Source organism: Zea mays, chromosome 9 (assembly GCF_902167145.1).
Source record: "Zea mays cultivar B73 chromosome 9, Zm-B73-REFERENCE-NAM-5.0, whole genome shotgun sequence".
Taxonomy (NCBI): Eukaryota; Viridiplantae; Streptophyta; class Magnoliopsida; order Poales; family Poaceae; genus Zea; species Zea mays.
This window is the reverse complement of record NC_050104.1, coordinates 41,640,581-41,712,669: the sequence shown is the minus strand read 5'-3', so window position 1 is coordinate 41,712,669 and position 72,089 is coordinate 41,640,581. Positions and strand designations below refer to the sequence as shown.

At 44.5% G+C, this 72,089-nt stretch overlaps 1 protein-coding gene and 1 pseudogene across 1 annotated transcript in view; both read right to left on the bottom strand.

The window, feature by feature from the left end:
• LOC109942509 (uncharacterized) overlaps nucleotides 1-76 on the bottom strand; it is a 3,333-nt gene extending 3,257 nt beyond the window's left edge. The window contains 1 exon segment of the mRNA XM_020544573.1: nucleotides 32-76. Coding sequence (XP_020400162.1) covers nucleotides 32-76 — 45 coding nt within the window.
• A 14,539-nt stretch (nucleotides 77-14,615) lies between these two features.
• LOC103639900 (uncharacterized) lies at nucleotides 14,616-39,227 on the bottom strand (annotated as a pseudogene).
• Nucleotides 39,228-72,089: the final 32,862 nt, after the last annotated feature.

The window sequence follows — 72,089 nt, the reverse complement described above, 5'->3', positions numbered from 1 at the left end:
TGCCGAGCAGCACAACCATGTGTGCGCATACACTGAAGGCCCTTGGTTTCGTCGCGACATCATCAATTTTAGTCATAACGCCATTACCAGACGTAACCAATAAGAAATTTCACGCGACACAAATGAATTGAGTAAGGGTGACAATATACAAAGAATTACTCCACCTATAAAAATAGTTACAAGTAGAGAGCCAAATAGATCATGGCCCGATGAAATGAACAAGACATGGCCATAACCTAAACTGAATGAAAGGAGTACGGTGGGAGACTGTTATTTCAGCCCCAAGCATATGTCTATGCCCATCGCAGAGATCACAAGGTCAAGGATTAAGTTGGTATGCCTTCGATAGGTATGGGGAAACCAAAGGCATCAAACTCAAGAAAATGATCAAACCTGTCTTTTCTGGGTTGGGTTGATAAAATAATGACATGATCCTCAAGAAGAGGCAAAATGGAATTAGGGATATCAGCTTGCACCAACGGAACAAGGGAATGGTTTTGAAAGGAGACATGACTTGAGATCCTTGTTTTAAACTTGGGTACACTTTATGTACAACAAAGGAAATTATCTAAGCATTCATTTACATGATTTTAGTCAAGGAGGGATAATGGTAAATTCAAATTTGGGTCTAGGTTTACCAGATAAGAACATGGCCTAATTTTGGGTTTAGGCAAACAAGTCACTAACCTTCTATCGACACATCAAGCACAAGAGCAAACACCATATAAGACCTTAATAGGTTACCTAAAGAATGGAGGACACCTATTTCATCGAAGTTCATAATTCAGCATTACACCACATTATCTACAATCAATGGTTACTGGAATAAAGATGAGAGAAGCATTTTGGGTGTATAGGTGACAAACATAATGCAACAATCAGGATACATGCTCGTCTTATTCGTCCTCACTAGTTTTTGCCAACATAATGTGGCAATAACGTTCTATCTCGGTGGCATACTTACGACTCTCACGGTATTTTGCTAATCGTCAACTACACATACGTTTTCGAGGTTAGTGTACCTGCAGAAAATTCCATCACAGCCCAATTTTCCAATGATGCAGTTCACACATGACAATTTATCACAGTTTATACTCCATACATTGCTATATGGAGGCCAGCTCATCATTAAGCGCCGAGCCACGCATAGGCGTCGTTGCCACACTTTAACCATAGGGCAACTCATTATGGTAACTCACCTTCTTACCTGAGCGTAGGTGCGTCGTTACCAGTACATTACACTTCTCAGTATTCCCATGTCTGTATACCCATACACATCCATGGGGTACTGAATTCCCGAAAAAATAAATACTCCACATCGCAGCCTTCATATATACATATGTGGAACATGTATATAATCAAGCGCCACAATTAAGCACTTCCCTAGACTGACGTTTGTTCGGTCATGCTCTCACATCTCACCTTACCTTGAGCGTCGATCCATTCAAAACTGAATGGCCTCAAAAATAACAATACACATGTATGCAATACCCCCGGTTGTGGGTTAGTGGTTTTAAACTAAGCCACCTAATAGTCCTTAATTTAGGGCTTAACAGAGGATGTCGCTAGCATTATAGTTTTTCAAAACTGTTTTTCAAAGCCAAACAATGTGTTTAGTTGAAAATAGGTTTTTTGAAACCAAAACTTTTATTTTGAAAATATGTATGTGACCGTATATACTTAATCCTACTCTGATACCAGCTGTGGCAGAACCTCCCAAGTTATTGGGCCCACATGCACCTGTCCTTGTCTCAAAGACCTCAGACAGCTATGCATGTGCACCAGATAACTTAACAGGATCCGTCCGAGTGTCCCAAGGACCCCGGATAAACCACTTACAACCAGGATCGCAAAATTAAGTAAACACAAATCACACACCAACATTTTGCAGCGGAAAATCTTATTACCAAATTTTACAAGTTACAACAAGTTTACATTGTATTTATCGGAGTGATTACAAAAGTGGTTCAAAGGAATAACTTTGAGATGTTATAAATTATTTGCAAGTTTGAAATATATGCTAGCTCAAGTGACCATCCTCAATAAGAAGTATAGAAGAATTACTTAGACTTATAAGAAGGCCGAGCCCACCGGCACTTAACACCATCAACAGCAGTACAAAACTATAACCTAAAAAACAACAGGGAATAAAACCCTGAGTATGGAATTACTCAGCAAGACTTACCCGACTAAAGAAAAGACTCTCAAGGGTATGCTGGCTAGAGGGATTCAAGGTATGGCTTATCAAGAATCAAAGACTCTGTTTTGCAGAAGAGCTTATTAGTAGTAAATCTTTATGCCAAAATTTTACTTCACAAGTTTAGTATTTTTTCCTGAATCTAGATTTGCCTAATCTAGAGTATCCACTTGTCCTAGTCTAGCTTTCTTTTAGCCAATTCATATTTCACTTGTCAACTACGATGAGTGGTCGGAGGGTAGAGTCTCTGAGAGCACCTAGAGGGGGGGTGAATAGGTGATCCCGTAAAACTTGAAACTTAATGCCACAAAACTTGATTAGAAGTTAGCACAAGAATGCCAAGTGGCTAGAGAAGAGTCTTTGCAAGACACGATAACCACAAGAAGATCAATCACAGATAGACACAGTGGTTTATCTCGTGGTTCGGCCAACTTCAACACTTGCCTAGTCCACGTTGTGGCGTCCCAACGGACGAGGGTTGCAATCAACCCCTCTCAAGCGGTCCAAAGACCCACTTGAATACCACGGTGTTTTGCTTTGCTTTACTATATCCCGTTTGCGAGGAATCTCCACAACTTGGAGCCTCTCGCCCTTACACTTTGAAGTTCACAAAGAAGCACGGAGTAAGGGAGGTATGAGCAACACACACAAGACACGAAATCAGAGTACCAACACGCACACAAGTCGCAACAAGAGCTCACAACACAACTTAGCGAGTTCACAACTCAAATGGAGCTCTAATTGCTATCGCAAAGAATCAAATGCGCGGAATCAAAGTCTTGGTGCTTAGGAATGCTTAGAGAATGCTTGGTGTACTCCTCCATGCGCCTAGGGCTCCCTTTTATAGCCCCAAGACAGCTAGGAGCTGTTGAGTGCATTCCAGGAAGGCAATTCTTGCCTTCTGTCGCTTGGCGCACCGGACAGTCCGGTGCACCACCGGACACTGTCCGGTGCGGATCTCCTTCCTTATTTGGCGAAGCCGACCGTTGGCGCTTTGGAGTCGTTGGCGCACCGAACACTGTCCGGTGCACACCGGACAGTCCGGTGCCCCCCTTTCGACCGTTGGCTCGGCCACGTGTCTCGCGCGGATCGCAAGGCCGACCGTTGGCCCGGCCGACCGTTGGCTCACCGGACAGTCCGGTGCACACCGGACAGTCCGGTGAATTATAGCCGTACGCCGTTAATCACTTCCCGAGAGCAGCAAGTTCGCCTAAGCCAGCCTGGTGCACCGGACACTGTCCGGTGCACCCAGTTCAGAGCTGACTCTAGCTGAACAAAGCCATCTTTAATTTCAACTTGATTTTTCCTGTTTCCAGCACTTAGACACAATACATTAGTCTCTAAAACAATGTACTAAGTCTGAGAAACATACCTTTATACCATATTTGTACTTTATCCACCATTTAACACTTAGGCACTTGTGTTGGACACTAAATCACCAAAATACTTAGAAATGGCCCAAGGGCACATTTCCCTTTCAATCTCCCCCTTTTTGGTGATTTATGCCAACACAATATAAAGCAAGTAGAACAAGAGCAAAATCAATCCAAATAAGAACTCAAAATTGTTTTGATTCAAATTTGGCATATATGGATCATTCTTTGCCACCACTTGGTTTGTTTTTGCAAATCAAACTCAATTTTCTATCTCTAAGTCAAACACACTTGTTGAAACATAAAGAGAGATCTTTCAAGAGAAATTGATCAAAGATTCAAAAACTCCCTCTTTTTCCCATAATTAAGCCTTCTTCCCACAAGAGACCAACTTTTGACAATAAGAGACAAATCGAAGTATTTTGACAAACAAAAACTCTAACTCTACTATTTTCAAAATTCTCAAGTGGTAGCTGATCCATTTCTTGCTTTGGCCTTATTTTCTCCCCCTTTGGCATCAAGCACCAAAACGGGATCAATTTTGGCCCTTTAACCCCATTGCCTCACCAAAATCTTCAACTAAGAGTAAAAAGGCAATAAGAGTATAGAGATGAACTTGGAATAAGTTACTCTTTCATCGGAGTGCAGTGGAAGTCTTGCATGGTCCAAGTCCACCTTTTCCCTTTCAATTCACCTTTGAGACTAAATCAAGCAAACTCAAGCACATGGTTAGTCCCAAAGAGTCAAGTTGTAACACATCTCCCCCTAAATATGTGCATTACTTGCAAATGGACTTGTAAGGTCCAGGGAGTGCTTGTACAACTTGAGCACCATAAATAAACAACAAAATGCTTAAGGAACATGATCAAGGCATAAAACACATGTATGCTATAAATCAATCCAACTTCCGCGAATCTAAGACATTTAGCTCACTACGCAACTTGCAAAGGTCTGCTCATCTAAAGGCTTGGTAAAGATATCGGCTAGCTGGTTCTCGGAGCTAACATGAAACACTTCGATGCCGGATGTCTATGTGCTTTGTGCGGCTGTGTTCAACAGGATTATCCGCCATGCGGATAGCACTCTCATTATCACATAGGAGTGGGACTTTGCTCAAATTGTAGCCAAAGTCCCTGAGGGTTTGCCTCATCCAAAGTAGTTGTGCGCAACACTGTCCTGCGGCAACGTACTCGGCCTCAGCGGTGGATAGGGCAACGGAAGTTTGTTTCTTAGAACTCCATGACACCAGGGACCTTCCTAAGAATTGGCACGTCCCCGATGTACTCTTCCTATCGACCTTACATCCAGCATAATCGGAGTCTGAGTATCCAATCAAGTCAAATGTAGACCCCTTTGGATACCAGATCCCGAAGCAAGGCGTAGCGACTAAATATCTAAGAATTCGCTTCACCGCCACTAAGTGTCATTCTCTTGGATCAGATTGAAATCTAGCACACATGCATACACTAAGCATAATATCCGGTCTACTAGCACATAAATAAAGTAAAGACCCTATCATAGACCGGTATGCCTTTTGATCAACGAACTTACCTCCTTTGTTGAGGTCGGTGTGTCCGTCGGTTCCCATTGTAGTCTTTGCGGGCTTGGCGTCCTTCATCCCAAACCGCTTGATCAAGTCTTGCGTGTACTTCGTTTGGGAGATGAAGGTCCCATCCTTGAGTTGCCTCACTTGGAACCCAAGGAAATAGCTTAACTCGCCCATCATCGACATCTCAAACTTTTGAGTCATCACCCTGCTAAACTCTTCACAAGACTTTTGATTAGTAGAACCAAATATTATGTCATCGACATAAATTTGGCACACAAAAAGATCACCATCACAAGTCTTAGTAAAAAGAGTTGGATCGGCTTTCCCAACCTTGAAAGCATTAGCAATTAAAAAGTCTCTAAGGCATTCATACCATGCTCTTGGGGCTTGCTTAAGTCCATAGAGCGCCTTAGAGAGCTTACACACGTGGTCGGGGTACCGTTCATCCTCGAAGCCAGGGGGTTGCTCCACGTACACCTCCTCCTTGATTGGCCCGTTGAGGAAAGCGCTCTTCACATCCATTTGGAACAACCTGAAAGAATGGTGAGCGGCATATGCTTGCAAAATGCGAATGGACTCTAGCCTAGCCACAGGAGCAAAAGTCTCCTCAAAGTCCAAACCTGGGACTTGGGCATAACCTTTTGCCACAAGTCTAGCCTTGTTCCTTGTCACCACCCCGTGCTCGTCTTGTTTGTTGCGAAACACCCACTTGGTTCCCACAACATTTTGCTTGGGACGAGGCACCAGTGTCCAAACTTCATTTCTCTTGAAGTTATTGAGCTCCTCTTGCATGGCCAACACCCAGTCCGGATCTAGCAAGGCCTCCTCTACCCTGAAAGGCTCAATAGAAGAGACAAAGGAGTAATGCTCACAAAAAATAACTAATCGAGATCGAGTAGTTACTCCCTTGCTAATGTCACCCAAAATTTGGTCGACGGGATGATCCCTTTGAATCATCGCTAGGACTTGAGTTGGAGGTGCCGGTTGTGCTTCTTCCTCCATTACTTGATCATCTTGTGCTCCCCCTTGATCACACGCCTCCTCTTGATGAACCTGTTCATCTTCTTGAGTTGGGGGATGCACCATTGTTGAGGAAGAAGGTTGATCTTGCTCCTTTTGTTCCATTGGCCTCACATCTCCAATCGCCATGGTGCGCATTGCGGCCGTTGGAACGTCTTCTTCATCTACATCATCAAGATCAACAACTTGCTCTCTTGGAGAGCCATTACTCTCATCAAATACAACGTTGCTAGAGACTTCAACCAAACCCGATGATTTGTTGAAGACCCTATACGCCTTTGTATTTGAGTCATAACCTAACAAAAACCCTTCTACGGCTTTGGGAGAAAATTTGGAATTCCTACCCTTCTTCACTAGAATGTAGCATTTACTCCCAAAAACTCGAAAATACGAAACATTGGGTTTGTTACCGGTTAGTAGCTCATACGAAGTCTTCTTGAGGAGGCGATGAAGGTAGACCCGGTTGATGGCGTGGCAAGCCGTGTTCACGGCTTCCGACCAAAAGCGCTCGGGGGTCTTGAACTCTCCAAGCATCGTCCTCGCCATGTCTATAAGCGTCCTGTTCTTTCTCTCTACCACACCATTTTGCTGTGGTGTGTAGGGAGCGGAGAACTCGTGCTTGATTCCTTCCTCCTCAAGATACTCCTCCACTTGAAGGTTCTTGAACTCGGACCCATTGTCGCTTCTTATCTTCTTCACCTTGAGCTCAAACTCGTTTTGAGCTCTCCTTAGGAAGCGCTTGAGGGTCCCTTGGGTTTCAGATTTATCCTGCAAAAAGAATACCCAAGTGAAGCGGGAAACATCATCAACTATAACAAGACCATACTTACTTCCTCCTATGCTCAGATAGGCGATGGGTCTGAAGAGGTCCATATGAAGTAACTCCAGGGGTCTTGATGTTGTCATCACATTTTTGGCATGATGAGAGCTTCCCACCTGTTTCCCTGCTTGACAAGCTGCACAAGGTCTATCTTTTTCGAAAGTAACATTAGTTAGACCTATCACGTGTTCTCCCTTTAGAAGCTTGTGAAGGTTCTTCATCCCCACATGTGCTAGGCGGCGATGCCACAGCCAGCCCATGCTAGTCTTAGCAATTAAGCATGCATCTAGACCGGCCTCCTCTTTTGCAAAATCAACTAAATAGAGTTTGCCGTCTAATACACCCTTAAAAGCTAATGAACCATCACTTCTTCTAAAGACAGACACATCTACATTTGTGAATAAACAGTTATATCCCATATTACATAATTGACTCACAGACAACAAGTTATATCCAAGCGACTCAACTAAGAACACATTAGAAATAGAGTGCTCGGATGAAATAGCAATTTTTCCTAACCCTTTCACCTTGCCTTGGTTCCCATCACCGAATATGATTGAATCTTGGGGATCCTTGTTCTTGACGTAGGAAGAGAACATCCTCTTTTCCCTCGTCATGTGGTTTGTGCATCCGCTGTCGATAATCCAGCTTGAGCCCCCGGATGCATAAACCTGCAAGGCAATTTAGGCTTGGGTCTTAGGTACCCAACTCATGTTGGGTCCTACAAGGTTAGTACAAATAGCTTTAGGGACCCAAATGCTTGTTTTATCTCCCTTGCATTTTGCCCCTAATTTTCTAGCAACTACCTTCTTATCCTTTCTACAAATAGCAAAGGAAGCATTTAAAGCATGATAAATTGTAGAAGGTTCACTATTTGTTTTCCTAGGCATATGAACAACATTTCTTCTAGGCATGCGATTAATAGCATTTCTCCTAGCTAAATTTCTATCATGCATAATAGAAGAACTAGAAGCAACCATAGCATGAGAATCAAGAGCATCGTAACTTCTATAAACATTTCTAGAATGTCTCCTATCATGATACATGAAGGCATGGTTCTTTTGAGCACTACTAGCCATAGGGGCCTTCCCTTTCTCCTTGGCGGAGATGGAAGCCTTATGGCTTGTTAAGTTCTTGACTTCCCTCTTGAAACCAAGACCATCCTTAATTGAGGGGTGTCTACCAATCGTGTAGGCATCCCTTGCAAATTTTAGCTTGTCAAATTCACTCTTGCTAGTCTTAAGTTGAGCATTAAGACTAGCCACTTCATCATTTAATTTAGAAATGCAAGTTGGGTGTTCACTACAAGCATCAACATTAAAATCTTTGCACCTATTGCAAATTATAACATGTTCTACACAAGAGTTAGATTTATTTGCTGCTACTAGTTTAGCATTTAAATCATCATTAACACCTTTTAGAGTAGAAATGGTTTCATGGCAAGTAGATAGTTCACACGAAAGCATTTCATTCCTTTTAACTTCTAGAGCAAGAGAATTTTGTGCACTAACAAATTTATCATGCTCTTCATACAAAAGATCCTCTTGCTTTTCTAATAACCTATTCTTATCATTCAAGGCATCAATTAATTCATTAATTTTATCAACCTTGGTTCTATCTAGGCCTTTGAATAAACATGAATAATCTATTTCATCATCATCACTAGACTCATCCTCACTTGAAGAAGCATAAGTACTAGTATTACGAGTGCTTACCTTCTTTTCCCTTGCCATGAGGCAAGTGTGATGCTCGTTGGGGAAGAGGGATGACTTGTTGAAGGCGGTGGCGGCGAGTCCTTCGTTGTCGGAGTCAGACGAGGAGCACTCTGAATCCCACTCCTTTCCAAGATGTGCCTCGCCCTTCGCCTTCTTGTAGTTCTTCTTCTTTTCCCACTTTCCACTCTTCTTTTCCTAGTCACTATCATTATCGGGACAATTAGCAATAAAATGACCAATCTTACCACATTTGAAGCAGGAGCGCTTCCCTTTCGTCTTGTTCTTATTGGGGTGCTCCTTGCGACCCTTTAGCGCTGTCTTGAACCGCTTGATGATGAGAGCCATCTCTTCATCATTAAGCTCGGCTGCCTCAACTTGCACCACCTTGCTAGGTAGTGCCTCCTTGCTCCTTGTTGCCTTGAGAGCAATAGTTTGAGGTTCTTGGATTGGGCCATTTAATGCATCATCCACGTATCTTGCCTCCTTGATCATCATCCGCCCGCTTACAAATTTCCCAAGAATTTCTTCGGGCGACATCTTGGTGTACCTAGGATTTTCACGAATATTGTTTACCAGATGTGGATCAAGTACAGTAAAGGACCTTAGCATTAGGCGGACGACGTCGTGGTCCGTCCATCGCGTGCTTCCATAGCTCCTTATCTTGTTGACGAGGGTTTTTAGCCTGTTGTACGTCTGGGTTGGCTCCTCCCCTCTTATCATCGCGAATCTCCCGAGTTCGCCTTCCACCAACTCCATCTTGGCGAGCATGGTGACGTCCTTCCCCTCATGTGAGATCTTGAGGGTGTCCCAGATCTGCTTGGCATTGTCCAAGCCGCTCACCTTATGATACTCGTCCCTAAACAATGAGGCTAACAACACAGTAGTAGCTTGTGCATTTTTATGAATCTGTTCATTGATAAACAAAGGACTATACGAGCTATCAAATTTCATTCCACTCTCTACTATCTCTCATATACTAGGATGGAGAGAGAACAAGTGACTACGCATTTTGTGACTCCAAAATCCGTAGTCCTCTCCATCAAAATGAGGAGGTTTACCAAGTGGAATGGAGAGTAAATGAGCATTGGTACTTTGAGGAATACGAGAATAATCAAAAGAGAAGTTTGAATGAACCATCTTCTTATTCTCGTAGACGTTGTCGTCGTCCTTTTGGGAAGAAGAGGACTCGTCGCTGTCGTCGTAGTAGACGATCTCCTTGATGCGCCTCGTCTTCTTCTTCTTCCCATCTCTTTGTTTGTGGCCCGAGCCCGAGTCGGTAGGCTTGTCATCTTTAGGCTCGTTGATGAAGGACTCCTTCTCCTTATCGTTGACCACCATCCCCTTGCCCCTAGGATCCATCTCTTCGGGCGGTTAGTCCCTTTCTTAAAGAGAACGGCTCTGATACCAATTGAGAGCACCTAGAGGGGGGTGAATAGGTGATCCTGTAAAACTTGAAACTTAATGCCACAAAACTTGATTAGGAGTTAGTACAAGAATGCCAAGTGGCTAGAGAAGAGTCTTTGCAAGACACGATAACCACAAGAAGATCAATCACAGATAGACACAGTGGTTTATCCCGTGGTTCGGCCAAGTTCAACATTTGCCTAGTCCACGTTGTGGCGTCCCAACGGACGAGGGTTGCAATCAACCCCTCTCAAGCGGTCCAAAGACCCACTTGAATACCACGGTGTTTTGCTTTGCTTTACTATATCCCGTTTGCGAGGAATCTCCACAACTTGGAGCCTCTCGCCCTTACACTTTGAAGTTCACAAAGAAGCACAGAGTAAGGGAGGGATGAGCAACACACACAAGACACGAAATCAGAGTACCAACACGCACACAAGTCGCAACAAGAGCTCACAACACAACTTAGCGAGTTCACAACTCAAATGGAGCTCTAATTGCTATTGCAAAGAATCAAATGCGCGGAATCGAAGTCTTGGTGCTTAGGAATGCTTAGAGAATGCTTGGTGTACTCCTCCATGCGCCTAGGGCTCCCTTTTATAGCCCCAAGGCAGCTAGGAGTCGTTGAGTGCATTCCAGGAAGGCAATTCTTGCCTTCTGTCGCCTGGCGCACCGGACAGTCCGGTGCACCACCGGACACTGTCCGGTGTGGATCTCCTTCCTTATTTGGCGAAGCCGACCGTTGGTGCTTTGGAGCCGTTGGCGCACCAGACACTGTCCGGTGCACACCGGACAGTCCGGTGCCCCCCTTCCGACCGTTGGCTCGGCCACGTGTCTCGCGCGGATTGCGCGGCCGACCGTTGGCCCGGCCGACCGTTGGCTCACCGGACAGTCCGGTGCACACCGGACAGTCCGGTGAATTATAGCCGTACGCCGTTAATCACTTCCCGAGAGCAGCAAGTTCGCCTGAGCCAGCCTGGCACACCGGACACTGTCCGGTGCACCCAGTTCAGAGCTGACTCTGGCTGAACAAAGCCATCTTTAATTTCAACTTGATTTTTCCTGTTTCCAGCACTTAGACACAATACATTAGTCTCTAAAACAATGTACTAAGTCTGAGAAACATACCTTTATACTTGATTTGTACTTTAACCACCATTTAACACTTAGGCACTTGTGTTGGACACTAAATCACCAAAATACTTAGAAATGGCCCAAGGGCACATTTCCCTTTCAGTCTCCATGACCGAGGAGCAACGACGATTCGAACCGATTATACCCAGCTGGGGATCCCTAACCACATGACATATGTAGCACTTAATCCTTGCATTTGTCAACCGTTCCCACAGATCATCCACAACGTGAACCGGTCCGCGCTACCCGGGAGCACAGTACTCCTCCATCCAGCCTCTAGCCAGGAGGGTACACGCTACTCCCACCATCTCCCACGCCCAGTGCGTGGTTGTCTTTTCACGTATGGAATAGCCTGGTTCAGGCTTACCAGAGCATGTGGCTAGTTGCAAGGTTTCCACCGCAACCGGCCTACATCGAACGGTCCTTAATCGACACAGACGGGCGACCACGTCCGCTCAGCGTCTGGTCTAGATGTATTCAAACCATTTTCCCATTTTTGGTACCCGACAGGGGTACTCTTTTCCAAATGATGAACCCACTCCGGCCGAAGTGGAATCATCACCATAAGTTTGCTTTGATTTTTGAAACGAAAGGCCCATAACCAATGTTCCACAATCATTCTTTTTGAAAACAAATGATTTTTCAGTTTCTTAGCAGGGCTAAGCATTATCAGTTCTTTTTATAAAACCGGGATTAAGGAGTTTCCAAGGAATGGTAATGCATCAATTGTTTATCACACAACTCCTATCACCTAATGCATCAGATAAGGTGAAAAAGCATTTAAAACACAAGGAAGGGGCAAATGCACCGGGGCTTGCCTGGGTAACACTAAGTTAGTGTTTGTTAGACGATGTCCACTTGATGACCATCCTTTGTCTTGGCATTCATCAGATTATCCATATTCAGGTTCGTCCGACTGACGACGTTGTCTTGCGGAGATGTCCAATCTCTGCATTATCCTGGGTCGACTTGGGGTCGTCTTCCACATTACGCGATCAATGATCGTACCTAATTGAAATGCACGATGCACATGAATGCATATTAACAGAAATAGCACAAATCTAAATAGTGCTATACGATAGCGCATTAAACACCTAGTGGCAAGGCGTTGTACAATTTTATACTAAAACACTAGTTATCGATGTACGACTGAGCGCAATAAGTACGCTTCTCTAGATTAACCGAATCTAACGCAAACATCATGAAATAACAAACAATACATATTTAATATAATTAGCCTAAACACAACTTATCAGCTAATTAATTAGAACACTAAACCTATCCTACTCATCACCTACACATCTCATATGTATATAAACCAATACACTATATACGATGAAGCATTTTAATAAACAATTAATACAACCACAACGCACGGTTACTACCGTCCAGAGAACTGACGCAACTAATATAACTAATTAATCCAAACCTTGAACTAATAATAAAAACTAGCGAACCAGTGTACTATTACTACTCGATACAAAATTCGTGAGAACGGCGATGATTTCAGTTCATACTATCCATCAAACCTTAAGCATGCGATGAACAACGTCCTTCCCGTCATCGCCCAACAGCTAGAATTTCACTTCTATCATCGACTCCCTAATATCACACACCCTAACGACGTAATAACGAATCTAGCCATAATTACCAAGTGCACACCTCGCATTACTAGTATTTCTAACTTAATTGTATACGTATACGAAGTGTCTTATTTTACGATCATAAAACCGATAATAAAAATAGTGAATCGGTTCACCACATCACAACTCGATTTGGTAGTTGCCTGACGACGGCCTTCAGCTGAAGTCCTCGATCGCACATCTGACGAGCGTGACCGACGAGCTAAGGCTGAGGCGAAGCTTGACGACGAGATCGAATAGGGGATGGTGAGCAAGAGGCAGCGACCAAAGACCGAAGCACATAGCACGGCGGACATACTTAGCCACGGCGAGGCCGACCGACGAGGGAGAACAAGAAACACGACGGTGAGTCGATGAGCTGAAGATTGGGAGCGACAGCCGGTGAGGAGCTTATCTCCAAAGAGCCGCGCGAGGGAAGCTAAAAATTAATCCGACAGTGGTTCCGCGGCAAACAATGGCCGGGTCTGAGGGGCCAGCAATTACTTGAACATGGTTGACGGCGAGGTCTGCCGGTAGAGAATATCGGCACACATCGCGACACGACGAACACGCAGAGTTTCAAAATCACGCGCGTGAGACCAGGCCGGAACTAAGGACAAGCGAACAGAGAGGAACATGTCTGGGAGTTCAACAGCGATGGGGATGCTGATGCCGCGGATGTGAACACGACCACCGCATACCGCGCGAGGACATGGAAGTCAGAGCGACAACGACGCAGTGACCTCGACACTAAACACCGGAGCTCGACGATGTCACAGCGTAGCAGGAAATAACAACGCCACGATGGTCGGCGAGACAAGTCCGGCGATGACGAGACACTCTATGCCGTCGGGCCGAGCCATGCTGCGCGACGCTGGGCATCGAGCAGAGATCGAGCTGGAGCTAGGCATGACACGGAAGGACAGACAGCCATCTGGGCAGCGCGCAGGCGCACGCATAGGGGCGGAGTCAGGATTACGATATAAGGGGGGCCGGTCAATTCATCAATACTATATGATAAAAATATTGTATAATGTTATCAAGTTTAAGCACTCGATATGAAATAAGAATTCTAGATCTTTATAAATTATTTTAGTGCATGAGTCCATTTTCTAGCTAATTGATATATTGAACTAAAGTTGTGACGCAAGAACAATACCAAAATAATAAAGACGATATAACGATGAATATCCGACTAATGAGATTTAACTTTTATATAATGGCTCTAGTATTCATGCGGCCACTAACAAATTTTTGAGAAAATTCAAAAATCTAACTAGCCTCGAGGATCCATGAAAATTTGTCAACCTACATCGGTACATGTCAAATTTATTGTGTACACATCAACTATCAGGTGACAACTTTAGTTGAAATTTGTAGATTTTATTATTCACAAGATCTAATGTAGTATGTATATAAGTTGTTGGCGCTCATTCTGTTGCTTCGCGTGATCACCTTCTTTGGGCTTTGGTTGTGGGGCTATGACAGAGGCAAGTCAAGTGGTTAGTGGCAATCAACAGTTACCTAACCAGACGATATGATGAATCATAAAGGGGTGGGGTTCAGATATCAGTGTCTACAAGCGAATTAGGTTTAACGTTACATGCATCGATTGATCATTCAACAAATATTATATCTTATATTCTTTATCTACTTTATACTTTAATTGGCATACTACAATAGAGTTATGGATCATGTATTACCAACCACTTTATTAAATCTTTGATTAATTATGCTGCACAAAATTTAGATTATATATATTTAGATACATAAAATTTAGACTATATATATAATTCTCTTGTATGTGTCAGCCTTGGGAGGGGCCATGGCCCTGCTGGCCCCCTGGCTCCGCCCCTGCGCACGCAACGAGGGGAGCAGGAGCAGGGACACGACAGCAGGGAGGAGCAGGAAGGTTGGGCGACCAAGCGCCGTCTCCTGCGGCGAGCACCGACGAGCAGCAGGGCATGGCCATGGATGGAGGAGCTGGAGCGCCGGCAGAGGGCAGAGATGGAGCAGGGAACTTGGCCAGGAAAGGGACTCGGAACCGGGCGCGGTGGCTGGACACAGGGCGAGCCATGGAGATGGGCGCCGAGCTCCATGGATGCAGGGAGGAGGGAGGAGCTCGCAGGCTGGCTGGGGATGGAGGAGGAGAAATCCACGCGCGCCATAGAAGGGCTTCGACAGGGACAGGGCACTGCTGGGAAATGGAGGGAGAGAAGCAAGGGGGCAGCTAGGCTCTTGGTCGACCGGAGTTGGAGGAAGAAGCCGCGGCCTGAACGCCGGCGAGCCAGGCGCGGCCATGGCTGGGGAAGAGGAACAGCAGGCGATTTGGAGCGCGGCGTGCTTGAAGATGGAGCAGAGGAAGCAGTGCAGAGAAGGAACGCGGGGCGTAGGAAGAGAGAAACGGGCGTGGAGGAGCTGCGCGACGACGATGACGACGACCGACGGCAGCCGCGACCAGATAAAGCTCCCGCGCGCGTAAGGGATAAGGAAGAAGGAGACTTAGAGCGGTGGGATTTTTCAGGCTGAAGGAAGCGGCAGAGATAAGCCTCACGGTAAAGGAAAAAAAATTAGGGAGACAGAGGACGACGCTAGATTTTTCTTTTGGGATTTTCTTTTCTCCTTTTTGTCCATTTTTTTATACCGAAAATCATAGATATTTAAGATCCCAACCTTTCTTAGCGACGTATACGGGGTAGACAGTAATCGTGACATGATTTTAAATTGGCGAATATCTTAGACTCAAATGAATTTACACCTGTTATTTATATCCAAAGTTTTGGATCGGGCGAGACGTCGTCAGAACAAATCCGAACGGTGTGAACAACCGTATTTCAGGCGGTGTTCAATTTGATTTGAAATCAAATTATTTCATCCGCAGTCGACACCCGATTCCACGTAAACAGATAATTTATGTAGAGAATCGAATCTCAATTATAAATTCTCAGACTCGATTTTCTCGGTTGACGAGTGGAGACAGAATTATTTGCGCCGAAAACCTTAGTCGACGAATTCTATTTAATTGGACCGAGATAAATCGTCCGAGTGGGTCGAGCTTCCGAATTTCGTATTCGCGTGAGCGGTGAATTTTAAATAATCACCGGACGCACCAATTTCCAGAACAAATATGTGGCGGAACTGCCCGAATTATTCCAACTTAAGTGCCTAAGTCCCGCCTTAGAGGCTAGACCACACTTAAATGGGAATAACCCGTCAATCCCTCGGATCTAGTCCGACACGGCCACTGACAGGATCAAGTACCACAATCTCACTCGATGGTGAGTCACAGAGCAAATACAATAAAGCATAAAACCATACATGTAAGAGTATTAAATTATTACATCACCATCGGAGTTTTGCAAAAGTAGTTATCATTGTTCGAAGTGCAGCGGAATAAAACTAACGGTAAATAAACAAAGAGATGGGGAAGCCTGTCCGATCACTCCTCATGCTCCTCCTCAGCCGAGGTAGGGTCCCACTCGACAGTCCAACCCGGTGGCAAAATGGATGACCAAGTCACTCCAGCAACCATGTCCTCCAAGGAACCTGTAAAATTATGCCACAAGCAAGGCTGAGTATACTAATACTCAGCTAGACTTACCCGGTGTGAGGAGTCTACTCCTCTACCTCTAGACATGCAACTGTTTGGCTGTGGGGTTTGGTTGCCAAAAGCACTAGCTGAGTTTCTAAAGCAAGTTTTAACTTTGTCAAATTAAGTGTGACTCTCTTAAGGCTAAATATGTACTATCTACTCATACATAGTAGCAAACATTTTTAGCAATCAACATCTTGTATCATCTCATCAACATTCCACTTGTTACTCAATGTAGCAGCATGGATCAAGCAGTCTCATTAGCTGCGAGAAGCAGACGATTCGAATCTAGTTTTTAAACCTTGCAAGGTAAACCTAAACACACGACGTGGCGAGGCACTCTGTCCCCACACACATCAACCGTCCCCATCGATTCCCCGTCAGCAGATCAGGGCTCACCGCCTTGGCGTACAATGCCTCACTGACCCCGACTGCCGTCGTGCAGTGACCGCACTTGTACCCACCATAACCGGAATGGGAGACCACGTCTCAGGTCGCGTGAGGGGTAAAGTCCACTGCCAGGTTCAATCAGGTACTAGGCTTACCGATTTACCATATTTCTCGGCATGTGCTTAGTACGTTCAAACGCTTGACTCACGGTACCACACCTTAATCCTTATTCCAATTTTTATCCCATGGACAACCAATCCCCATGGATTGTTGCCCACAAACCAACATCAATATGATAAGAAAGTGGATACAGCCAATTCCTGACCTCGCGCGAGTGCTAGAAAAATCACTCGACTTCTACCGAGATCCTGATTAATAAAGCAGCTACTCGACCTAGCATACTAGTATTCATCTCAAAGGGATTCCTGAGATCATGCAACTAGGTTTCCAAACAACTCCTACACTTAAGTGCACATTCAATCCTACAATCATTAGGTGTAGTAAAATAGTATATAAAACAGGTTATGCATAAAACCGGGGCTTGCCTTCCAAAGCAGTGGCAGGCAGATCCTCTGGTGCAGGCTCTGGTGCTGGATCCGGGGCTACCTCCTGAGCAGCTCCTTGCTCCGGCACGAGGACGTACTCTCCGTCAGCGAGGTTACAGTCTATCGAAATGCAAGGAATATGTATGTCATGATTATGCAGGATTTAATAACATTATGCTAAAGGAAGAAAAACCAAGTTAATGAGTAACTTAGGGTTTCTTGGTCATACGTGGCTTTTAGTGGTTTATGCTTATCACTTCTAGGTTTAGGTTTTGTTAAGCATAGTGGATTTGGTATTTTCTTTATGTATTTCAGTGGACAATTTAGAGCATCTCCAACAACGTGACCTATAAAAATGCCCTATAATTTGAAAATGAGTATATTTTATAAAATTTAGGGCACCAACAAAACACCCCGCTCCAACAGTAAAGCCCCAAATATAGATTATAGGGCAGGCCACTACGGTGTAGTATATTTGAGTCACTTGAGAGGGTGCCCTATAATTTTTTGACAAAATTTTATGAAATGAGGCACTGTTGGAGTAGTTTTTCCTGTGTAGAGCCCTATATTTCAATTTGAGGCACTAGTTTGAGGCATTGTTGGAGATGCTCTTACAAAGGGTTTTATGATGACACTGATTTCCATTATTCATTTTTCCTTTCTTTATTTTCTATTTATGGATTCTAGTGTAGGTTTGAATTATAACAGTGGTTTAACTTTTTCCAAAAATTCTGTAAAAATTACAGTGGGTTGCCCTTGGTCAATATAGCCTGTTCTAGGATTTTGAGGTTCAAATTAAAAAGGCTATGCTCTAGACAAAAATAACAAAAGTTGTGTAAATGGGCCACTTTGCACTACAACTCTTGATTAGGGGTGGGTTCTGTCCTAAGGGTTATTTTTGTTGGCATCTAACAGTAATAATAAGCTTCTGTGCCAAAAAACATAGAAGGCTAAGGAATGGTTATTTAGTTATGATTTTCTAAAGTTTAATGCCAAAAAGGCACTTTCTACTACTTTTTCATTTGAAAAATGTCAAACAGCAGATTTCATATTTTTCCTAAGTTCTTAATAACAAAACATTAACTATCCCAAGGGTTGGGGTGTTTTCACCTTGGGGTTATTTTTGTAGGGATTTTCTAAGTTTTCCTTGTTTTCTTAAAATAAAAGGTATCCTACTTATTTTATACTAAACCAGGGTATAATAGATTTTTCTAGTGAACTACATTGAATAAGTACTCTAATAAAAATAGGAGTGCCCTCTGGTTCATCATTTTAATCACCTTTTCTATTTTTCTTAATCTTAAGCATATTGTAAAATAAATGGCAAAAGCTAACTTAATGGGGTGGACAGAGAGGTTTAGCATTTTTAAACAGGTCAGTAGGTGGACATAAACTTCTCCAAATTTTCTTAACCTTAGTCAAATAGTGCAACTATTTTTATTCCTATTAGTTAGCTTTTGGTCAAAACAATAATTAAATCAGAACCCTAAAGTTTTCTGTAGTACATAAGGGTTTTATATTTTTCCTAAGTAGTTTACCTTATTTAAAGTCTGACAAAATTAGTTTGACTAAATTTGGATGAATAAAACAGAAGTTATGAATTATTCAAGTTCTGTTCAAAGTTTAAATCAGATTTAAATAGAGGTTTCCTGGAAAACTACTTTGCACCGAGGACCCTAGGTTTAATCCAAATCAACCCACTCAAATCTACCCTTGCGCCACTATTCCCCTGAGTCACTGACAGTTCAAAAGTCCCCCTGACCTTTCCTCCATCTTCCCCGAAGTCCTTCCCCTAATATAAACAGTACCCGCGGGAAAGAAAAGGGCGGCGCGGCTTACCGGCGGCGAGAGAGGTCCGGCGAGGGGCGGGGTTGGCTCGGGGAGGCTCTAGCGGTCACAATGATGTACAGCTCGACGACGGGGATGGTCGGAATCGCTCGGTCCACATGCGCAGGCGGGTGTCCTCGTCGGCGGCGGGTGTGCCGGCCAAAACACGGCGATCTAGTTCAATCCAATAGCACGGTGAGCTTCACGGGGTGATGCAGAGGCTATATGTGCATTGAATCGGGAAATGGCGCAGTGGCTTACCCGGTCTACGCTCGCCGGCGGTCGGAGGGAGTCCGACGACCGTTGACTAGCCTCTCCGGCGAAGCAGACTTCGATTCCTTGCTCGAGGAGCTTCACCGAGGTGTGCTTAGTCTTCTCCAAGGGTCGGACGGGGCTGGGAAGGGCCTGGTTGGCCGGTCTACGGTGGCAGGGGCTCGGGTGGCCGCGGACACGCCGTGCACGGGCAAACGCCGGTGAGTTTGAGCTCCGGGGAGGTTGAGCGTGCGCGGAAGGGTACGGTTAAGGTCACTGGGCGTTATATAGGCGCGGGCGCGGGCCATGGCGTCGGCTGGCCTTTGGCGTGACGCGGGGCACGCGAGGTCGGGCGCGGGCGTGCTCTGGCGCACGCAGAACGCGTCGAACACGTGGAAATGTTCATCTGCCCGTGTTCAAACGCCTGCTGAGATCGCAAACGTGCGAATCTTGGCAAAAATCCGGCGCAGACCTCTTCCTGGCACCTATGGCTATCTCTTATGTGTGAGTTCCTAGGGAAGATAAGCCCTAGGTCAAAAGATATGCGGACGCCAAATCTGGCTTGTCCCCCTGCCCGCTGCGCGACAAAAGTGATGCTAAGCCATGTCAAATGTCAAGGTCTGGGTCTCAACTTTTTCCAGGGGGTGCCCTAGGTGGTATGCCACATTTTTGGTATAGAACTTAAGTGGTTTTGGTGCCATCTTCAAGGTGAACACGGTGGATCTTTAGATTAGGTGTAGTTTTTGACTTAAGAGAGAATTAGAGAGCTCTAGCTCTTTCTCTACTTAGGGAATGGATTTGGGGTTTCTTAAGAGGTCTTTTAGCAATGTTTCCTCTCTATAATTGTAGGTTAATAAGTTACTTAACTTTGTGCCAAAAGTTTGGTCATGACTTGCACCTTTGCTTAATCTCTCCCCTTTAACCAAGGTGCTTAGGAGATAGGGTTCAAGAGAGGTCTAGGGTTTTACTCCCTTCTTGCCCAAGGTGATAAGTGCACACAACTTGGGTAATGCTTTGGTCATTCATATCTCTGGGTTAAACCTAGTCTCCAAGGCTCTTACACTCTGCCCCTTAAGTTTCTTCCACATGTGATCATAGTCATTAGTGCATAGATGTGCCCTAGCCATGGTAACACCTGAGGTGTTACAAAATATGTCCCAAACAACACGAAAATTTAGGACGAGTCCGGATAGATAAAAATAAAAACGACGTCGCACTCACGATAGATGAAACAGATGCGATATTAAAATCGCGATAGACGAAAATAATTAGAGTTTAGCATCTGTTTTATCCACTGATATTACGTGCTTAAATCCGTACTCGTTGTCGAGCGAAATATAAACACCTAGGGTGTTACACAAAGTTAAGGAAATCACTGGATTCCTATTTTCAATAAAGCTTCTAGTCTAACAGCCATAATTTGGATGTGTTTTGCACTAGGTTCCATATGGTTCTTGGGCTAGGTCACTTAAGTAATTTGGTACTAGTATAGTAACCCTACAACTTTGTCATAGTGACTTATTGCAAAATTCTCATGGATCTAAAACTACAAGGGTCCAAACTTTGCTAAATACCATAGTTTTTCAGAACTTTAACTCTTGAGCACATATGAACTTTTGCATTTTACTCCCATTTGCTCCACGACACTTGGAAATCCTTAAATAGGAAAAATGTTAGGCTCTCAAAACCCTACTACTTTGGTATATACACTTTTTACAAAAAGTGATTAGAACTTGAAATCCTCTAGAAGGCATTATTTAGGGTTTTTGGACTCCAAAATAGGGTTTGATGTTCTAGAGTGCTTTAGGTGCTTAACCTCCCTAGTTCTTACCCTTTTAGGGATAATCCTTAATAAGTATGCTCTATGCTCAAACAATTACCACATCACATGGTCTTTTTTAGATTTTAACCTAGTAGATGCAATCTAGGTGTATCACAAGCAATGTAATGTCAGTGTGTATGATGTCATACCAAAGTTTTAGTTTTCGTAACACCAGATGTGTTGCATCCTCCCTTGTACCGAAGGTATGGTCACCTTCACTGCGCCACGACGAAGCTCCCTAGCCGGTTCTCAAAGTTTGGACGACGACGCTTACGTGATTCCATGGCGACGACAATCTATCTCTCTCTCTCTTTGACCTATCTGCATGCTTCTAGCAGGATGCTCACGGGACTTGGGTTTCATCCGGTGACTTTGGCTTTAGGGCAATGGAAAGTGGGGGCCTCGGGTCTTATAGCCCAAACAAGGAGCTCCTGCCCCGGAGGCAAGCAATGGTTAGATCAGTGCCAGAATTTTCGTGGAGTTTGTTACAAACAACCCGAAGTTGGGACTTGGGAGAGGAGGACAGTTCTAGATGTGGGACCCACATGGCGAAGACAGGGCTCTACGTGTGCATGCTGCGACGAAGGAGCTGGCACTAGGACCCCATACGCCAGAGACCCAGCTCCAGAACGCGTGGGATGAGTGGGCCGGTGGGAGCGAGGGTAAGACGGGATGACAAGATGATTTCGACCCAAAATCAGGTAGACACTTCTTTCTCTTTTTTATATTTGTATTTCTACTTTCTTTTTTTATTTCGAATTCAAATCTGGTTTTGAATTTAAGCACAAGTTAAATTCATAAACAGAAATCCAACATGTTATGCAATGGCATAATATTTATTTAACACTTTTCTGGTTTAAGAATTTAATTTTCGAATGTATATTTCACATAAGAGAACCAAAATTCAAATAAATCTTTCTTTCTAAACTACATAAAATCTTATATAACTCATGAGAATAATTTATATAAAAATATTTCACATCTTTTGTCAATTTAAAAAAAATATCCAAAGTTTAACACTTACCATTTATTTATAAAAAATGTTCTAATTTCATAACCTTGGTTGCTAAGACATTTTTAAATTTTTAAATCTATAGATAATTCTCGAGAATGAAATTTTGGGGTGCTACAAATTCTACCCTCCTTAAAAATAATTTTGTCCTCGAAATTAGTAAGGAAAGGGATGCAACAACTTTGGTTTGTGGTTTACCTTTTAGTTTCTTAATTGGTTTAAAAATCGAAGGTGCTCTTAAGAAAGCATGGGTATCTTTTAGATCTAGATAATATGTGGTTAGAGGAAGGGTAGGTTGTGACAAGGAAGAAAGTCTCCATCCCAAATGGTGAATCTTGATTCATCTGAAGATCTGGTTCTACTCATATCCTTCCTTGTTGAGGTTGATCTTTTCTTCTTGGGTCTTGGCATTGTCATCCGAGTTAGGGACAAGTAGTTAAGGCAGATTTGCAGGTAAACCAAATAGCTTACTAGGTAGAGCAGATGGCTTAGTAGGTGGCTTAAGCTAAATGTGAATATGTAGATTCATGCTTAGTTGTTTTGCTTCAAGGTTGTGATTTAGGAAACCTATCAGGTAGATCAGGTAGTTATGATTGGCCGAGTTGGTCTAAGTCACTAGTTTAGGTTTAAACATGTTTATAGGAGTAGGGTCTAATCTATTTCACCAGCATTAAGTAATTCACCCTAGATTAGATCATATTAGTTTATATATGGCCTAAATTAGATTGGTATGACTAGATTGGACTAGATAAGATCGAATTAATTTGGATTAGATCATGGTTGTTACACTAGGGCGGGATAAGTATGTTTATCCGAACAAGATGAATCTTTTAAGATGAGATAGATCTATTAGGGTAAGATAGAATCTTTTAAGATGAGATGTTCTATGAGATTGATATGTCTGTTTTTATGGGGGATAATTTAAGTTGATTAGTTATCTTGTAAACATATTTTTATGCCTAATTATCTATGTAGATGTAATTGCGGATATTACTCCACAACTCATCACACTCAATCAAAGAACCAAATCAGACCGGTATCATAAGGACAAGCACATAGATACCTACAAAAATAGTTTTTTTCTATGATTAGGTGTCCTATTCATGAGGGTCACTTTAGGTACATGATTCCAAGGTATGAAATTTTCTTTTGTCTTTAGAAGAGAATAGATAAGAATAACCAGAGTAAAACAACAATAGTTGAGAAGATATTAAGGAAAGTTTAGAAATATTAAGAGTAGTGAAGGTAAGTAAGTAAGGGTTGTCCAGGTCTATCTAGGTTACATCCTACAATCAACATTCCTCTAATACCACTTCTGTGACACCCGGATTTAAGGGCAAATCCAGGCGCGAATCAAATGTGTGCTAGGATCAAGTCTCACACATATGACGACTCATGGTACATAAACGAATGTCACATCTTTACTTTATAATAGGGGTTTTGTACAAAATAGCTAAATAATTACATCATACGAAGAAAACGATCCTACTCAACCATAGCTGACTGGGAGATGACAGACTAGACCTCTCACGAACTCATCGCGGCATCCTTCAAGCTTCTTATCTTGCGGTACCTGTCCTTGATCTAGGGGGTGTGAGTACAGCAAGGGTGAGCTCACATACGTTCGTCGCTCAACAAGTTGTGGGGAATAATGTGCATGAGCTCACTTATGGTGGGGGCTCATCAATAATGTGCATGAGCTCACTTATGCTGAGCATTACTTTTAAAGTTGGTCAAAGTTTTATTATCAGTTACTAAGTATAAGTAGATACCATCCCAATTAAATAAGAGATCACAATTAATAATAACCCACAATGCAATGCAAATGACAAATTAAATATAATTCCATAAGTTAATCATGTGAGTGTGCGAGCCACTCATGACCGTGAGCATGGCTGATATACCAGTTTTACACTCTGAAGTGGTTGGGCCCTTTACCCACAAGTCGTGTATCCCGTCTAGCCAGGGTTTGCAAGGCCCTTAGACACTTTCGAGGTGAATGGCTAGGGATCCACTACGAGGCATTTACAAAGTTCCACCAGCTTCAGAAAACCCGCTACGATTTCATGAGAAGAGCGATATAAGAATCACTCGTCCAAAAAGCCATCGCAGCATGATCGACCCAAGAATCTCCCTATATCGGCAACTCCTCTATTTCCCTTGCCACTTTTAGGTAAGGTAGTCCTCCACTTGGTTTTTTAATTAGTCAGCCAAGGGCGTCCCATTCCACCCTTGTGGTAGCACTGTTATCTCAAGTTAATCTCCATGTTCCAATTAACATAATAGTCTTATCATGAACAATAATTAAACCACAAAAATAATGGAACATGATCCTAATTTAGATATAATATTAATCCCAAACTAGGTAGAGCAATAGCAAGTCTACCCAAATAGTTCATTTGTTTGCAAGATGTGGGGTAAACAAAACTAAGGTAGCCTATAAGGTCCCATCAATTTAACCTAAGCATGTCACGGTGATTAACAAGAACATTATTAGGTAAAGAAGAGTGATCAAGGGCACAACTTGCCTCTGACTTGAGATTCCAGGTACTTCACCAAGTTTGTCTTCGGGTTTCTCATGACCTCGTTGCTACTCGTAGCAATACATACAAATAGACAAGGAGTACATAAAAATAACATTACACCAAACATGAGAACAAACTACGTAGGAATATTCTACGTGTCGCTACGAGATCGTAGGTTCGAGAATCACTAAGAACAGAGTTATCATTAAAGAGATATGACTTTCGAAAGATTCAGGGGATTGAATATTGAAAATTATGTTCTAATTATAAATCAGGTGAGAAAGATATTCTAAATAAAGAACTAATTCAAATGTAATCTAGGATATAACTTGATTATAGGTCATAATTTAGTCAAGTTATAACTAGGGACTGAAAACATTATTTTATCTTTAATTAGAAAAGTTAATCCAATGAACATAGGGTCAACAATTTAATTATTCATTTTTTAAAAAACATGTTACATGATAAAATTAAGGTTACAAAAGTGTAGACAATTTTATTACGAGGCTAGCACAACTTGAATGGAGTAATTTGGAGTTATATCAGAGAAGTTATTGATTTTCAAAGTTTTATGAATTACCTTTATACTAAAATCAATTTAAGATCGAATTTATACAAATCAGAAAATTCTTTGAACTGTGGGTTCTATTTGCGAAAAGCTAAGGGTTAGTTTTGTTAGAATTTGGACCTGATCGTATTGATCATAGTACGTGAGTGGATGGCAGGTTGATTTTGACATTCCGTGGGGGCTCTTAAAGAAAAACGCAAGGCTGGTCAGCGTGAGTTAACCAGAGCCTCTATTCACGGATCTACGACTTAGATCAAGCCATGAAACATTATGCGATGGTTCTAATCTTTGCCATTGGCTAGAGATCTAACGACCAGGATTTTATTAAGCGCGATGCGATCCTATTCATCCAAATACAATCCAATGACCATATAACAAACCCCGCGAAGGGGTATGCGTCTTCTAATCTTAGCCGCACATAGCCAATTGGACAGCCAGGGGGCCTTTTCCTTTCTCTCGACCACACTGTGTGGTGCCGCCGAGCTCACCACGGCGGTGCAGACCGCCGGCGCACGCCATCTGAGTCCGAGGAGCAGATTTTGTCTAGTGAACTATTGCTACATATTGTGATGGTGAAGGAGAATGACATCCGATCCATCCCCCCCATTCCTTACTGAGACAGGGCGGTGCCGCCACACCGCACGACGGAGCATATGTTGCCGGTGTAGGTGTAGCCTGGTGCGGCGCCCGCCATGACTCTCAATTCGGGTGAGGAATCCAATAGTCTTCGGTTGTCCTCCCCCGTAACAGAGCTATGGTCACCTTCGCCGCGCCACGGAGAAGCTCCCTGGCCGGTTCTCGAAGTCTGGACGACGACGCTCACGTGACTCCATGGCAGCGACAATCTCTGTCTCTCTGGCCTATCTACATGCTTCTAGTGGGATGCTCACGTCGCTTGGGTTTCATCCGATGCCTTTGGTTTGAGGGCAATGGAAAGTGGGGGCCTTGGGTCTTATAGCCCAAGCATAGAGCTCATGCCCAGAGGCTAGCAATGGCTAGATCGGTACCAGAATTCTCGTGGAGTTTGTTACAAACAACCTGGAGTTGGGACTTGGGAGAGGAGGACAGTTTTGAATGTGGGACCCACATGGCAGAGACAGGGCTCTAAGCGTGCACGCTGCGACGAAGGAGCGGGCACTGGGACCCCATACGCCAGAGACCCAAGTCTGGAACGTGTGGGATGAGTGGGCCGGCGGGAGCGAAGGTAAGACGGGTTGGCTAGATGATTTCGGCCCAAAAGCAGGTAGACGCTTCTTTCTCTTTTTTTATATTTGTATTTCTGCTTTTCTTTTTTATTTCGAATTCAAATCTGGTTTTGAATTTAAGCACAAGCTAAATGCACAAAAAGAAATCCAACATGTTATGCAATGGTATATTATTTATTTAACACTTTTCTGGTTTAAGAATTTATTTTTCGAATGTATAATTCACATATGAGAACCAAAATTCAAATAAATCTTTCTTTCTAAAACTACCCAAAATATTATATGACTCATGAGAATAATTTATATAAAAATATTTCATAGCTTTTTGTCTATTTAAGAAAATATCCAAAATTTAACACTTACCATTTATTTATAAAAAATGTTCTAATTTCATAACCTTGGTTGCTAAGACATTTTTAAATTTTTCAATCTATAGATAATTCTACAAAATCCAAGAATGAAATTTTGGGGTGCTACATAAAACGAAGGGATAGAAAAAATATGAAAAAAATATAAGAATAGAATTATTTGCACTTATTATATAGGAAAGTTTTTAAGAGGTTAGACCACATGTAAGAAATTCTTTAAAATCTCACTATAATGGTCTATTATATAGGAATTTTATAGAGTTGGTACGAATTCAATACTTTGTTCCAAAAGGAAATCTTTCTATTGAATTTTAACCCTTCAGAATTCCTTCACTTTTTTTGTTTCAAAGGAGACCTTCTATAATAAATTCTTTTATGAGAGATTAAGAAAAAGCGAATTCCATGTTAAATACGAGGACTTCTATAATAAATTGACAAAATACATCTCCTTTATTTATGTGAGACCCACATTAGGGCTTATTCGGTTATTACTATTCCATGTGGATTGAATAAGATTGGGATGTATTGAGGCAGATTTTGACTTGCTATGGATTTAAACCGACTCAATTCCATCCAGATTAGCATCAAACCGATCAAGCCCTTAGTGGCAAATCTCTCATTTCTTCTTTTATTTTCTTTCGCTCTCTCGATGTTTGTCCAGTGCTCAACTTCACGGCGATGGTAGTTTAGCAGCATGAAATTGATCTAGAGAATAAGGAAAAGATCTTGGACATTTTAAAGGAAATTATTATAATTGGGATAGCCAAGATTTGGTCATGAAAAAAGTAAAAGGCACATCAAAAAGAGAAAATTGTAGCTCTAGTCGTTTTTGTGAACTTTGCACACTAAAAACATATAACCATGCAACAAACAAGCATCACATCACCAAAGGACCATTGGATTAATTTATAAAAGTTTGAAAAATATAGTTCGCTTTAACTAAATGTGTGAATCTTATAATCTAATCTTGGAAAATTTTATATAAATATTAAACATTTGTTTTTATTTAGTGTTTTCTATTCACAACCCTAAATTAGAAATTCTGGGATGTGACATTCTTTGAGGTAGGAGTATTGTCGTTAAGAGCCCAGCACCCACAAGTTCTTCTATCCTCACCAGCACTGTTTCCGGTCGTCATCCATCTTAATTAAGTCTTCGCATTAGGGCCTATCTAGTTCTTCCACCCTCGTCGGCATCTGTAGGAAACTACCCTGGTGGGTCACTATGTATATCTAGGACGTCCTCCAATGCGCCCACATCCTAGAGAGTCCACAAAAATGTACTAGAAACAAGACTAGGGCCCAATGCGCAATTCAGAGTATACCGTCCCAAAGGGACTAGACCAGCTAGAAGTATGAGTGACAAAGGTGATGCAAGGCCTCACTTCGACAAATGCCTCATAGAGGTAGGAAATTGTAGATAGGGCAAGGACAACATTGGGTATAAGATGTGTATCACCCAAAATCATAATTTGGGATTTATAAAAGTTTCTCCAAAGAATGAAGAATTAAAATGATTCTTAATATGGATTTCTCACTTTGAAAGTTATTTTCTTCCAAAATAAATAGTTGGCAATACTAAATTGTTGTTAGTTAAAATAGAACCTAAACTTGTGAAATTAGAATTTATTTGAAATATAGAAAATAGGGCATGATAAAAGAAAACCCTTCAACCTATTTGCTAAACTGGAGTATTCCTCTCATGAACTATATTCTTAGAAATGTATTTTATTATTATTTAATTAAAATAACTCGTTATAATAATTATACATACGAATATATTTTTACTTATAACAAATAGGGAGTGAATATTAAAAATTTTAAGCTACTTTTAATAGTGGTGTCATGGTTTCCGGAACCGGGAGATAATAAGATTTTTGTTCGGTAGGGGTATTAGCGTAGACTCACTCCAAATGGTGAGCTACCACGGGGCTCGTGGGTGGATTTGAGGCGAGTTGGTTATACCGGTTCAGACCGGAGCCCTAGTCTAGTGTAGTGCTGACAATAGTATTGCTTGGAACGTGTTACAGTCTGTGGTGTGAAGTTGTAGAGATATGAGATTATATTTGGATGGGGGTTGTCTTGCCCTTTTATAGCCCAAAGGTAGACGTTACAATGCGGACTACTATTCCACTAGGGTGGAGTTCGTCCTCCTTCTGGGTCTTGTAACCGCTATGGTCTCGTTAGTGGGTTGTGCTTCTAGGCCTCGTAGACCCTGCAGAGTCGTCTATCGAGGCGTGCGCTGCCATACCCAGGTATGACGTTGTGTCCCGTCCGCCTTCTAATGGGTCCTGTAGCTACTTTTGATTTAGACGTGGTGGTGCTTGGTGGGTTCTATTGAGTCAGCTCATGGTGTGGCTTAGGGATGTCTTCAGTATAGCTTCGTCTTCCATCATCCCCTTAGTGTCACCTTTCATCATGCATAGGCGCACGTCTGGTACATCGTATTGCCCCGTCCCCTCCGGCATATGGGTCATTGTAGAGACCCCGATGCTGAGGTCTCTACGAGCGGGGTCGTTCGGTCCTACTGTTCAGCAGGGATACATATCCGGCTTCGTGCTTGACAGAGTCCCCTTGGTACCGCTTCGACAGTCCGATTATGGCTCTATGATGTCCCATCGTGTCGATGTGGCTTGATAGTACTAGGTTGGCTGACTGTCGTCTTGCTGGGTTGCTCGACAGGCAGGTTGGGTTGGTCGGCAGCCTCACCTCGTTGGGTTGGTCGGCAGCCTCGCCTCGCTAGGTTGCTCGGTAGCCCCGCCTCGCTGGGTTGCTCGGTGGATATTTGTTGAGCGGGCGGGCTGTCCCCGGTGGCCTTTTGGACCTTCTCACCGAGCTGCTTGGCAGGTGGGCCATCTTCTGGAGGTCTTGGGGCCTTCTTTAGGTACCTTGTTCCCAGGTACTCAACAGCACCCACGAGCCTTTGTGGAACTCCTTGGAGTTATGTAGAGGCTTTTCTTGTGCAGTTCTTCTTTTAGGTGTGTGTAAGTGCATCTGTTAGATGTAGTCGCTCGAGCCCCTGAGTAATCTACGTGGATTGCTCAGGGGTTTATGCAGTGTAAGGGGCAGACCCTTTCCTGTGATGGTTCATCATGCACCGAGCATGAGTCCATTTGTTTCTCGGGTGCGCGTGAGCGTATGTGCTAGATGTAGTCCTTTAGGCCCTGAGTAATCCGCACGGATAGCTAGGAGGTTTATGTAGTGTAAGGGGTGGACCCTTTCCCGCGATGGTTCGTCACGCACTGGGCGTGAGTTCATTGGCCTCTCGGGTGCACGTGATTGCATCGATTAGACATGCACGGGGAACAGATCTTCTTCTGATCTTCTCGTAGATTTCCTGGCCCACCGTGCCCTTGCCTCATCGAATTAGGGCAGAGCGCATGAGTATGTTGCGACACAGGCTGAAGTGCTGCTACCCGCCGTACCCTTGCCTCATCTAATCGGGGCAGAGCGCAGAAGTAGGTTGTAACGTGGGCTGAAGCGCTACCGTGTGTAGGGATGCTCTAGGGATGTTTTCCTGTCTTCTCTGCATGTCACGCTTTGCCTTGGTCCCTTGCGCAGTAGAGTGGGGGCCATGATGGCAGCGACCCATGTGGCGCAGAGAGTCAATGGCCTCGCTTCAGTAACGCGTGAGCCACTATGTGGTCCGTGTACTTTGGTCGTAGCGCCCACCGCTAGAGTGGGCAGGTATATGTCTTGTTCGTAGTTAATGCTGAGGTGCATTATACTTCGCAGGTTGAGATCGGGTTTCCCCCGTGGTCCATGCTATGTGTCGTCGGACATGCGACAATGCTGGGCTTCGCCTAGTGAGGGGAGAAGTGGTCAGCACCACTCTTCCTTGTGACAACTTCTTTCCGCCTCCCCGCCTGGTGATCTGCAAAAAAGGTGTCCCTGCACATGGCCTCGTTATGGTGTTCAACATCGTATCTATTGGTCCTTATTCCAAACGCTTTCAATCTTCTAGATTTTGTTTTAGAACCTCGCCAAGCAGGGTCTCAAGACCTATCTCTTGGTCAGGATAAGGCCGAATCCTTTAGGGACCAGCTCTAGGTTCTGGAATGGCCATCCTAGGATGATGGACTGTGCAAGCTTAGAGTGTTGGACCAGGTTAAGTGGTTATACGGCTCTGAACCACCACTGAGAACATGTTGCTCTCCCCTCGGACCTAGCCCTTTGCAACCCAGGCCTTACCCATTGCAAGGGATGATCCTGAAATCGGGTGACAAAGTGGATACATAATCTAGGTTTCATGAGCATATTTAGAAATCAGATAACGCCTCGGGTGCGACTATAATTAATCAATTAATCCTTCAATAATAGTGCTTATTGTAGTTGATCCTAGTTTGGAGAATCTCCTCAGTTTGTATGAGGTCCGGACCTCTGAGTATTCATTCTAATGTACTTGATCAGTTGTTCTAGGGTGGTGGAGTGTGTTGGCTTAGGGTGTTGGACCAGGCTAAGCGGTTACACAGCTCCGCACCATCCCTGATAATGTGACCCTTTTCCTAGACTAAACATTTAGTTGATCCGATCCTCATTCTCTGTCAAATGATGTTTCAAACCAGATGATAGGCACTATTATTCGGCTTTTCTGAGTACAACAGAAGTTTGAATCCCAAAAGGGGGTAAAAATAATTAACATGCATAAGCAGGAAAATAAATCGATGGAAGAGGACAGACTCTTCCTTGGCAATGTGGTACATGTTTCACCCGAGATCATGTTCTTAAGGGCGGCTCTGACCATGCGGGCTTTGGTTGGCGCCAGAAACCAGGTTTATGGGGGACGACCTTACCGGACTGGGAACTGGACAAATGTAACCCCATTACGTGGGAAGAGATCATTCTCATGCTACCTTCTGGGCGTAAGGTTCGGGGCCAACCTAAATTGTCTAAGCTCCATCGCGCGTCTGACTTCGAGGGGTATGAAGCACCTGGTTGAGGCTGTTGGCTACTACCCCGAAGGCCATGGAGCTTGTGGCCGTTAGGTCGGGTCGGGGGAACACCAGCTTGCATGGAGAGCTTCCATGGGCCCTTCTCGCCACGGCTGGCCACCTCATGCTATGGGGGCTCGAGGGTGGCTGTCACGGAACCTCCCAAAGTATTAGGTCCACCTACAGATGTCCTTGTCCTATGGACCTCGGACAACCATGTAGATGCGCATAATCATTCGACAAGTTCGGTCATCTGTATCATCATCATATCGCCCAAGAGCGCTTCATCCATCACGCAGACATTACACACACAGTCAGAGTAAAGAATAAGTGGAAGCGGATTACAATAACTTAATTTACATTCATAAAATATAGAGAGGGTATTTATTACAACACCGAGTGTATGAGTGCATAACTTATTATTACATAACAGGGAGGTAAAACATCCTCCCACCAACAAGTTTACTGATTTTCCTCCTGCTTTGACACCACCTTCGAGCAGAAACAACAAAACTCGGTTGTTTCATCACCTACAACAACATGGGTTCGAAAACCCTGAGTATGGATTGTACTTTCGCAAGTCTTACTCGACAAAGGAAAAAGACTTTTCAAGGATATGCTGGCTTGTGGGATTCAAGGCAAAGCTGATCAAGAATCAACGACTCTATTTGCAGAAAAGCTTACTAACAGTGGATCCTTACAAATCCTGTTTTATTATCAGGTTAAGTCATTACCCGTATCTAGAGTTCTTTCTATCCTAGTTCAGGCACTTAGCCTATACTAGCCATCTTTTATCACCCCTTCAGTTCACTGGATTACTACGTGTAAGTCAGTGACCAAGTCTTCATGTCCGAGAAGTAACGACGATCCATCGATTAATACCCAGCTGGGGATCTCCAACCACAAGACATATGTAGCACTTAACCCTTGCATATGTCAACTCGCCACCGGGTTTCTCAAGACCAGAACGGGTTCACGCCAACCGAGAGCAAAGATACACCACCGTCCAACCTCTTGCCACGGAGGGTACACGCTACTCTCGCCATCTCTCCACTCCCATTGTGTGGTGGCCTTTCCGGTATTGGTCCGACCGAGGCAAAGCTTACCCATGACAAGGCATGTGGCCAGTTAAAAGGTCCTCGATCATTAAGCCTACATCGACACGGTCCTTAATTGACTTAGACGGAGACACTACACCGAGACTTCCTTCTCGTGCAAGTCACCCGCCCGGTCTTGTCTTTATCATTTACAACCCAAAGTTTGGTACTTGAGAGAGGTACGTCTTTTCTGATGTTGAACCCATCATGGCCATGATGGATTCACCATCAAGTCTTTTCTTTGAAAACTTCCCATCCCATATGAAGCATCATCTTTGTTTAAAATAAAACATTTTGTTTTCTAAGGCAAGACTAAGCATCAGAAAACTTTTAAGTAAAACATGTATCAAGGAATGGTAATCAGTTCCAAGGAAGGAAATACAACAATTGTTTAGCATACAACTCCTATCACCTAATGCATCATCTCAAGTGATAAAGAGTTTAAAATAACGAGGAAAGGGTAAATGTACCGGGGCTTGCCTTGTGTTGTAGGAGGCTCTGGGTCTGTCCCACAGATGTCAAAATAGAAGTTGTTCTCAACAGGTGGATTCTCAGCTTGCGGGGCAACTTCTTCTTCGACTATGACTTCTTCTTCGATTTCTATATATAACAATACATATACATGAATGCTTATATGATGCTATGAATATGCAGTTATAATAGAAACACACTAAGTTTTATCTTGAATACAACTTTCCTTCACGGTACACACTAGTCACTAGGGTTTCCTGAGTTAGTATTCTATAAGTACTAGGCAATTAAACCCTAGGAAGCTAGTGTATTGGGTTTGGGATCAAACAATGTCCAAAGCATGTCAAACTATACCCAAGGGCTTTAATCCTCAAACTTAGCTTACCCAAAAAGTTTTATTATTTTTGGAGCTACCAAATTAATTCTAAAATTCTAAAAGGCTAGGTTTAGGCATCTTTAATTGCCAAATAATTCCAGGTTTGGACTAAAAATCTTGGAACTATTTTTATTAAGCACTAGATAAATTTAGGAGTCTAGCAAAGTTGGTCCTATAATTTTACCATTTTTCTAGAATTTCCTAAAATTTTCCAACCCTGGAAGAAAAAGGAAAAAGGAAAAGAATGAATAGTATTGGGCTAAAACTAGCCCGATCCGGCCCACGACCAGGCAAAACGCGCCCGCGCTGGTCAAATTGCACAGAGGACCCCGACTATTTGAAAAACCATTAAAGAATCCTATTCCCTATTCATCCGTGTCTCTGACATGTGCACCGAGGCCCCTCCCTTTTCTCTTCTTCGCAAGATCAGGTCCCGACCACGGACGGCGGCGTGGGCACTTCAGCGAACTCGTACTGGCCGCAATACCCAACAATCCATGCTCTAATACGGTCTATGCCTGATTCTAACCTTGGTTCTCCACTGGGAATCACCAATTTGGTCCGAACGCCATTCTAGAGCTCGGTCCACGTACACCCGCGGAGCTTGAGACTTTCTCGACGTGTTCCTGACGACACAGTGCAGTAACGTACAAATTGGGAGAACGATAAGCTTTAGCAACATACCAGGGCTCAAGAACGGTAGCTAGGAAGGTGCGTGGAGGGACTGGACGGTGGGTCAACGGAGGGGGTGCTCACGGCGGTGCGGAGAACGGATTTGGGGAAAATTCCGAATTAGGGCGCTATGGTGGACGATCGGGCGCGAGGAGTGGTTCACTGGGTTTGCAACAAGTAGATGGAACATGTCGAAGCATCAATTTATAGAGGACGACTGCGAGGAGGGCGAATTTGGACGGGGAAGCGATTGTGATGAGAAAGGGGAAGAGACACCGGAGTTGCTAATGTGGCGCTCACTGATTTACGGTCTACGGCGGTCACTGTCGAGTCTTCACGTATTGCGACAACGATGTAAATCGACCAACGGTGTGTCATAACCGCGATAAACGGTGGCACGATGGTGGCGGTCGCACAGCCACGTCGTCGGCGCAAGTGGGTACGGCGACAGGGCAGAACAGTGCCCCGAATTAATCCTCGCGCAAGATCTTTTCACCATCGACCGTTATCCGCACGCCAGAGTGCACGAATCGCAACGTCGACGAGGATCGTGGCACCTAGTTCACCGGAGGCACATTCACTGCACCTATGATCTTTTGCAGATACTGTACCATCGCGATCTTCATCAGCCATTCTGACAGAGCGACCTACAACGCCTTGTTCTCAAATTTTTGCGTGGCAACTCACTCACATGCCTGTATCAAAGTTGTTGTCCAATGTACCAGCTACAACTTTGTTACAAAGACCTTGCTCAAACATCCACTAAATCCCCCACAATTCGATCTCAAAGTTCATCCGAATTCACTGATGGTCAAGATTCAGTCTAAAAGTTGACTGGCAGTCCAACTTCATGCCTATTTTTATCCAATTTTTGTACACCACCAATGCTTAGTCACTTATTCAAACTTGTACACCTATAGTAGCTCTACAAATTTGTTGTATTGACCTATGGATTAAGAAATACAAAGTCCCAAAGTTAACACAATCACACTGATTTTAGAGTTAACCACATGGGTGCTATTGGGCCTTTTTGCAATTAACTCCAATTTGTTCCACATTAGTTGAAAATCCTCCATTGTAAAAGTTGTTTGGTTTTTGATACCCTACCACTTTGATATATGCACTTTGGTCCAAAAATGTGTAGAATATGAAATCACCATATAGGGCACAAATTAGGGTTTCCAGGGTTCTCTTTAGGGTTTTGAGTACTCTAGGGTTTGTGTGCCACTCAAATCCATCAATTTTAGTCCCTTATGAACATTTCCAATAACTTTTGAGGTAATACTCAATTTGGCCTCACATTCACCCATATACCCCAAACCCCTGGTTAAGTATCCTACTCTAGGGTTAAGCAGCAATTCAAGACATCACATCACACTTGTTTTGATGTTTTAACCTAGTGGATGCATCCTAGGTGTAACAAACATAATGACATGTCAATGCATATGATGCCATGCTCCAATTTTAGTTCTGGTAACACCAGGGGTGTTACAGTGGATCTGAGGCGAGTTGGTTATACTGGTTTAGGCCAGAGCCCTAGTCCAGTGCAGTGCTGGCATTTGTATTGCTTGGAACATGTTATAGTTGGTGCTAGTGTGAAGTTGTAGAGATATGGGATGATGATTGGATGGGGTTGTCTTGACCTTTTATAGCCCAAAGGTAGACATTACAATGCACACTAGCATTCCACTGGGTGGAGTTCGTCCTCCTTCTTCTAGGCCTCGTAGCCGCTATGGTCTCGTCTGTTGGGTCGTGCTTTTGGCCCTGTAGCCCCTGTGAAGTCATCTGTCGATGCGTGCGCTGCTGTACCCCTAGTATGATGTTGTGTCCCGTCCACCTTCTGACATGGCTGTGCTTCATGGGTTCTGTTGAGTCAGCTCATGGCGTGGCTTAGGGATGTCTTCAGTATGGCTTCGTCTTTTGTCATCCCCTTAGTGTCACCTTTCATCATGCATAGGTGCATGTCTCGTACGGCGCATTTCCCTATCCCCTCCAGTGTATGGGCCACTATAGAGACCCCGATGCTGAGGTCTCTATGGCCAGGGTCGTTCGGTCCTACTATTCAGCAGGGATACTGTGAATCATCTAGGCCCCTTAGTGGTGTTTTGGTAATTAATGAGAACTGATTGTGGACTAACAATTCTTGGAGAAATAAGAATGCAGGATTGAACCACAGGAAACAGTAAAGTCTTTGAGACACATAACCATTGGTTGTGGATCAAGTGAAGGCAAAGGTATAATGTAGGATTTGTTTTTGCCGGTCATCAGGAGTTTAGAAAAGAAATTGACCAGATTAATAAGCTAGAGGGGTCAATGAACTTGATTAGTGTAAAACTTAGTGCCTCATAGAGTATAAACTATTGCATTTGCATGAGAGCTAAAATCGCTTCGTTTTTCAAAATACAAAGACTTTTTTAAAAGTGCAAAATAAAATCTTTTAATTCTATGGTCGGCGGACCGTCCGGGCCAGGAGGCCGCACCGTCCGCAACTCTGCCAGAGAAGTCTGCTGGCGCACCTGTCTCTGTAACCCTGCACAGACCGTCCACATGACCCAAATTGAGTTTGGGCAGGGACAATGTGTTTTTGAGTCATTGCACTACGGACTGTCCCGGGTTTTAGCCAGACGATATGAGGTCCTGGTGCGGACCGTCCGACCATGGTTGGTGAATAGTCTGCCCGGGTTGTTTAAATTGGTTAGTGCTCTGGTATTCCATATTGACAGGTGCTGGACTGTCCAGCCTAGGGGGACGGACCGTCTGGTCTTGACTTTTTCTGACAGCACTGACAAGTTTCAAATGATCTTTATAGCCATTACTCGTACAACGGACCGTCTGGCCATGGGGTGCGAACCGTCCCGTGTGCGCCCCACTTCCATTGAGGAATTTGGTGTTCTGCCTTAATTCAATGACGGCTGTCACATATGGCAACATACTCTACGATCTCCCTTTTCATACCGTACCACCAGAATCTCATCTTCAAGTTTTGGTACATCTTCTCACTTCCAGGTTGTATGGAATAGGCTGTTTCATGGGCTTCCTTGAGGATTAGCTCTTGAATCGACTTGATGTCGGGAACACATAACCGATCTTTAAACCATACCATGCATTCTGCATCCTCTCGAAAGTCTTTGCCCCTCCCTTCTAGGATTAGCTGTCGGACCTCATTGATATTCTCATCATTTTTCTGCCCTTCTTTGACATCTTGCTCTAGGGTGGCTTCCAGTTCAACCGTTACTCCCTGCGTGCTGTCTAGAAATCCGAGGCTCAGCCTGTTGAATTCCTTGGATAACTCTTATGGAATCAGGTGAACAACCATCATGTTGACTTGACTCTTTCTTCTCAGAGCATATGCAACTACATTGGCTTTGCCTAGGTGGTAATGTATCTCCAACTCATATTCTTTGATCAATTCTAGCCATCTCTGTTGCCTCATGTTTAGCTCTGACTGATGAATATGTACTTAAGACTATTGTGGTCTATGTAAATATCACATTTCTACCCATATAGATAGTGTCGCCATGTCTTTAATGCATGAACCACTGTGGCTAATTCCAGGTTGTGCGTGGGATAATTCTTCTCATGGACCTTCAACTGTCAGGACGAGTATGCCACAACTCTTCCTTCCTGCATTAGCACACATCCCAGTCCGGTGTAAGATGCATCGCAGTACACTGAGAATGGCTTGTGAACATCAGGTAGGATCAAAACAGGGGTTGTAATCAACTTCTTTTTCAACGCTTCAAATGCCTCCTAGCACTCTAGGGTCCACTTGAACTAGACTTTCTTCGCTTGCAAGGCTGTGATTGGTCTGGCAATCTTGGAGAAGCCTTCAATGAAACACCAATAGTATCTGGCCATTCCAATGAAACTCTTGATTCCACGGACATCCTTCGGTGCTTTCTAGTCCAGAATATCTACTACCTTCTTTGGATCCACAGCTAACCCATCACGGTTTATGATGTGACCCAAGAACAAGACTTTATGAATCCAGAATTCACATTTGCTTAGCTTGGCATACAACTGATGCTCTCGTAACCATTGCAATACCATCTTCATATGTTCTACATGCTCTTCCTCACTCTAAGAATATATGAGGATATCGTCGATGAATACCACCACAAACTTATCCAGATAGTCCATGAACACACTGTTCTTCAAATACATGAAGAAAGTTGGCGCATACGTCAAACCAAAGGATATGACTGTGTACTCATATAGCCCATACTTGGTGATGAATGCCGTCTTTGGTATGTCCGAAGGTCGGATCCTAAGCTGATGGTAACCGAACCTTAGATCTATCTTTGAGAACATGCCGACACCTTTAAGTTGGTCAAACAGGTCCTCTATCCTTAGCAGGGATTACTTATTCTTGATGGTGACTTCATTCAGAGCTCTATACTCTATGCACATTCTCTTGGTCCCATCTTTCTTCTCCACGAACAAAACTAGAGCTACCCAAGGCGAGGTACTTGGTCTGATGTAACCTTTCTCTAACAGTTCGTCGATCTGCTTCTTGAGTTCCACCAATTCTGGTCTAGACACTATAAGCTCTCTTATAAATGAGGGCGGTTCTAGGGTCAAGCTCTATAACAAACTCGACCTTCCGCTTGGGTGGAATACCTGGTAGTTCCTCAGGGAACACATATAGAAATTCCAACACAACTCTGATGGCCTCAAGCGGGTTGGTCTCCTTACCATCTACGAACATTTGGTGACAGGCCCCTTCCTCTAGTCCAGGCATGGTCAATTCAGTTACTATATCTTCTCTAGATGGGGACACTAACCTCACTGTTCTCTTGTCATAACTAACAATTGCTTGGTTCTTGTGTAGCCAATTAATCCCCAGGATGACATCAATCCCTTGAGTACCCATTATGTAACACCTTTGGTGTTACGAGAACTAACACTACAGGAATCCTGAAGATTCCCGTCGGCCGGCTTAACTCCCGTCGGCCAGAGAAAAAGCCGATGGAAGTTAGTTAACTCCCGTCGGCTACCTTCCAGCCGACGGGCCTTAAGTTAACTCCCGTCGGCCAAGACACAGGCCGACGAAAATAAGTTAACTCCCGTCGACCCTGACAAAAGCCGACGGGGATTAGCTTATTCCCGTCGGCCTATGCTTTGGCCGACAGGGATTAAAGGTTTATGAACACCGCAGGGACCCCGCGCGGGCTCATTTCTCTCTTCTCTCTTTCCTCTCAAACTGCCGCCGCCACCTCCTTACACGCCGGCCCACCGCCCGTCCGCCGCCGACCGCCGGTCCCCGCCGGCCACCACAGCCGCTGCGCCCGCCCATCCCCGCCGCGCCCCCGCGACGCCTGCCCGCGCCCGCGCCCACACCGCTGCCCCCGTCGGCCCACTCCGCCGCCGTGCCCGCCCCCGCCCGTCCTCGCCGCGCCCCCACCGCCCACACCGCCGCCGCCCCCCGCCGCGCCTCCCACCGCCCACAACCGCCGCCGCACCCACAAGGGCTGACGCTGCCCCCAAACGCCTCCTGGAGCGTCGTCGCTGCCCCCTACCACCTCCTCGAGCACCGCCGTCGTGCCCAAGCGCCGCCGCTGCCCCCGACTGCCTCTCCGAAGCGACTACGACACCCCATGAGTTAAATATGTTAATGCATGCGAGTGTGATTGTTAAATATATGTGTACATGTTTATTTTCGTTGGTTTTTTATGGTCAACCGGAGTTAAGTTTCATGTGATTAGTATTAGTTTAATAACACATGTGATTAGAGTGTGATTAGAGTTAATTTAATATCAATTGTGTGGCTTGATGTTAGGGAAGTATTAATTCTATTATTATAGTAGATTTAACTTATGCTATTGAATTGTTAAATTTGATGTTATTTATTGATTAGATTTAACTTATAATATTATGATGTATGAAGGTTTCAATACTGATAAATTTGATGTTATTTATGTATATATATAATTATTTATTTATATATATATAGTTTTACTACTTACTTATAGATGTATGTGTGACGTGTAGAAACGTGATTGTCTCACACACACTCTTTACTCGTACACACAGCCGCAATAATGGGTGATAGACGTGATTGGATGTATGAAGGTTTCAAGAAGGGTGGGTGTCACACAAGTGAATGGTTTGCCAAGACACAAATGTTTCTGGACCATGCAGCTGCTTTGTCACAAATAGATAATATTAGGTGTCCATGCAATAAATGTAGAAATATGACGAGCCACACCAAGAGGCAGGTCACACTACACCTGTGCTCACATGGTTTTGTGCCAGGCTATAAGGTCTGGTATCTCCACGGTGAAGATGTTGAACGAGCAACAAAAGTAGAAGTTGATGACGGTGAAGATGATGTTGATAGGATGGACCAGATGCTTGAGGATCTGCAGCCTGAACTGGCACCAGATCATCATGATTCACCTAAACCGGAGGTTCAGAAGTTCTTCGACCTACTCAAAGCGTCCGAAGAGCCTCTTCACGGGCACACTGACGTGGCCGTCCTCGAATTCGTGACCCGGCTGATGTCAATCAAGTCCAAGTTTGCATTTTCAATTAATTGTTACAAGGAGCTTGTGGATTTGATTAGCGAGGTTCTTCCTACGGGTCACAAGATGCCCAAAGACATGTACCAGTCCAAGAAATTGCTTGAAGGTCTTGGTATGGAGTATGAGAAGATTGATGTTTGCCAGGACAATTGTACGCTTTTTTGGAAGGAACATGGCAGAGAGCAGAAATGCTTAAAATGTGGGAAGTCGAGGTACGTGGAGCTTGTAAATGAAGATGGGGAGAAGGTGGTGACAAAGGTTGCACATAAACAGCTTCGGTACATGCCTCTCACTCCTAGAGTGAAACATTTGTTTCTCTCGAGGAAGACCGTTATGCACATGAGGTGGCATAAAGATTGTACGGACATACAAGATGGGTTAATGGTGCACCCGTCAGATGGTGATGCATGGAAGGCTCTTGACAACTTTGATCCAGATTTTGCCAGTGATACAAGAAACATTCGTATCGGCTTGGCAACTGATGGTTTCACGCCGTTCAATATGACCGCTGCGTCGTATTCATGTTGGCCTGTCATAGCCATACCGTACAACCTTCCACCTGCTCTTTCCATGAAATATGAGTTTATGTTCCTATGTCTTGTTATACCTGGGCCTGAGCATCCTGCACTACTACAGTAAACCTCTATACAGGCGGTTCCAGGAACCACTTGTGGTGCACCGCCTGTGATGTAAAACAACATCACAGGCGGTCAATCAAAAACCGCTTGTGATAGACACACATCACAGGCGGTTCTATCTAAAGGAACCGCCTGTGATAGACACACATCACAGGCGGTTTCTAATCCTAGCCGCTTGTGTTAGCCACACATCACAGGCGGTTTCTAATCCTAGCCGCTTGTATTTCAACTTAAGAGCAATTATATTTGTTACCATCCATGATTCTCCCGGTGGCGCCACACTATCAGGGCAAAAGACTAAAGGAAAGAATGGTTGTGTAGTGTGCGTCGATGGAACTGCTTCCATGTACCTTAAATTATCCAAGAAGTTGGTGTTCATGGGACACAGACGATTCTTGATGAAGCAGCATAAGTACCAAAAGATGAAAGAGGAATTTAACAATGAACTGGAAAGTGAAGGTGCACCAAAGCCTTATAGTGGGAAACTTGTTTTTGAAATTGTAAAGAACATTCATGTTGTATTCGGAAAGGGAAAAAACAAAGGAGAAAAGAGAAAGACAACTGACCCTTCAACTTACACAACTTTCAAGAAGCAATCAATTTTTTTCAAGTACGTCCCATACTGGAAGGATATGGAAATTTGCCACAACATTGATTTGATGCATGTAGCAAATAATGTTTTTGACAGCATCATTGGAACCTTGTTGGGCATGCCGAGTAAGACAAAGGACGGACTTAAATCACGCAATGATCTAGTAGATCTTCAAATCAGATCGGAACTTCATCCAGTGGATAGTGGCAAAGGGAAGCCTTACCTCCCCCAGCTAGCTACAACTTGTCAGTTGACGAGAGAACAAAGATTTGCAAATGTTTGCGTGGGGTCAAAGTGCCCACAGGTTTCTCATCCAATATCAGCAAACTAGTCAGGATGAAGGACTTGTCTTTATTTGGCTACAACTCTCATGACTGCCATGTGATGATGACGGTGTTCCTCCCAATTGCGGTAAGAGCCCTCGAAACAGAGCATGTCAAAGTTGTCATCACACGCTTGTGTTACTTTTTCAATGCGGTTTCACAAAAAGTAATAGCTTTAGAAGACTTGGACTATCTAAAGGCATACATCATCGAGACTATGTGCAAGCTTGAAATGTGTTTTCCTCCATCATTTTTTATATGCAAGTACACCAAATCATACATCTCGTGGATCAGATAAAAATATTAGGGCCACTATATTTACATCATATGTTTCTGTTGGAGCAATACCTATGAGTATTAAAAGGTTATGTGCGAAATCGCGCTCACCTAGAGGGTTCAATCATGGAGGGATACACTACAGAAGAAGTGATTGAGAGCTGTATAGATTACATCAGTGACAGAACAATGATAGGTGTGCCCGTACCTAAACATGAGGGTAAACTATGTGGGAGAGGGAGAATGGACAGGAAAACTTTTCGTGTTGAGGATTACAAGCTAGTACATTGTGCTCATGGTAGTGTACTACAACATCTCACGATAGCCGAGCCTTACATAGAGGAACACCTGGATGAGCTTCGTAAAGAAAATCAAAACCACACAGAGGACTGGATCATGAGGGAGCACAAACATTGTTTCAGTGAATGGTTAATGGACAAAAACATCCCATTCAGAGACTCTTTGGAAGAGAAAACAATGAAGAATTTGGCTTCTAGGCCATCGTGTTTTGTGACATCATGGCAAGCATATGACATCAATGGGTACACATTCTACACTAAATCAAAAGACATGAAAAGTGTTGCACAAAATAGTGGTGTTCGTATCGATGCTTTTGACCTACAGGGACAGAAGACCACATATTTTGGATTCATAGAGGAAATATGGGAACTTGATTATGGCTCAAGCATGAAAATACCCTTATTTAAGTGCCAATGGGTACAACATCCCGTGGGGGTGACAGTGGATAACTATGGACTCACACTGGTAGACTTAAAGAAAGTAGGATATAAAGATGACCCGTGGGTTCTCGCCGAATGTGTTGCACAAGTGTTCTATGTACTCGATCCAGCAGATGAGAATATGCATGTAGTTATTTCTGGAAAGCAAAAAATTGTTGGAGTTGAGAATGTGGGAGATGGAGATGAGGAATACAATAAGTATGAAGAGATGTTCGTCTTTAACGGTCCAGAGAGAATCAAGCGTGTGGAAAAGAAAATTGATAAGAACTTAAAGCCATACATGCGAAAAAAATGGTAGTTCATGAAAAATTATATGAATCAACTTGTATTTATTAGAATGTATGATGGACTATGCATTGTGGTTGCCAATTAATTTAAAATCTCGCTAGTTATCTATGTGTGCTATTAAAATTCATTTAAATTGTATTTGCATATTTTTGTTAAAAATTAAAATATTAATTCAAGCTCAATGCATATTTTTGTATTTACATCAATAAAAGCATTCAAGCTCAATGCATTTTTTTGTTAAAAAGAAAAATATTAATATGGTAATCAAACCACAAGCGGTCCGAAACAAAAACCGCCTGTGATACGAATCGTGCATCACAGATGGTTTTCTCATTACGGACCGTTTGTGAAACGAATCGAGCACCATAAGCGGTCCGAAACAAAAACCGCTTGTGATACTAATACAACACAAGCGGTCCGAAAGCCTGGGACATCCCAGGCGGTTTTCTATCCGAACCGCCTGTGATGTAAAAAGCCTACCGCTTGTATAGAGCCAAATTGTACTAGTGATGGCGTACGCCTCAATGTGATGCTTCAACCACTGATTGAAAAGTTAAAGAAGCTATGGCAAGGTGTGGAAGCCTATGACTGCTTCAAGAAGCAGAAATTCAATCTTCGTGTTGCATATCTGTTCTCGGTTCATGATTTTATGGCGTATGGTATTTTCTCTGTATGGAGCGTGCATGGTAGATTGACGTGTCCTTATTGTGCTAAAGATACAAATTGTTTTCGTCTTAGTGCTGGTGGCAAGATATGTTACTTTGATTGCCATAGATGTTTTCTACCCTTCAATCACCCCTTCAGAAGGTAGAGAAAGGAATTTAGGAAGGGCACCATCGTCACGAAGGGACCGCCCAAGCGACGTAGTGGGATAGAAATTACAGAAGAGCATAGGAAACTTGTCCTAGACGAGAGTGGGAAAAGGTATCAAGGTTTTGGTGAGGAGCATAACTGGACTCACATATGTGGCTTGTGGGAGCTTCCTTATGCTAAGTCATTGATTTTGATGCACAACATCAATGTCATGCATCAAGAGAGTAACTTTTGCCAAGCCCTCATAAATACATGCATGGATTTCCCTGATAAAACGAAAGATAATGACAAGGCACGCATGGACTTAGCAGTGATATGTGATCGTCCAACCCAAGTGCTTAGAGAAAACCGAGGCAAACCAAAAGGTAACTATTGTCTGAAACCTAAGCAACAGAAAGAAGTGATGAAATGGATGAAGGATATTAAATTCCCCGATGGTTATGCCGCTGCTTTTAGAAGATCCGTGAACTTGAAGACAATGAAGATGAATGGACTGAAGAGCCATGACTTGCACATAATTATGGAGAGGCTCATGCCTGTAATGTTTCGTGGGTACATTTCCGAAGCTGTGTGGAAAACGTTAGCTGAAGTTAGCTATTTCTACATACAGTTGTGTGCTAAAGAAATCAGAAGAGATGTGATGGAACAACTGGAGAAAGAGGCACCAGTGCTTTTGTGCAAATTGGAAAAAATATTTCCACCGGGTTTCTTCAATCCTATGCAGCATCTCTTTATACATCTTCCATATGAGGCTAAGGTCGGTGGTCCTGTTCAGTACAGGTAGATGTTTCATATAGAAAGAGCATTAAAGAAGCTTAGAGCAATGGTGGGCAATAAGGCAAGAGTTGAAGGATGTATTGCGGAACAATTTAAACTGAAGGAGGTAGCACACTTCACAAGTTGTTACTTTGCAGAAGAACATAATGTATTTGCTCGAAAGAAAAGGTACCATGATGATAAACGAGAGATGCCTCCATGTAGTGATCTTTCGATTTTTCAGATAAACGGCAAAGCCGTTGGTCCACCCAAGGCATATCACCTCACTATGGAAGAACGAAAGTCTGCTTTACTGTACATGTTCACGAATATGCCTTAGGTGGAGAAATACTTTGTGTAAGACTTATTTCCTTAAATTGTTCATATATGAATTAGTTTATGTTATCAAATATCTCATGTCATACAATAATATTTGACAGTGAGTTTGATGAACAAAACATGAGGTGTCTCGGTAAGCCAATAGTGAGAGACATAGACAAATTGTGACGCGATGGTATGCATGGGCGACCTAATTTCATTATGTGGCTTCGGGCCGGGACCGTGTAAGTCTTAATTATGTGGCTCCGAGACCTAATTTTAGTTAACTAATATTACAGAATTTGCTAATGCTTTGTGCCATAATTGATAGTTTGGGGGGAGGAAATGAATTTAAATGATGACTTACGTCAGTTATCTATTGGAAGCGTAACTGCCAAAAGCTATGAACGTTACGATGTCAATGGATATCGCTTTCGTTCAAGCATTTTCGAATCAAGTCATCCTATGGCCGCCACTCAAAATAGTGGAGTCGTTACTAGGGCAACCGACATGGAAGGACACGAAGCCTGCTATTACGGGAAAATCAAAAATATAATCGAGATTACATTTGCTGGAAATAAGCCTTTAGCGCTAGTTTTCTTTGAGTGTAAATGGTATGACCCGAAGTATTATAGGACCGAATTTGGGATGACACAGATCCAACCTAAAAAATTGCTTCAAGGACACGACACATATATCCTTGCCCATCAAGCAGACCAAGTTTATTTCTCGACATATCCATGCAAAAAGTTATCTACATGGAGGGTTTGTGTACAATGTAAATCCCCGCGAACGCTATACACTCCTGGTGAGGACGAATATCAAATTGGTCACCTTGAGCAGGTTGATGAGGTGTTTCAAGAAGAAGAGTTGCCAACTAGTTTTCATATTGATCCTGCACCTGCATTAGATTCACTAGTTGCAGACGTTAACGACTTAACTTTTCCCGAGAGACGGAGAAGACAACCTGTTAGGAGAAAAGTTACATGGCGACCTCTGCATAGAAGAGAACAAATAGATCCTGATTTTGATGATATTTAACAAGTAAAGTTGTTTTGTTATTTCATTTGTTTCTATTTTTAAGGATTATGTCATTTTTGATGCACTAATGAATAATTTCTTATTTTTGATGCAGGATGCCGCCAAAATCATAGAAGTCAGTGAAAGGGCTGTTCAAGGGCCTCGACCTTTTTCAGGACAGTTCTTCGAGCAGCAGCAGACGTCGAGAGCTGTTGAGCGCTGTACATGGAGATGAGGTAACATATCTTGTACAAATAAATTTGTTTACATATTTACAAATAAATCTTGAGTTGTATGTACCAGGATGAGCAACACAATGAGGAGGAGCAGCACAATGAGGCTGAGCAGCACAATGAGGAGGTGGAGCACGCGACATGGGACCAGACCGCGCAGCATCACCAGCCATGGGACCAGTGGGACCACCAGAGAGAGCAGCAACAGGCATGGACTAGTGGGGCCAACAGGCCGAACCGGCTGACAACCCGATGGATGATGGCTCAGGAGGCTCTTCAGCGACACGCACACGTCGCTCAAGAAAAAGCCACTCAGTAAAGCCTCGTCACGCGATAGAGCGAGAGGCTGATAGGATCTTAATCATGCCACATGGAGATCAGTGAGTGTAATATATTAACTTATCTCATATAACTATTATGTGTATTGTTAATGTTTTTGTGTAATGCAAAAATTGAGAGGACCTGTCCATTGACGGCAAGGGACACCACACTCAGGTTAACCTTACGATGGGTTCTCTTTGCCGCCTTCACTACCCTGGTATAGTGAAGGTGTCAAACGGTGATACTGAGGATGAGGTGCTCGTCAGTACCTGGGACGAGTACAAGTTTAAAATGGAACGAAACCACACCGATAGACAGGGACTTGTGCGTAATGACTTTTGGGTATGAATTCTTTATTGTTTTTGTTATGTTTCTTAATATTGTAATTCTATGACTTATACCATTGTATTTGTATTCTTTATATTGTAGCTTCGATATCGGTTGCCTGATGGAGAAGATTACATTGGGCACGCTGAACGTGTGTTCCAAAGCAATGCAAAGAAGCTGGTGAAGGATGCCATATACTATGCGAGAATTCAGGCTACAAACCTGTATTTTCAAAATCATCCGGAAGAAGCAGGCCACTTGAATAAAAAGGAAGGGTCCTCAAAGATATATTTGACTGAGGATCAATATCGTGAGGTTAGTATTCAATTTGTTTTACCCTTTTTATTGATTGTTGTGATTGATATAATATGTAACATTGTGTGTGCAGGTGATGGTTCCATGGATGGCGCCCATGCCTGATGCGTACTATGCTTGGTGTCGATATTGGGCTTCCGAAGGCTTCTAGAAAGCGTCAGCGCATCACAGGCAATGTCGAGGAACCAATCCTAACCACAAGTTTGGCGGTGACGACATACTATGAAAAGCTAAAAGAATGGTAAGTTTGATCTAGCTATGTCGATCATCAAATAGTATGATTGCTTATGAATATTTTTTGTTTATACAGGAAGCTACGAGTGGCCAAAAGCCTAGTGACATTGAGGTCTACCAGGAGGGCCACAAAGGACCAGACCCTAACAACCCTGACCAGCTCTGCAGCCAGACAGCCACGGATCGGCTGGTGAGTTTTGGCCCAAAAGTACAAACATTCAAAGTATAGAAATTCCTGCATTTGTAAGGTTGTGAATGATGTATAGGCGACATATGGGGAGGAGATGGTTCGTCTCCATGGCCCTTACTTCGACTGGCGCCATGAACCGGTGGATCCCTCGGTGGTGTACGCAAGTGGTGGTGGCAAAGCGCATGGACGGTAAGCTCTAACTTATGAAATTATATGGTTGACACTAAATTGATTATGCAGTAATCACAATTTTTGAATCACTTATAGATACACACTCTTCGACGGATTCATTGACTCGTCGTCAGTGAGATCTCAGAGGATGGGTTCGTCTTCTCGTAGCTCATGCTCTCGTCGACCGAACGAGCAGGAGTTGGAGATTATGAGGATGCATGAAGAGATGAGACAACAACGTGAATTTATGGAGGCTTGCAATGCACATAACCAAGCGATGTATCAAGTGAATACACATAATCCGAATTCTAAATTATTATATTTCAATACAACATCTACAATAGTAACACATATGTTTAACAGTTAATGCAGCAACAGGGCATGACACCAAATATTCCACCGCCACCACAATGGAGCCAGTTTGCGTCCACACCAGTTCCGCCACCACAGTTCAACACCCCTCCGACACATATACCTGCACCTGGAGATAGGGTATGTTTGATAACTCTCGATGAATTTATACACTTCTATACTTTTTGATATTTGCATTTAACATGTTGATATTTGCTAACTTGCATAGGTTACGCCCGAAGCGGGTGGTAGTGGGTCTGATCCCACAGCAGGGACTGGATTTGTTGACTCCCTCTTCGCGTTCCCTCCTCCTGGTGGTGGTGGCGGCAGCGGTCAAAGCTCTAACCACCCAAGTAGTGGTTATCTCTAAATACTTGAACTCGTGCACGCTATGTTTCTTAACTCGTTGACTCTATGTTTTTGCGAACTAAACACTTGAACTTATGTCGTACTTTCTATTTGAAATGTTTGTGTAAACTATGTTGGTGGATGTTATGTTTGTAATGCGTGAATTGATTATGAATGCATGTGTTTGTAATGTCTCTGTTCTGTGTGATATATATGTTATGTGTGCAATTGTGGAGAAATAGTGACCTAATTTAGTGCTGGTTTTGTAGCAGTATAGGGTAATTCTCGTCGGCCCAGTTAATTCCTGTCGGCTATGGTCGAACCGACGGGAATTAACAATTAATTCCCATCGGCCCAATAACTCCCGTCGGCCAGGTAGGGCCGACGGGGATTAATTAGTAACTCCCGTCGGCTATGTAGGGCCGATGGAGATTAACAATAACTCCCGTCGGTTGGCCTGGCCGATGGCAATTAATAATAACTCCCGTTGGTCTAAACGCGGTCGACAGGGATTACTTATTCCCGTCAGCTGCCGACGGGAATTATGGTATCCCCGACATCCGATGGCCATCGGCTTAAGACCGACGGGAATTAGCCATAAACCGACGGGAATTAGTAATTCCCGTCGGTTTAGAGGTTATTCCCATCGGTTTGCAGCCGACGGGGATTAACTGGATTCCTGTAGTGTAAAACACTAACATGGCATCATATGCACCTGGCATTACATTGTGTATGATACACCTTGAATGCATCCACTAGGCTAAAATTTCAAAACAAAACATGTGATGCTTGTGTGATGGTATGATATGGTAAGGGGGATTCTTAACCCTAGGTAGGAGTGCATCTCTCCAAGGACTAGAAGCATGTGATCTAAACAGTAAGGAGTGACCTTTCCAAGTTTGGTAGTTAGGCTCAAGGAATAATGACTTAGAGAAGTTAATCACTTAATGTACCCTAGGGCACTCAAAATCCTAAATTGGAGCTTAAAGCCCTAATTAGTGCCCTATAGGGTGATTTCAATTCTAACCACTTTTTGCCAAAAGTGTATGTATCAAAGTAATAGAGTAACAAAAACTAAGTAACTTTTACATTTGGATATTTCCAAGTTTTGTGGTGAAATTTGGAGTAATTTGCATAAGTGCATAAGCAACCCTACCCTTGAAATTTGAAAATTGTATTGATGAGCCAACTTTGGGCTCTTGTATCACTTAATCCATAAGGAATTTGCTATAAATCATTATGGCAAAGTTGTAGATCTACTATAGTAGTATCAAGTTACTTAAGTGACCTAGCCCTAAAACCATATGGAACCTAGTGAAAAACATGCCCAATGTATGGTTGTCATACTGGTGGTTTCACTGAAATTAGGGCTTCAGTGACAAGTCCTTAACTTTGAAGCCGTTTCGTGCTTGATCAAGTGAGCAAATGACCATGAACCTTATGACAAAGTTGTAGCCCTTCTATTAGTCAACAAGTTTCTCACAAGGAGTTAGGCCTAGTGTTATTTAGAAACTGGAGTAAAATGCCCCTAAAGTCGGGTTGTCAAACAAGGCAAGGAGAGATTCAGACTGAAATAGTGCACTGAATAAGATCAACATCACCGTCGAACGCCGTCGGTGATCTTTCTTTGCGATTCGAGCCTGCCAAGAGGATTCGTGCTTGGTTTGAGTGAGACATTACCGTAGGGGATGGAAAGATCACAAGGGGAGTGAACTAAGCCAGTATTGTCATACCCACTTGCCTGGCGATGTGGCCGAGCGGCCGTCACTGTGGTGGACACCCTCGTTCTCGGTTGTGCCACGTCATAGACTAATTCATCGCGAAGCAAGGGGTTGTGGTGGGTAGATAGTTACTGTCCAAGGCCATCGTTTCACCGCGTGCCACGATGGGCAGGTCTTGGTGGAGTTATCCCACTTCCTTCGTGAACGTTCTCATCCCAAATTCATGAAGCACGCAATTGATCACTATAAATTGAGTGCCCTCCCTGCTCCGCCTCTCTGTTAGACACCTAGTCCACCGCTCAATGCCTAGTTCATCCACCATAGCCTGAGCTTATCGGATTTTCCCGGAAATGGTCACCAACGCCGCCGTGAGACACCTCGCCGTGGCCAGCCCTTCCCAGGTCAGTTCGTGCCCCTCTGGTTCCCATTTTAGATGCTTATGGTCTTGACCAATTGAATGCTACCACGTTATAGCTCTGGGAATGCTGTGTTGTCGCCCGGGAATGCCATTGTGGACACCGCTCATCGGCTCTTCCGGGTCTTCTCCGTCCAAATTCATGTGAGCACTTGTAACACCCTAGGTGTTACTCAGGGTTTCTCCTCAACACCTACATCTGTGACCTGTTATCACATGTGGTTTAGTTTGAGCAAAAGACACCAAACTTGAGGAGCCAAGTCTTAACTAAGTCTTTATCACCTTAGAGGTCATACCTTAACCATATCATGCTCATGGAAGAGGGAGAAGTGCTATACCCTAAAGTTCCTCTCTTTAGGGCATTAGAGCACCAAAGAAAGATTTAGTGAAAAGGCTATGTAGATCACATTGTCATGACTTGGGACAACTACATAAGTTGTAGTACACTTAATACCCTACAAAAAATAGTAAAAAAGTTACCCCAAAAAGGTTTCACAAAGACCCCAATAAGGTCACTCAAGTAGGGAGCTCAAAGGAAAATCAGGATTTCTCTAACTCAAACTTCAGCCCCCTTTGCAAAGATCACACATGTTCATGGAGATTTTGAATTCAAAACCATGGACTCCCATTGACAAAATTGTAATAAACTAACCCCTCTACAACATATCAGAAGATGGCATCGAAACTTGAAGATTTGACACGACAAAACCTAAGATTTGCCTCGGATTTGGGCTGTGAGATAGACCCCACTTGAGTGCACCATATCTTTCGTTCCAGTAGGCAAAATCCCTTGACCACCACACAGAATAGGTAGCTTGAGGGGAGGTGAAGAGGTTTTGTGCACTGGCCAAGGCAAGAGCAGGCTGGGACAGGTGACCACATGCTTGAGAATAGGGGCAAACGCAACGCCACCACGTGTTTGACCGTGGTCGGCAGGCCATAACTCGTCCAACCGCTCTCGCACTCACCCCTGCTCATGGTCAGCCCGACCATGCACCCTCGCCGCTCCCACACCTTTAAAGCTGGCCAGTTTCCTTGGACATCCTCCCCCATAATCCCCTCACTCTAACCTATGCGCGGCCACCGGTGATTGCCTGAAATCAGAGAGCTCCGTCGCCCGCCAGAGCCGCCTGAACTCGACCATAGTGGACCAGCCACTCCGGCCCATCCCCGCCCAAGCCAGCTACTCGGCCAGCTTCCGCAGACCCCAGTGGAACTTCCCGAGCCCTCAATCCGAACGCTACCCCGTTGGAGACACCCGATCACCCTCACCGGACTTCTTTCGCCCGCCGGAGTACATGGCCTAGGTAATCTGATGCACCATTCTTCGATTCCTTGCACATACAACCTCTACATCACCTAGTGAAGCTCCGTGAGTAGTCCAATCAAACTCTACCGCCGTGTACAGGTCAAGCCCTTCGCCACCGATGATCTCATCCGCCCCCGCACGTGGCTAGCACGACTCCGACTACCTCCGACCAAACCAAAGGTACTGGCATGATCATCGGGGAGGAGATCCACAAGCTTTTGGTGGCCGGATTCATCAAGGAAGTGTTCCATTCCGAGTGGTTAGCTACCCCTATACTAGTTAGGAAAAAGAGAGGGAAATGGAGGATGTGTGTAGACTATACTAGTTTAAATAAAGCATGTCCGAAACTTCCTTACCCTCTTCCTTGAATAGATCAAATCATAGACTCCACCACAGGATGTGAAACCCTTTCCTTCCTTGATGCATACTTGGGTTACCACCAGATCCGGATGAAAGAGTCCGACCAGCTCGTGACTTCTTTCATCACACCACAGGGCATGTACTGCTACACGACCATGCCCTTCGGGTTGCGTAACGCAAGGGCCTCGTATCAATGTTGCATGAACCACGTGTTTGGCAACCACATAGGCTCAATAGTTCAAGCCTATGTTGATGACATAATGGTCAAAACCCGAAAGGCTAACAACATTGTCGCCAACCTGGAAACCACCTTCGCTTGCCTCCGAGCTAAGAATGTCAGACTCAACCCCGAGAAGTGTGTCTTTGTGGTCCCCCGAGGCATGCTTCTGGGGTTCATAGTCTCGGAGCGAGGGATCAAGGCCAATCCAGAGAAGGTCTCAGCAATCACAAGCATGGGGCCTATAAAAGATGTTAAGGGAGTTCAGCGGGTCATGGGATGTCTTGCGGCCCTGAGCCGCTACATCTCACACCTGGGCGAGAAGGGTCTGCCCCTATATCGTCTCTTGAGGAAGACTGAGTGCTTTGATTGGACGCTCGAAGCCGAAGAAGCCCTTGAGAACTTCAAGAAGCTCCTATCTAACGCACCCATCCTAGTGCCTCCCTCTGAAGGGGAGCCCCTCTTACTCTACGTAGCTGCGACCACCTAGGTGGTCAGCGCGCGATTGTAGTTGAGAGAAAGGAGGAAGGACATGCCTTGCAGGTTCAAAGGCCTGTGTAATTCATCAGCGAGGTACTGTCCAAGACTAAAATACGCTACCCACAAGTCTAGAAGTTGTTATACGCAGTGGTCCTGGCTCGACGGAAGTTACATCACTACTTCGAATCTCATCCGGTGACGGTGGTATCGTGTTTCCCTCTGGGGGAAATTGTCCAGAGTAGGGAAGCCTCAGGCAGGGTGGCCAAGTGAGTGGTCGAACTCATGGGAGAAACTCTCTTGTTTGCCCCCAGGAAGGCCATCAAGTCCTAGGCCCTGATTGTATTTTTGGCCGAATGGACCGATACCCAGCTACTGACGACTCTGATCCAAGCCGCGCTGTGGACTATGTACTTTGAAGGGTCACTGACGAATACCGAAGCGGGTGCAGGACTGCTCTTCATCTCACTCTTCGGCGTGCATCTGCGGTACGTCGTACGGCTCCATTTCGCCATGTCCAACAGTGTGGCCGAGTATAAAGCCCTGGTCAAGGGTCAGCGCATCGCCATCGAACTAGGAGTCAGGCGCCTCACGTCCGAGGGGACTCCCAGCTCGTCATTGCCAGGTCATGAAAAAATCGGGGTGCCACGACGCGAGAATGGAAGCCTACTATGAAGAAGTTCGGCGCCTCAAAGACAAATTCTTTGGCCTGGAGCTCAACCATGTTGCACGAAGGTACAATGAGGTAGCAGACGAACTAGCAAAGATCACCTCGAGACGAACCACGGTCCCCCTGAACGTCTTTACCAGGGACATCTACAAACTCTCGGTGATACCCAGGGAGGCGACCGAATCTGCCCCACCCCCCGACGATACACCCCCAGCCGATTAGCCCGAGGCCATGCAGATCAATGACGATAGCGATAGGGCCGCCCTAGCCACAGACTAGAGGACGCCTTACCTAGAGTACCTCCTATGAGGGGAGCTCCCTCTAGGGAAGGCCGAGGCCCGACGCCTCGCTCGCGAGCAAAAACCTTTGACGCTGATAGGAGAAGAGGAGCTGTACCTGTGTAGCCCTTCAGGAATCCTCTAGCGAGTATACCTATCAGCCAGGGATGGGAGCTATTAGGAGAAATCCACTCGAGGGCTTGCGGGCACCACACGGTGCCTCGAACCCTCGTCGACAACGCCTTCAGGCAAGGGTTTTATTGGCCGACTGCGGTCGCCGATGCCACCAGGATCGTGCGGTCCTATCGGGGATGCCAGTTCTATGCAAAACAGGCGCATATGCCAACACAGGCCCTATAGATGATTCCAATAACTTGGGCCTTCGTGGTGTGGGGATTAGACCTCGTCGGACCTCTACAGAAGGCATTTTGGGGCTTTATGCACCTGATGGTCGCCATCGACAAAATCTTCAAGGGAATCGAGGTCCGAGCCCTCGCTAACATCAAATCCGAGTAGGCAGTAGCACTCTTCATGGACATAATCCATCATTTTGGGGTCCCCAACTATATTATCACAGACAATGGCACCCAGTTCACAGAGAAAAGTTCCTTAGCTTCTGCAGCGACCATCACATTCGTGTGGACTAGTCGGTCGTGGCTCATCCGACGTCAAATGGACAGGTAGAACATGCTAACGACATGATCCTACAGGACCTCAAGCCGAGGATCTTCAATGATCTGAATAATTTCGGCAGGCGGTGGCTTGCCGAACTCCCCTTAGTGATCTGGAGCCTGAGGACAACTCTGAGCCGAGCCACGGGGTTCACACCGTCCTTCTTGGTCTATGGGGCCAAGGCTGTCTTGCCCATGAACCTAGAACATGGTTCCCCGAGGTTGCAAGCGTACAATGAACACAACAATCAAGTCAACCGTGAAGATTCACTCGACCAATTGGAGGAAGCTCAGGACGTAGCACTCCTTCATTCAACAAAATATCAATAGTCCCTTCGGCGCTACCACGAAAGGCATGTCCGACCCCGAGGTTTCCGAGTGGGTGACCTAGTGCTTCGGTTGTGACAAGACAACCGAGGGTGTCACCAGCTCACTCCTCCCTAGGAAGGACCCTTCATCATCTCCAAGGTGCTAAAGCTAGGAACGTACAAGCTCTGCAACGAGGAAGGAGAAGTCTACGACAATGCATGGAACATAGAACAACTACGTCGCTTTTATCCTTAGGCATACATGCCTAATTGTACTATGATTTTCATGATTAATAAAGAATAGCTTTCAAGGGAGGCTCGGCCTTGCTTTCAATACCAAGCCTCCCTCGGGGGCTAGCAAGGGGAACCCCTCCCTGTGTTGTTTTTTTCCTATAGTTTTAAAAATGAACACATTTCGTACCCTCGCCTTAGTCATAATGCGAAAAACCTCAACAACAGGGGATATCACGACTAGGAAAGATAGTCGAGCCACAGGAACACATACGCCTTAGGGATATGGTTTCCTCACTCACTATTCCCCCCTAAAGGGAAACTCACGTTCTAACGGGGACACCGTAGTAAGATTAAGGCAATAGGAACAAAACAACAAGAAAAATAACATGGCAAACAACTGAGAGCTTAAGATTCAAAACAACTAAGTTCTTAGCATAGTTTACACAAATTTCAAAAAACTCTACAAGGCCATGACCAGGCTACGTGGTCGGAGGAGGACCAGAAAAGGGTACGACAGCAGTTGGCGACGGGAGAGGCGGAACCACCTCGGCCTCGAAGTGGTGAGCCAGTGAAGACCCTGGCCCCTCGACAGCGTTGGTTAGCCTCTGCATCTCGACGTCGGCGAGATCGGCCTCGTCAGGAGAACGTATCCCTCGCACACCCGCTCGAGATCGATCTCGTAGTGGGAGGCAACCATGACCAACACTCACTTCACCCCGAGGTGGACGGCGTCGCGGAGTTCACCCCGTACGAAGCCACTCAGGGCTTGCATACGGGGCCACGGGGGCCCACCCTGGGGGATGTCCACCACGTCGAGGTCCTAAAGGAACTTCGCCACCGCATCGGACAACTCCCTTAGCTCGGACACCATTAACGCCACGTTCTAGGATAGAGTCCGAGAGGTTTGTACTGCAGTCTCCAGATCCTTCTTGAGGCCTGGAAAGTGGACGAATACGTTAAGCCGTAGCTAGAAAAAGAGATCGAACCTAAAAAACAAGACAAGACTTCCGCAAAATACCTCCTATCCGGGCCTTTAAGGCTCGACCCTCGGACCGCTCGCCCTCCAGGTGCTTGGAGAGGGAGTCGACGCGGAGGGAAGCCTCGACGTCTTGACACTGAGACTTGTCCCACTCCACCATCAATGCCTGAAGGTTTCCCTTCATCTGCCGCATTTCCTCCTCGTGCTTGTCAGCCTCTGCCTTGATGTGGCGGACTCCGTCCACCAGCCGATGCACGCTTGTGCGATCGGCTAAGCCCTCTTCCTTCAGTCCCATGCACCAGGACGTCAAGTCCACCACCTTGTCGCTCCTCAGTGCCAGCTGCTCGTTGGAACAAAGCAGCACAGTCTGATGGCACTACAGCGTGGCCCAAATGCCCTATTCGTGGTGAACGAAGATGGACTTGGCCATCTACCTCGTCTTGACCTCCTGCAGAAGGAGAAACTCTCATCATCACACCACAAAGGGCAAAAAATTCCTAACATGGAAAAGCAACGCCCTTACCTGGGTCACCACCCTCAGGTCCTCCCACAACTCCCGCTCCTCGGTGTCATCGAGGACGAAGTACATATCATGCCAGGTAGACATCCATGTCACGGTCGGACCTCCCCATATCGAGGGGTCCAGCACGACGCGAACGAGGTCACCACTACCACCTGAGAGAGGAGGTTGGATGATGATGTCCTCGAATGGACCCTTAGGTGGCTCTGTGGGACCGGCCTCCTCGGCAACCCCCGCCCCTGAGCTCAGCGCAACTTCGGGGTGTCGGGGATGGCACGCAAGAGGTTGGAGACCGTGGGTGACGCTGTACCGGCATAGTATCATCCGCCTCCGCCTCCTCCCCAGTGGAGACGACGATGGCCTCCATCGGTGATGTAGGGCATGCTGGAACCGCCTCGGCTGCAGCGATCCCGGGCTTAACCGGCGCTGCAGGAGCGGGCAGGACCACCTCAACACCCTCCTGGGTGGTTCCTGGGCAGAATGGGGGCGGGACAAGGCCCCCATAGATGCCCCCGCACCACGCTTCACCAGCTTGGTGGCTGTGAAGGACGGTGCGCGGGCTCGGCGCTGAGGACAAGATGACAATCAGAAAAAAGAAACCTCACGCATAAGACGTCTTTGTGCTTCGACAACTTACCCTGAGAGGGGCACGACAGTAGGTCTCGGCCTCCGGCTCCTCGGTCCCTGACACCTTGCCACAAACATCGGCGATGGGGTGGTAGTCCCCTATTCTATGGGCCTTGGGGTAGGGGCCTAGGGCGGATGATGGTCGGAGCCACTACGGGTGCCAGAACGACTGCGTGGGGAGGGGTGATGGGGCCCTCTTCCGTATTCCCAGTAGCGGGCGATCGCTGAGGGGTCTCGGCCTGTGCACTCGCAGGAGTCCCGACGACTTTCTGGGGGAGGGGGGGCGACTTCCTCCTCCACGGCCCCCGCCTCTTCCAACAAGGCAGGAGCGGGGGCAGGCTCGACTGATGATCGTGTCCGGACAGGGACGCTGTCGGCCTCTGCGCGAGTGTGATACCCAATATTATAAATAGAAGTTATATCTTTTTTCTTCTTTCGTGTTCTGTGCTATTGGAGGTTTGGAGTCCATAGATATGAATATCTCAGTTAAACGATAGCATTTTAGTATTCATTCGCTTGAACCGGGGCACAGATGTGAGAACTGTTTGTGAGCCGTCAATTTTGCATCAAGGGCATAGGAGGCACCTCAACCCCTCCATACCCTAGCCACCCCTCCCTCCCCTCTAGCAGACGCCCCCATTCTCTGTAGCAGTCGCCCCCATTCTCTCTAGCAGTCAGCCCCTCCCTCCCCTCTAGTAACTGTCCCCTCCCCATTCTCTCAAGCAGCCGCCTCGTTCACTCCAAACCCTAGCCGCCCTCTCCTCCCTCTCCTCCTAGATGCAGCTGCTTGTTCCCTTGTTTTCTCCTTTGGGTTGTGCAAATCTCCATTGGTGGATTGGTGGGAGGAAGAAGGAAGGGAGAAGAAGGAGTTCAAGGTGATCTTGTTTTCTATTTTCTAATTGTGCTGCAATTTCGTTGGATTATCCGTTCTCCTAGGCAAATTAGCGGAGGTGCTGTCCTGATTTTTGGTGGCGGGCGGGCAGCAGTAGTGTCGACTGTTTCTGGGGTTTTTGCAGGTCAATTAGCTGTAATCGCTGTAAAATTCATGTAGAGCATTATCATATCTTTCTATAGAGTGCTTATGCATCCAATTTGGTGAAATATTCTAGGAGATATCACATTTTGAAGTCGGCTAGGTTGCTGTCCCGAAAAATAGAACACATGGTGTACCTTGTCGGCTATTTGAGGCTACCGAGATGTCAAAATTTAATTATCTTTTGTATAAATAACTTGTAGGGTATTTTGTGTAGATGTTTCTGGAATTTTTGTTTGATATCACTGCTGTTACAATTTTAAAGATACAAAATTAACAAGCAGCGCTGCTACTGTTTGGCGGGTGGTAGGGAGAGGTGTTGTTCACGTCAGTGTTGTGGTTTGTGCGTAGGAGCGGTGTTGGATATTAGCGAATGCTATTTGATTGTGTGTACTAAGTTTTATGCCACAACCGGAGGTGGGGCTTCGGATCGTTCCTAGTACCATTTCAAATCCCCGACGAAGGCAAGTAAATGCAGTGGTGGTTTTCTACCGTGTGATTGTATCTTATGCCCTGTCATTGAATTTTCATAAGTATTGAATGTGTTATCATTGAATTCTATTATGAGGTTTGTTTGTTTGAAAATATTAATGTTTCACTTTTAATAATGTTGAGGATCATGATTCGAGAAAGATATAGGTGGTTGACTCATAACTTTGATGAAGTTGAAGTATCTATTTGAAGCATGTTATATGAAGTGAAATTATGTTGGCATGTCATGCATAGTGCATCATTCATCATGCATTTGAAGTTATGTCGTGATCTTATGGTCTGACCGTACTGGTACATTTAGCATCGTATGTTGCCCGAGGAGGGGTACGATGCAGCTTCATATCCCTAGAGGTTTGAAGGCAGAAGTCGTATTTGCATTTATAGTCATATGCACTCATGAGGTATATGTGAAGTGTGATATTGCTATGTTAGCATGGAGGTTTCTAACTTTGTGGTGTGGTAACTAGGTGTAATGTACATTGTATTCTTGCTGCAGCCTAATGTTAAGAAGAGAGTTGTGGAATCAGTTGGGGGTAAAACATTGTATTTATGTTGTTAAATAGTTGGATAGTTATTTTACTTGCTGAGATGTGTCATCTCACTCTTGCATTGCTTGATGCAGGTACTTGAATCACGTTGGGAAAGAGGGAAGTAGCAGCACATCCACCTACACTCCTAAATAACTTTGCCCATTCTTAGTAATGACTTAGCTTGCGTTTGGTTGCAATGACAGGACAAGATGGGATGGGACGATCCCTCAAATTAGGTTGTTTGGTTCTGGGTCAAGGGTTGGGACCGGACTATCCCAGTGTTGTCCCCTGTTGTCCCTCAAAATTGGAGCGGCGAGAGAGGACGCCAGGGGACGTCCCTGTCCTAGCTGTCCCGCAACCAAACACACCCTTAATTAGCAACTCCATGTCAAAGGATGTTGGTTTCTTTTAATAAGTGTGTGCAATTGGTTAAATTTGTTCTTGTTTTTATGGTGGTCTTACCTTTGCTAGCAGATTAATAATCTCTAGTATGTTTTTCTTATCATGAAATATGTTTATACACTATTGTTTCCTCGTTTATGCAACTTTCAAAGGAGATGCTACCGAAATTTTATACCAGTTTGTTGGAAGTGTAACTTTAGTGACTCCTCAGGGTGTTTGTGGACCTTGGGGTGTTACAGTTGCTATCAAAGCATAGGTTGTAGATTCTAGCAAGAAAATGATGATAAATTGACACACTGCACATATAGGATGGGTTGCTTGCCTTCATATTGCTATAACATGAATTGTCAATGCTCATTTGTTTTACTTGAAGATGATGTTGTGCTATTTTATTTTCTCTTGTGGCTATAGCTTTGCCGCCTAGAAGGGCTCGTGGCAGCCTGCAAGATCTTAATGGGGATTCTATGAGTCCGACGACAATGTTAGCTGCGATGCAGGCCATGCAGCAGGAGTTGGCCATTCTGAGGCAAGCCATTCCAATTGCTTCTTCTGGTCGTGCTCCGGCCGCTGGTGCTTAGGGTGCTTGTATTGGAGGTGTTCCCGTGGGCGCTGTCCCTACGGGTGCTGTTCTAGGTGGTGGGCTGAGGTGCCTCTTCCAGTTAGTGGTCTTTCTCTGATGCAGTGGATGGGCATGAAGTTGGATACTTTTGATGGCAGTGGTACTCCAGTTGAGGCGGCAGATTGGCTGGCTTATGTGGAAGATAAGATGAATGTCTTTGAGATAGTGTTTGGGGATCGTGTTCGCTTTGGCACACAACTATTGAAGGGAGAGGCTCATATTTGGTGGAGAGGCATGCAGGAAACTCATTCGTCTTCACCGGGTTACCTGACCTCGGATATTTTTGTCAAGCAATTTGAAAGGAGATTTTACCCAGTCACTTTCCTAGACAAGATGAAGATAGACTTGCAATCATTAAAGCAGGCGAAAAAGACGGTTACAGATTATGAAGTGGGCTTTAACAAGATGGTCCGCTTTATTCCACATGTGGCCTACAATGAATTAGAAAAGGCGAGCCAGTTTCGTCAGTGCCTGAGACCTTCTATCAGGCATGCTCTGGGCGCCATTCCTCTGGTGGATTTTTGAACTAATGTGGAGCAGGCTTTGGGCGTGGACAAGTAGCATCAGTATACAAATGAGTCCCAGAAGTCTTCAAGTGTTGACCAGTCTCATGGTCAAGATGCGAGGAGGGGCTACACTGGGGGTCCAGCCCACAAGAAGGGAATGTTTCAACACCAGCACCACCACCCCTATCGCGACAAGTCCTCAGAATCGGGTACTTTAGGAGGGAGTACTCAGAGGTATCAAGCTGTTCCTAAGCCTAGGTTGGGGTTGGTGTGTTTCCATTGTGGTGAAGTGCATCATCGTGCTGAGTGTCAATGGAGTGGTAGGTTCTCTATTTGCAACTAGGATCACAAGGATGTGGTGTGTAGGAGGAATCCAAATGGGAAACTTAAATGGGAGCCAGTGACTTCTTCCTCTTCGCAGGGTACTGTCAACATGATGGCAACCACTGAGCAACAATTTTCTGTACCACCCCCTCAACAGTAGTTTTATATGCCAGGGACTCCTCAGTACTTGCATGTGCCAGGTTTTCCTCAGTACTTGGCAGCGCCTACTCCTACACCGACCACTCCCTTACCACCTCAGTTTGGAGCTCCGCATTTGCCTCAGCCTGCGACTCCTTAGGGTTCTTCTTCTGTTAATTTCACTCTGGATGTTTCCTCTTCTGCGGGTGTTCCAGGAGCATATGTGCTACCCTGTGCGAATGGCAGAGACCATGGAGATGTGGTGATAGGTACTGTCTCAGTTAATTCGTTTGATGCACATGCTCTTTTTGACTCTGGCGCTAGTTTTTCGTTTGTTTCGGAGAATTTTGTGTCCTATGTCGGTGTTTCGGTACAAAAGATGGGTCACCCAATTATGGTTAGTTCTGCTAAGGGCTCCATAAGTAGTTGTTCAGTTTGTCCAGGTTGCTCCGTCGCTCTTGCAGATGCAATCTTTTCGGCTAATCTCGTGGTGATTGCCCTTGAACCATTTGATGTTATTTTGGGTATGGATTGGTTAACCCAATATCGCGTAGCCATATCCTGTTTCTGGAAGACAGTGTCTTTGTAGGAGCCGTTGGGTAAGGAGGTGATATTTTTGGGGAGCACTCCAAAGTACACTCTTTCCTTGTTGTCCCAGCTACTTCTGGATCGTCGGACAAGGAAGTCAGAAATTAATTTTTCTATGATGGTGGAGAGTGAGGCTGCCTTCTGAGTGCAGGACATTCATGTGGTGTGTGATTATGCCGACGTGTTCCCAACAGAGCTACCAGGCATTCCACCGGGGCACAATGCAGCCTATTCATAAGGCCCCGTATCGGATGGCTCCAAAAGAGCAGGTTGAGTTGAAGCGGCAGTTGGATGATCTGCTTGCTAAGGTTTCATTAGGCCTAGCAGGTCACCATGGTCTTTTTCAGTGTTATTTGTTGAGAAGAAGGATAAAATCAAGAGATTATGTGTGGTTATCGTGCTTTTAATCAAGTGACGATCAATAATAAATATCCGCTACCTCGTATTGATGTTCTCTTTGAACAACTGAGAGGTGCCCATGTATTTTGTAAGATTGATTTGAACTCTGGTTATCATCAATTGAGGATTCACGAGGAGGATATTGAGAAGACAACTTTTAGCACCAGGTATGGGCACTTTGATTATATCGCTCATGTCCTTTGGCTTAACTAATGCCCCTGCTGCTATTATAGAAGCAATGAATAAGATGTTGCATGAGTTCTTGGATGATTTTGTGGTTGTATTTCTTGATGATATTCTGATTTACTCGAAGACGGAGGAAGAGCATGAGCGACATCTTCGTCTCGTTCTGGATGCTCTTAGGAAGAATCAATTCTATGGCAAGTTGAAGAAGTGTGCCTTTTGGCTTTCTGAAGTTGCTTTTCTGGGTCATGTGATTAATCAACATGACATTGCAGTTGATCCCAAGAATGTCGCTGCTGTGGTGGACTGGAAGAGACCTAATAGCGTCTCAGAAATTCGAAGTTTCTTGGGGCTTGCTGGTTATTATCGGCGTTTTGTGCCAAACTTTTCTAGCATTACTAAACCATTGACTAAACTTTTGGAGAAAGGTGTTCCTTTTTTCTGGACCAATGATTGCGAGGTCAGTTATTAGACATTGAAGGATGAGTTGGTGAATGCTCCTATTTTAGCCTTGCCTGAGAGTGGTAAGCATTTCACAGGTCAGTATTCTATCCAACCTGGAAGTACCAAGATTTGAAAAAACATTACTGGTGGACAAAAATGAAGATAGAAATTGCTTGTTATGTGGCAAAGTGCGGCATTTGTCAACAAGTGAAGGCGGTGCACATGAAGACTTCTGGACCCCTACAATCGTTGTCTGTCCCAACATGGAAATGGGATGATATAAGTATGGATTTTATTGTTGGATTACCCAGGACATCCAAAGGATTTGATTCTATCTGGGTTATAGTGGATCGGCTTACAAAGACAACTCATTTTCTTCCAGTCAAAATGTATTACCCAGTCCTTACCTATGCTTAGTGAAAGGGAAATAGGGTTAACCTTTTCCTATAATTAATTTTGGTGGTTGAATGTCCAACACAAACATATGGACTAACTAGTTTGCTCTAGAACTCATGTATTACAGGTGCATAAGGTTCAACAAAACCAATAAATATTCAAGTTAGGGACCCAATTCAAAAGGAGCAAAAAGGACTTGAGTGTGTTGTGGTCTGGCGCACCGGACAGTGTCCGGTGCACCAGGACCGTACAAGGTCCAACCAGCCACTCTCAGGAAAACGGAGGCGCGCTTCGCTATAATTCACCGGACTGTCCAGTGTGCCAGCGGGCAATGGCTATCCAGCACGCAACGGTCGACTCTGACAGCATGAACAGTGCAGCACATTGTGTGGCACAAGTCAGAGCAGCGAAGTCAGAGGGGCACCGGACTGTCCGGTGCCACAAGAGGACAAAGCCCCAACGGTCGACCGGGCTCCAGACCCTAACGGTTGGGTGATGTGGTGGCGCACCGGACATCCTACAGTGCCTGTTCGGTGGCGCATCGGACTGTCCGGTGTGCCCATCGACAGCAGCCTCCCCAACGGCTACCTTGGTGGTTGGGGGCTATAAATCCCCCCTTCCACCACAACTTCAAGTATCCAAGATTTCTGAACATCACATTCAATACAAGAGCTCTAGCATTCACTCCTAGACACAATTCAAAAGATCAAAGCCTCTCCAAGTCCCAAATTCATTCCAAACACTTAGTGGCTTGTGAGAGAGAGATTTTGTGTTCTTTTGAGCTCTTGCTTCTTGGATTGCCTTTCTTCTTTTCTTTCTCTTACTCTCAAGTGCTTTGTAAGCGAGGCAAGAGACACCAAGTGTGTGGTGGTCCTTACGGGGTCTTAGTGACCCATGAGATTAAGGAAGAAGGCTCACTCGGTCTAAGTGACCGTTTGAGAGAGGGAAAGGGCTGGAATAGACCCGGTCTTTGTGACCTCCTCAATGGGGACTAGGTTCTTTGGAACCGAACCTCGGTAAAACAAATCACCATGTTCACTCGCATTATTTCTTGGTTGATTTGTTTTCCCTCTCTTCGCGACTTAAGTTTAACTCTAACGCTAACCCCCGACCTCATTGTGTGTTTAAGTTTATAAATTTTAGGTTTCGCCTATTCACACCCCTCTAGGCGACTTTCAATTGGTATCAGAGCCCGGTTCTTCATTAGAGTCTAACAACTCGAAGTGATGTCGAGAGATCACGCCAAGAGGGAGATTATGACCGGCGAAAAAGCCGCAAGCTCGGGGAGGACTCTTTCAAGAGAGTCCGGTAACAAGAACAAGGAGGAATCCTCTTGCTCCACCAAGTCGCTTCGGAGAGGTGACAAGAAGAAGAAGACGGAGAAGGTCGTCTACTACGAGACCGATTCTTCGTCACCCTCCACATCGAGCTCTGAGTCGTCCGTCGCTTCTAAGCGCCATGAGCGCAAGAAGTACAGTAAGATGCCCCTACGCTATCCCCGTATTTCAAAGCGTGCTCCTTTACTTTCTGTTCCCTTAGGCAAACCACCATATTTTGATGGTGAAGATTATTGTATGTGGAGTGATAAAATGAGGCATCATCTAACCTCACTCCACGAAAGCATATGGGACAGTGTTGAATTTGGAGCGCAGGTACCTCAAGTAGGGGACAAGGATTACGACTCAGACGAGGCCGCCCAAATTAGGCACTTTAACCCTCAAGCCACGTCTATACTCCTCGCCTCCTTGTGTCGAGAGGAGTATAACAAGGTGCAAGGGTTAAAGAGCGCCAAAGAAATTTGGGACGTCCTCAAGACCACGCACGAAGAGGACGAGGTGACCAAGATCACCAAGCGCGAGACGATCGAGGGGGAGCTCGGTCGATTTGTCCTCAACAAAGGAGAAGAGCTGCAAGCCATGTACAACCGGCTCAAGACAATGGTCAACCAAGTGCACAACCTTGGGAGCACCAAGTGGGATGACCATGAAATGGTCAACGTTATTCTAAGATCCCTTGTTTTTCGTAATCCTACTCAAGTACAATTAATACGTGGGGATCCTAGATACAAGCTAATGTCTCTCGAGGAAGTGATAGGCAAGTTTGTGAGCTTTGAACTCATGATCAAAGCCTCCAAACATATTGTCAACTTGGAGCAAGGCACCACCTCTACACCCGAGGTGCAACCCATCTCATTCAAAGTAACAGAAGAGAAGAAGGAGGAGTCTACATCAAGTAGGCTTCCAATCGACGCCTCCAAGCTCAACAACGAGGAAATGGCGCTCATCATCAAGAGCTTCCGCCAAATCCTCAAGCAAAGGAGCAGGAAAAACTACAAGTCCCACTCCAAAAAGGTATGCTACCGGCGTGGTAAGTCCGATCACTTCATAGCTAAATGTCCTATTTCTAGTGAAAGTGACAGGGACGATGACAAGAAGGGGAAGAAGAAATAAAAGAAGAGGTATACTACAAGAAGAAGGGTGGCGATGCCCACATATGTCGGGAATGGGACTCCACCGACTCCTCCTCCGATGAGGACGCCACCAACATCGCCATCAACAAGGGCCTCCTCTTCCCCAACGTCGGACACAAATGTCTTATGGCTAAGGACGGCAAAAAGAAGAAGGTACGATCTAGAGCCACCCCCAAATATACAACATCTAGTGATGAGGGTAGCTCTAGTGATAGTGAAGATAATTTAATGTCTCTCTTTGCCAACCTTAGCATGGATCAAAAGAAGAAATTGAATGAATTAATTGAAGCAATTAATGAAAAGGATGAGCTCTTAGATAGCCAACACTACAAGAAACAAGGCAAAGAGTGTCGGCCAAAGACCCACACTCTTACTGAAATAAGCCGACACTTTTATTATAAGAGTGTCGGCCATCCGACACTCTAAAATGGATGCTCTTATTCATATAAAAGTGTGGGGATCGACACTCTTACGTTAAGAGTGTCAGTTCAGGACGCAACCGGCACTCTTATGTTAAGAGTGTCGGCTAGTAACGTGGCGGACACTCTTTATGGGCCCGCCGTCCCCAGCCCAGTTGTGCCATATAAGAATGTGGGGGCCGACACTCTTGCTGTATAATTTTTTTAATATCCAGTTTTATTGTTCTCCCTTCCCAGATGGGAAGCCTCCATAACAGTTCATTAACAGCACAATACTTATATAGAAAGAGAAGAGCAAGCTAAAAGGAGGTATGTTATTTCACATTTTATGGTCTAAAATAAAATTAGTGGAAAAATTCTCTGATGCATTTAGTTTATCCTAGCAATTTCAAGATTTAGCGAGGGAAAATATAATGCCATGGAAAATATTCCAATGTTTTCATCCATTTTGGAAAGACTATAACACACCTGCATGGTTGATAACTAGGGAAGTTGTTCTCATATTGTCAGCAATGCTTGGTGAAAATGTGAAATGATCAACTTGAAGGGTAGCATCTCCTGAGACCTGTAGTCCCAAATCGATAAATACTATTAACTTTACTGTATAATTAGAAACAGGGGACGAGAACCACATGAATATTTAAAAAAGGAAAGCAAGGTTAATACAATTACAGTAAGCAGCTGGTGAAACAAGTTGGACATATGAATAAGGGTTGAACAATACTGCAAAACAACTATAGGTTTGTTTTCTCAAACATAAAGAACTGCTGCTCAAAAAACATCAGTTCACACAAACACTGTTTACTAAAACAACATTTGTTTGGGAAAAGTCTTAGTCATAAAGCATCTGAATCAATATTTGCGCAAAACAATTTGCAGGACATTCATTTGCCAAAGAAAACATATGTGGTGTGCTTTCAATTTGGTTTTCATTTAGGATGACTTAAATTACCAGTTATGAAAATTCCAATAAGAAAGTAGAAATTGTCATAATGCAAACTAGTAGACAGAAATTAAATGGTTGATAGTTTACTTCAGAGGTATAAGTGTCCTAACCTTCAATGGAACATATGTTCCTCGGCCCATCTGAATAAGAAGATTACTATAACCTTTTTGCAATAAAGTCTTCTTCACTTCTGGAGAATCTACCGCCATGACAAGAGCATCAAAGCATGTCGTCCCCACCGTGACAAATACTATTCGATGCTCCCTATCTGCCATTGATCCTGACAAGCATTGAGCTGTGTGTAGCTATATTTGTTATGCTGCAAAACTGTAGGCAAAGAAAACAAAAAATCAGATAATGCTGCAATGTTAGGTAAACTTGTAACAAAGATAATAAAGGCAATATAAGAGTAGACCAAACTGTTTGTTCCAATCATGTACTAATTTCTTGATAGCTAGGACCATGGGAGCAAATATTATGCAAAGAAAAGGCAACAAAAAAAGTGGGAGGCGACTTACCCACAGCCATAGGGAGCAGCAACAAAAAAAGTGGGAGGCGACTTACCAGCAGCCACAGGGAGCAACAGCGGACGTCCTCGACGCTAATCTAATCTGTGTGTTGGACCGAGAGGTGCAGGCAACTTAGCACAGGGAAATTGTAGATTAGAAAAGGGTCTGACCTAAACTAAATAAGTTTAATAGCAATCACAATGTGACATACAAGTAATACTTTTTTCAGCAACAGCAAAAATAGAATATCACAAGCTAACTTCTGAGAGAAAGTACAATAAGCATATGATTGCACAAAAGAATGGGGTTCATGAATATAACAACTTAATTAACACCAAACAGCATGTTCTGCACAAACATACAGATTGTTTCAGAAATATCTATTACTATTGCAGAGAAGTACTGTTAAACAGGTTGTCCACTGATAGCAAATTTCTCAAGCCAATGGCTATTGATTTTGTGACGGACTAAACATCTGAACGAAACAGCTACCGAATTGAAGGACTCCAGCTCTGCATATCCATTTCACGATAAAACTCTCATTTCTACTCCATTCCGCTAAAATAAATGATGTTTTTACCATGAAACTGTAACCCTAACATCAAATGAGCTTAAATCGATGAAATTCATGTCCAATATTGAGGAGTTCCACAGAAAAAACACCAGCAGATCCGCCCCTAAAATCCATCCACATATTTCAGCCCCCACGCCCTAGCACAACCCTCTTGCCTGCTCCTTGGTACTTAGCAGGAGCAGCGCGGCCGAGGGGCGAGGGCGCGCGGCGGAGGGGCGAGGGCAGGAGCAACGCGGCCGAGGGGCGAGGGGCGCAGCCAAGGGGCGAGGGCGATGCCTGGTGGCGCGAGGCCGAGGAGGACGGGCGCGTGCGAGGCCGAGGGGGCGAGGGTGGCGCGTGGTGGCGCGAGGACGACGGGCGCGCGGCGCGTGGCCGAGAAGGCAAGGGCGGGGCGGCACAGCGGCACTAGGACGCGGTAGCGCGAGGAGCCGGCGGACCACCAAAGCAGAGCGGCCGGCGGCGGACGAGGGAAGCAAACGAGGCAAAACAAGGAGAGCGGCGGCTGGGCAGGTAGGCGGTCTAGGGTAAAGTGAATATGAGTGTCGGTATAGTAAAAATCCCACACTTTTAATTTAAGACTGTTGGTTTTCACGGGTCCCCGACACTCTTAAATTAAGAGTGTCGGTACAGTAAAACCCACACTTTTACTTGTATTAAGAGTGTCGGGGCCGACACTCTTAAACTTACCGACATTTCTTCGACATTTTCTTGTAGTGCAAGAGGACTTCCTAATTAAAGAGAACAAAAAATTTGTCAAATTGAAAAATGCTTATGCTCAGGAAGTAGAAAAATGTGAAAACCTATCTAAAGAGTTTAGCATTTGCCATGATACAATTTCTAGCCTTAGAAGTGAAAATGCTAGTTTAAATTCTAAGGTTAAAGAATTAAATGCTTGCAATGATTCTATTTCCTGTCTTAGAGATGAAAATGTTAGATTAAGTGCTAAGGTAGAGGAACTAAATGTTTGCAAACCCTCTACATCTAATGTTGATCATGTTTCTATTTGCACTAGATGTAGAGATATTAATGTAGAAGCTATAGATGATCACCTTGCCATGATTAAGAAACAAAATGATCACATAGCTCAATTAACTTCTAAAATTAATGAGCATGAACTTGAAAATGAAAATTTTTAATTTGCTAGAAGCATGCTCTATAATGGGAGACGCCCTGGCATTAAGGATGGCATTGGTTTCCAACAGGGGAGCAATGTCAAGCTTAATGCCCCTAAAAGATTGTCTTATTTTGTTAAGGGCAAGGCTCCCATGGTTCAGGATAATGAAGGCTATATTTTATACCCTGCAAACTATCCCGAACACAAAATTAGGAAGATTCATGCTAGGAAACCTCACAATGTTTTACACCATGCATTCATGTATAAAAATGAGGCTTCTAGCTCTAGGCATACCACACATGTTAAAATGCCAAGAAAGAAAATTCCTGCTGCATCAAATGAGCATAATGTTTCATTTAAGACTTTTGATGCATCATATATTTTAACTAACAAATCAGGCAAAATAGTTGCCAAATATGTTGGGGGCAAACACAAGAGCTCCAAAACTTGTGTTTGGGTACCCAAGGTGCTTGTTTCTAATGTGAAAGGACCCAAGACAGTTTGGGTACCTAAGAACAAGGCCTAAATTTGTTTTGTAGGTTTATGCATCCGGTGGTTCAAGTTGGATAATCGATAGCGGGTGCACAAACCACATGACAGGGGAGAAAAGGATGTTCTCCTCCTATAAGAAAAACGAAGATCCCCAACGAGCTATCACATTCAGGGATGGAAATCAAGGTTTGGTCAAAGGTTTGGGTAAAATAGCTATATCTCCTCACCATTCTATTTCCAATGTTTTTCTTATAGATTCTTTAGATTACAACTTGCTTTCTGTTTCTCAATTATGCAAAATGGGCTACAACTGTATATACACTGATGCAGGTGTTACTGTCTTTAGAAGAAGTGATGATTCAATAGCATTTAAGGGAGTGTTAGAGGGTCAGCTATATTTAGTTGATTTTAATGAGAACAAAGCTGAACTTAACACTTGCTTAATTGCTAAGACTAATATGGGTTGGCTCTGGCATCGTCGACTAGCCCATGTTGGAATGAAGAATCTTCACAAGCTTCTAAAGCGAGAACACATTTTAGGACTAACAAATGTTCATTTTGAGAAAGACAGGGTTTGTAGCGCATGCCAAGCAGGAAAGCAAGTTGGCGCCCAACATCCAAACAAGAACATCATGACGACTGACAGTCCGCTCGAGCTACTCCACATGGATTTATTCGGCCCGATCGCTTACATAAGCATCGGCGGGAGTAAGTATTGTCTAGTTATTGTGGATGATTATTCTCGCTTCACTTGGGTGTTCTTTTTGCAAAAAAATCAGAAACCCAAGATACATTAAAGGGATTCTTGAGATGGGCTCAAAACGAGTTCGGACTAAGGATCAAGAAGATAAGAAGCGATAATGGGACGGAGATCAATAACTCTTAAATCGAAGGCTTTCTTGAGGAGGAGGGCATCAAGCATGAGTTCTCTTCTCCCTACACACCTGAATAAAATGGTGTAGTGGAGAGGAAAAATAGAACTCTACTGGACATGGCAAGAACCATGCTTGATGAGTACAAGACACCAGACCGGTTTTGGGCTGAGGCAATTAACACCGCCTGCTACTCCATCAACTAGTTGTATCTTCATCGAATCCTCAAAAACACATCATACGAACTCCTCACCGGTAAAAAGCCCAATGTTTCATATTTTATAGTCTTTGGGAGTAAATGCTTTATTCTTATTAAAAGAGGTAGAAAATCAAAATTTGCTCCTAAGGCTGTAGAAGGCTTTTTACTTGGTTATGACTCAAACACAAGGGCATATAGAGTCTTCAACATATCCACTGGATTAGTTGAAGTTTCTTGTGACATTGTGTTTGATGAGACTAATGGCTCCCAAGTGGAGCAAGTTGATCTTGATGAATTAGATGATGAAGAGGCTCCATACGTCGCGCTAAGGAAGATGTCCATTGGGGATGTGTGTCCTAAGGAATCCGAAGAGCCTCCACAAGCACAAGA